We start from the raw sequence: 72,089 nt of genomic DNA on the forward strand, positions 1-72,089 counted from the left end.
CTTCAACCATTTTGTTGAACTCTAGTTTTAGGTTTTCAACATTCCCGATAGTGACAAACACTTGATTCGGAAATACAACATCATCTGTGCACTTGAAATTCGGATAAACCACTGTGTTGGTTTCAAAATGGTGAGCACCTTTGTCAGACAACACTTTGTCGAAATTTTCAGTGTCTCCAATCACTTGATCAACAACAATTCGTGGAATTTTTGTTTCGTTAGAAACACTCTTTTCTTTTTCAAAATTGTTCGACACATCATTTTCATTCTCATCTTCACTATCATCAGTTTGACTGTCTCGTACCTCCACATCATCAAAATCACAAACTTTTGAAGTAGAAGGTCTATCAGTGTCATCCTCAACCATTGAATCATTATAAATTTATTTACCTTTTGACTTAGATGTGACATTAATGATTGATAACTGAGAACAATCGAGACTTTCCTCCTCCTCAATTTCACTGATTTTGCTAAAACAGTTAGAATTGTCTTCGATATCAGCAAAATTAGATTGAGAGTCAAGTTTTGAATTCTCAGTTCTTTTCAAAATTTTGAGTTGTTCACTTTTTTTTCAAACTTTCATTCACAATCTCAACAAGTTCATCAGCATTCAGAAATTCATCTATTTTAACAACACCATAAGCAAATCTATCATCAGGCACTTTGTTAAAGTCTGCTATGGTTTGTTCACAATCATAGGACAAAATATCAACCTTCTCTCTCTCAAAAGTAAGAAAAGGTAATAATTTCCTATGTTTTTCTTTACTAATATCACACGAATGATGCAAAGCAGTCAATTTAGCATAGAGACGTTTAGCTGAATTACAATATATGTTTCTTTGTCCAAGCAACATCCTTACATCTCTATCCAAATTCTCTCTGTCATTATTGACATTTTTTATTTGCAATTCTAAATACTCTACCCTGCTAAGTTTCAAATCTAGAAGTTTTTGAGTCTCTAGCAGTTGAGTACTTAATTTCTTGGTTTCGTTACTAGCTGACACAACAATAGTATCAAAATAAGCAACAGTATCAACAAATGCAACTATTTCAGAATCATAAGCTTGTAGAGGAATATTAAAATATTGAAGAATAGCCGTACCTTTGTAGTCATTCGTGATACGTCTCCAGATTTAGTCATGAAACAATGACCAGTCACCTTTTCATTCTCGTCCTCCTCAAACTGTGCGAACATAGCTCCATGAGTTGGATTTCGCATTTCTTCATCATCAGATCCTGAAGACCAGATCTGATAAGTTCCGTCTTCCTCACCTTCTCCTTTAGCGACCAAAGATAATCCCTTCGTCTTTGCACGAACTTCTTCCAATCTTTCAACATAATAGGCTTCGTCCTTGACCCTATTCTTTTTCTCCTTTTTCTTACGAAGCATTTAATCATTAGCTTAATGATTAGCTCCATTGCAATAATGACAATCAACACGAGAATCTCCCTTAAGCTTCTTTTCAAGCTTCGACTCTTTTTCCATCTCATCATATTTCTCAGATTTTTTCTTTTCCTCAGCACCAGACTTCCTCACCTAGTTTCCCTTAATTTCACTCTGCTTCGCCTTCAGATTAAACGATTTGTTGAAAACCTTTTTCACTCAATTGTTTGAGTAAAAAGCAACTACCTCATCATCAGAATTTATGATAATACCTTCTGCATCTGCATCCTTTTTCTCAACAGTCTCAATCTCAGATAATTTCGAAACAAGATCCAATGGACCTCCCAAGCTTTGTTTAGACTCTTCCACCATTTCATTAACTTCACTTTCGTGAGTTTTCAGTTGATTATACACATCATTCAACAATGAAGTATCGAAGCTTTGTTGATTCTTCTCCATCATGCTTACACTTCTCCACTCCTTATGAAGTCCCATCATAAATGTATGATTGAACTCCAAGGACGACCTTGTAATTCCAAAGCGATTACACCTGTAAATCAACTCATTTAAACGATCATAATAAACTTTAATAATTTCATTATCTTTCTATCTGAATTCCTTCAGCTCAACCAAGCATTGTTTAACAGAGTTGATCTTCGTTTTCTCACTCCCCATATATTTCTTTTTGAGAGTATTCTAGATCTCTTTTGCAGTTTTACAACCACAGATGTAGTTGTAAACAACAGGTAGCAAAGCACCTCTCAGCTCTCTCATATAACGCTTCTCATTGTTTTTCATCCTTGTTGCTTGTTCTTCTATTACAGAAGTTGATCCAGATGTTCCAATATTTTGAGCATTTGGTGGTCATTGAACACTTCCTTTGATGCAATTCCATAACTCTTCATCCAATCCATCGAGATAGTCTTCCATACGATCTGCCCATTGATCATAGTAATCTGGAATCAGCATTGGAATTTTTGTTGATGATCCAAGCAGATGAGAATATGATGTCATAGTGTTCATGTTGAAGTTTGCCATTGTTGTACGAATGAGGATTTTTAGAAAACATTGAGAAAGTTGAAGATTGAAAGAATGAATTGATCAGACACTTGAAATCGATCACTCGATTATACAATTCGAACACAAAATCTAAAAAAAAAATTGTAGATCTAAGACGATTTTAAGAATCGAAATGTGTGGAACCTTTTGAGACAAACTTTTGACTTAAAAACGAACGATTCAAATGAAAATTCGATCATTGTAGTTTGAATCCTGCTCTGATACCTATTGTAGTTGAATTGTAACGAGTAATTGAAAGAAAATCAGAGTAATTCATGTAATGATCTAGAACGAACACATGATGTAAATATGATCTTGTTTCAGCTTCAATTACTTGCAAATAACTTGAGTACAAAAACAAATAACAGAATTGAGGAAAATTCTCTTACCTACACTTAAGTTCAGATCCTATTTATACGATACTGAAAGTACAAAAAATACTAAGGACTAAACATTAAGTTTCGACAGAACAAGTGCCTTAGTAAATACATACGAAATTACAAAACTAACACTTCGACTCTTTACAACTTTTTGACCCTAACAAAAATGTCTGCAATTTCCGAAATACATTTCAATTCCAAGATGTGTTCCCATTCCGAAGTGAGTCTAAGTTTCAATTTGCACCCGGGTTCTAATTGTGAAAAGGATCATGGATGCGAGAAGGATGATGATAGAAAACAGGTTGATGAGTGTGAAAGTGGTTTCACATGCGAAATGAAGTCTTGCTGTGACTGCATGTGAACCAATTTAAACGATTGTAATGAATCTCAATCTGATGGTTACAGATGTGAATGGATGTAATGCTCGCAATGGTTAATGGATGCGAACCTTAGAACAAGTCTATTTGCGATTCTTAGAAGTTGTTTGGTTGTGAATGATGCAATTAGATGCGAACGGCTTTTGGGTGTGAGTGGTGGATACGAAAGCTGGTTGGGAGCTGTTCCGAAATTAGATGGGTTTGCATGGCTGATTGCATGGACTTTGGTATGGTTACCTTAAGGATGAACATTCTATATTTCTATTTATTTTTAGAAACAATTTTATTTTATTTTAGGCTTTAATTTTAATTTCCTTTTGTAAGCATTTGTAAGGCTATAAATCGCCCCTTAAAGCATTTTATATGATGATGGTTGAATGAATTGAATTTTGAGAACTTTGTTCTTTGAGTTGCTTACTCGCCCCTTGGTCAATTCTAGGATGCGTATTCTAGTTTGATTCAAATTCAAATCAATGTCTTGATTTTTTCATCGATACTCAATCTATAGGCCTAGATTGTTTATTAAAATCTATATTTTTATTGTTTCTTATCGAACAAGTTATCTTTGTTCTTGGGTTCTTGTTCTTGATTCTCTCTTTTCCTTTGCATTCATATAATTAGAAAAAAAAAGAAGTTAAGCCCTCGTACACGCATCACATCCTCGATAGGAGCACTCACTTCCTTACGGCTAAGGGCATCTGCCACAACATTGGCCTTTCCAGGGTGGTATACGATTTCACAATCATAATCCTTTACTAAATTAAACCACCTCAGTTGCCTCATATTCAAGTTTGGCTAATCCATCAGATACCACAAGCTCTTGTGATCAATGTATATAGTACACCTGAGCCCATACAGATAATGCCTTTATTTCTTGAGGGTAAAAACCATGACCCCCAACTCCAAATCATTTATGGGATAATTCGCCTCATGAGGCTTTAGTTGCCTCGAAGCGTAAGCAATCACATTTCCTCTCTGCATAAGGAAACCTCCCAAACCCAAGATAGACACATCACAATATACCACAAAATCATCCATATCCTCGAGAAGCGTGAGAATCGAGGGTTTGCATAATCCCTGCCTTAGAGTCTCAAGAGCCAAGTGCTGATCAGGCCCCCACCGAAAAGTAACATTCATCTTTGTTAACCTGGTCACTGACACAACTATCTTGGAGAAATCTTGGAGAAATCTCCAATAATACCCTATGGGACCTAGGAAGCTCCAAAACTCATATAGGGTTCTCGGAACCTCCCATCGCATCACCACCTCGATCTTGTCTGGATCGACCAATATACCCTTCTGGTTGATGATGAGCCCCCAAGAATTGCACCTCGTGCAACCAAAAGTAACATTTGGAGAATTTGGCATACATCCTCTCTCTCCTCACGATCTCCAATACCTCTTGAAAATGTTCCTCGTGCTGCTCCTTGGTATTGGAGTAGACTGGAATACCATCTATAAACACTATCACTGATCAATCCAGAATCTGTCTGCAAACCCGGTTCATGAGAACGCTGATGGTCCATTAGCTAGCCCGAATAGCATCATCATGAAATCATAATGACCATAACGAATGGGTAACAGTTCTTCATTGTTATCTTATTCAACTCTCAATAGTCAATGCACATCTTATGTGAGCCATCCTCTTCCTTAACAAATAGTATAGGTGCTCTCCAAGGTGAACTACTCGGTCGAATAAATACCTAGTCTAGCAGCTCCTGAAGCTGTGTAGACAACTCCTGCAACTTTGTTGGTGCCAAGCGATACGGTCCCTTAGCTATTAGGGCCGCATCAGGATCTAAATCTATACGAAACACAACATGCCTATCGGAAGGCACACCCAGCAAATACTCAGAATACAAATTGCGAAAATCCTGAAAAACGGGCACCACACTCAACACCGTCGTGCCCCCAACCTGAGTATCTGCCATATAGGACAGAAACCCAGAACAACCCTACAAAATATAGCTCTTGGTCCTCTCAGATGAACAGAGAGTTGGCCCATGCAAAGTACCCTTGCCAGGAAAAACGAGTTCTCCCATAATTAGGGTTCGTACTCTCACCAGTTGGCGCTCATAGTCAACCATGGACCCACTAGGACCCAACCAATCCATCCTGATGATAACTTTCAACCCTCACAGAGGAATCAATACCAATCAATATAATACTCTCACCTTAAACATATTCAGGACACACCCACGATGAACCCTCGAAGTACTCACATAATGATAATCAGCAATCTCAACCTCTAATGGATAATCTGGAGTCCTGGTAGCATCACTAAATCTCTTGCTAAGCACAAGAGATACAAAGGATCGGGTAGCACCCAAATCAAACAAAACATGAGCAGTCATACCATTGACTAAAAAAGTCCCTATACATAATCAGATTTAACATGAGCATAAATAAAGAAAGCAATAAAAGATATCATAAAGTCTGACATCCCTATTTTCACAGCTAGAAAAGACCGATTTGTTTATGCTTTATTTGAAAATCAGAGTATCCTTTTAAAGAAATATGTTGCGGAATTTGTTCCTAAAAATACAATAAAGAATTTATCAAAGCATTTCCGAAGAAATATATTTCATTATCTTAAAAACCTCAAGATATCATTGTCAATACAGATCAAAATCATAAACAGAAACAACATAGGCCTTACACCATCTATATATTCTAGTGGCCTATATTAAATTGATCTCTCATCAGATCATCACTCATGTGCTCTTTTGCCACTACCTGTATATAAGAAACTAAGTGGGTATGGCTTGGGAGCTTGGTGAGCACATAGGGTTTTCAACCCACAACAATTAAGTTTATTTATTTCATTAAATCAATCAAACCGATTACCCCATTCCCTTTATCCTCACTTTCTGTCCCTGAAGCACCTAAAGTAAGGGACCTAGAATAAGGATTTTCATCAGGATAAAAACATTGCTTAGGGGATTCCTTAGCAATACATGTCAAATAAGGCAACCATGAGGAGCATGGAGTACACCTGGTGAACACTTAGTTCAAAAACACCTACAGGTTGCGAGCCTGCTAGCGTTCCACTAGATTGTTGAGAATTGACAGTGGTCATCATCTATAGTCCGCTAGATGATTGGATCATCTTAAACATCGAGGCCTCTCATCAATTTTATTTCCTTTTTCATCATCTATTTCATCTACCCATTTTTACCCATCATAATCATAGGAATAAAATACATATACGGTTTAAATCAAGTAAAACAAGTATATTTTGTTCATCCAACATAAATATCAAGTACACATATAATATTCACACATAGCATGTAATTTATATTAAATACTTGATATTTATGTGTTAGATGAAAGTAACTATGCACTCACTAGTTAAAGTGATGATTCCCAACTCGGTCAGTGCTTCGATTCTAACTATTCTATTTTCCTTCGACAAATCCAAGTTTCATTACCGCTAGATTTTAGTCTAATATTTATTGTTAATATTTACGAGCGATAATGTTTAATAAGTGTTAAATAATACTTCTCAACCACTATGTATAGACATGGTCCAGACATGAAACACCAGAGCACAAGACCATTTTGGCATTATAGCACTTTTGAAATCCAACAACCCTATGCTGCCCTTCAAACCAGATTCCCCATACCACGAGTATTTAAAAAATATTATAGTAACACTTTCAATATTATATTTTATCATATATATATATATATATATATATATATATATATATATATATTGTTTATAAGTTCATAATAACAATAATAAACTTAAACATAAGTTATACATAAAGTAGGGTAAACATAACTCACTTACCGCGAGGTTTGGCTACGAATCGGGGTCTACAGGGGCAGAGCTTCCGAGCTGAAAATCTCTTCTTCTTGGAGCCTTCTGGCGTTCCGGTACTCACCTCTTAGCACTTGGGAAGTACTAATGGTTGGGAGAGGTTTAGAGAGTAGTTAGAGAGAGTGAGAGAGAATGGTTAAGGTGTGAGGAATTGGAGTGAGCCTCGCATGGTATATGTAGGGTCTGATCTTTAATTATGTTGGGCATTACTTGGAGGTACGTTGTGCATACCTAGTACGCGCGTACGAGGGTTACACTATGTGTATAAGGAGGCATGTGACGCCTCCGGATGCGAGGTCGTGGTGTGCAAGCAAGGTTCTAGATTTTGCCACGCCACCCTCTCTGCAACAACACCCTCATGACCTCTAAATTTTTTTAACTTTCGCATACAAGCTCCGTTTTCGACGTTCTTTATATTCACGCGTAGGTGGCGATATACTCTACAACTTTCGTTTAGAACCTGTCAGCTAATTTTGAATTTTTTTTAAAGTTATATTTTAACAAGCCTAAACTGGTAAAGTCTGTTAAAAATTCATAACTTTGTCATCCGATTTCTGTTTTCGTCTGTTTTTTATCATCGAGCTCTTATTAACGAGATTTTCGATTCCCGTTTAGATTGTGTCGGTCGAAAGTCGGTCGATCTAAAATTAGAATTATGGGTTGTGCACTGCTATGCTAAGTCTTGGAAAAATCATAACTTTTTCATACGAAGTCAGATTTGGACTTTTTTTATGCACGCTCTTGGTTTAACGTATACTGCGACTTTCATTTAGATCGCTAAGGCTAAAAAGTATTTTATCGCAAACTCACTTTTTACGATTCCCGGTGTTGTGCTGGTTTTACCACAAAACATCGACATACCATAACTCTTTCGTTATAAGTCAGGTTTCAGCATTCCTTATATCCCCAAAATCCTTGTTACGACTACTTAAACTTTCTTAATAGATATTGGGTTTATATATTATTTTATTTTTGATGCTTATTTGTTGTTATTATTTTATTAAATCGTTAATAGCAAGTATAATGCACGTGAAATCACATAATTCACATATTACTCAAATAATTCATATTAATTACTTCAAAATTGGTTACAAATATTGACCCTAACTATTATATCATTATAATAATGCTTAGCCTAGAAACATGGGCATTACATAAAGTCATGTACTGATAACCACATCCAGTGTTGCACGATCCTCATCGGCAGTCAGCTGGAATGCCCTGCTCTTCACCACAAGTGTCTCCGCCTTGCCCTGGCAGCCATCAATAATCCTCAAGGTAGCTAGGGCAGGAACCACCACTCCCTTCCTCTCAATCTCATAAAATCAGCCATTTTATGGCCAGTCTGATTCCAATGAAAGCAAATTAGTGCACTCTCGAGGCAATCCCTACTCATATGACCCGTCTGTCCACATCTAAAACAACCTGATCTTACTGCTCGACATGCCCCACCATGCGGCTTGTCGCACTTACCACAACAGCTTCATCCCCGTTGGCCTCCAGTGAGTGACTCAAAAGTCTTGGGCTTATTAGCCTGATCAACTGTTGTGTGCACCTGCTCCGACTTGGGCTTTTTCTGAAGCTCCAACTCGATTTCCTGTTCCTGGGCCCTCAAAATCATATCATTCAGGGTCTTACACCCTGAATAGCTAACAAAATCTCTGATCTCATCCTTTAGCATGTCATGATATCTTGTCTTCTTCATCTCCTTATCCGCAATGTACTGCAGAACTAATAAGCCCCTTTCATAGAATTTGGCGGTGATCTCCGCCACAATATCAGTAGTCTGATGAAGGTCCTAAAACTCCCTTACTAGTTGTTTCAACTCAATTTTTGGTGCAAACTCTTCATTAAATCTCGACACAAACTCCCCCCAAGACATGGCTGCCACCACCTCAGTCCCTACATCATGACCTACCTCCTCTCACCAGTCATGGGCTCAATATCTCAAAAGACAGGAGACAAATCTCACCTTCACCAACTGAGGACAGAATCTCGTTTCTTGTGTATTCTCCATGCTATTAATCCATTGATGGCTGGCAATGAGGTCCTTGGCCCCAAAGAACTCTAGTGCTCGACATGCCTTAAACTACCGAAATGAGGGATTTTTGGGCCCCAAGCTGCCCTAATGTGATATCTACCCGAAGGGCCCCGTCATCTAGAAGCTCCATAATCCCCTCCTTTATGGTACCAAAAAACATAGGGATGGCCTCCATGATACCGCGAGTGATCTAGAAGTGACAAACTTGCACAGCTGCTCATCAATGGGTTCGACACCAGCGCCCGAACCCGATCCAGGAGCTTCTCCTCAAGTGGACACCATGATAAACACTGACTGAAATACAACATAAAAATGATCAACAAAATATCAAGGAAACTTCCTCTCTACAAGACCCTTAGAAGTTCCAAGACCGTTCTTATCTCCAACACAGATCCTGTGCTTTCAGTAGTACGGGCCCAATACTACCTTCCACACCTATCTACAACTTTCTTAAGAACCATCCCAAACCCTTTAAGTCGCCACACTAAATCCATACACACCAACCCTATGATAAACGACATATGTATCCCACTATGACATGTCCTAGATTCTCCTAGGAATTCTCAACTCAACCGCCTTGTAATACCGAGAACCTCAATCAACACTGTTGGTTGCCGTATGCATGCAAGTTGTACGCAAAATAGGATCGCATAGACCGTCGAATAGTGATTCTACCCTAATTCCATAACCAAACAAAGAACAAAAAAGTAGGCTAAACCGACAATTCTAGGGCTATATGAACCTAATCGTATTCAACTTTTTAAGCATACACTTAGAAAGTAACTGAGTAGATATCAATCCCAAGTAACACATAGCACCTAATACGATTCCCGAAGGTATCCTAAGCCCTAACCTAACATGCAATTCACATATCATGCATACTAATCATAACACATAGGTATAGGTATTTTGGGAATCACTTACTTGAGCTCGAATGATTGCACACATCACACCCTCTTTTTACTTAGTAAAAATCATTTTTAGAAATTTAAACTTTCTTTTGAAAAGATTATCATTTCCTTAGTTTGAGTTCTGACACACCCAAAAATGTGCCTGAGTCCCTCAAACCAAGGCTCTGATACCAACTTGTAACAGCCCAAAAACAGTGATACAATTTTTCATTTTTATAACCAATCGTTTCATTAACCAAATATCTCTAAGTCAATCACCAAATACAATATGAAAATATCAGAGTATAAATATCCAAAAAAAAGTGCGGGAATCATGAGGGGAGGATGTTGTGCCATCATGTAGGGCCCTTTTCTTTTGTACCAGAAGTACCTGAAACTATAAACAAAAAACTGTAAGCACAACCCTTAGTAAGTTCCACAAAGTACCAAATACCAAACATACAACTGGGCCTAGCCCTGGAGTATATTCCAACCCAACACATAAATAGGAGCCTAGCCTTGGGTTTATTTCAACCCATCAAATACACATGGTCCCAGCCTTGGGGCCTAGCCCTGGGGTCTATCTCAACCCAATCATACAATAATGCATCCATCCCTAAGGTCTATTTCAACCCAATAATACAAACATGTAAAGTCATATAATAGCTACAATCCTATATAAATTATCTGGTGATCTGACATTGGTGCCTTGGATCCACTATTGTGGTGAGAAGACTCACCTCAACTAGAGATATCTGAAACACACACTCGAGTTGTTGCTATTATGGCTCCACACACTAATCAGAACCCAAAATCAATTCTAATTAATAATCAAGATTCTAACCCCGTAAACGAAGGTTCAATTCATGCTTTAAGTTACTAAGGGAAAAAGATCATTTTACCCTTCCCATACATGAGCCAACTAGACAAGGCCCAAATCCCAAAACAGCCCAAGCCCAAAAAATGGCCCAAAAGGTTTTCTGAGAGTACACCTGACGTACCCCTTACTATGCCTAGCGTATAACTCGATCTCGAAAAGGTTACAGGGCCACAATCCGCTAAGCTCACTGTACACAGGAGTACGCCCCTCGTAATCCCCTAAAGTCCAAACTCTCTTTTAGTGTCTTAATGAGTTACGAATTAACGTCTAAGCTACAGATCTAAGCCTAACAAACATCTAAAATCATAAAGTTGCAACCTTTATACCTTTGCATGGCTACAAGGAGCCGAAAACCAAAAACCTAACTCATAGAACCATTTAAAACTCCATAATCCTTGCATGGAAGAATACCAAGGACCAAGCTTGCATTTCTATGACACTAAACACTCTAAAATGCTTGAAAGGATAACTTAAATGGGTTCTATTAGACAATACTCAAGAGACCAAGATTTTTGGAATAAAAAGGTCATAACTTGCAACCTAACAAGATCTAGCAGGGCAAACATCAAGACTTGATCTCTATACCTCCACAAGATGCACAAGGATGAGAAAAATCTTGATCCAAAAGCTTAAGGGCAACACCACAACTTCAAAGGTCCTCTTTTACCACCAATAACACCAAAATATCACTAAAAAGCTTTAAAATTTGCATAGAATAATTAGGGTTTCGAGATGAGGGCTAAGAGGGATGCACCATGGAGGTACAGAGAGGTATGGGGCCTATAAGTTCTTTTAATTGGGTCCAAACCCTAAAAATTAGGGTTTAGAATCTTTGTGAGTACGCCCTTCACACTTACCTACGCCCAACATACACAAAAGAAATCTCACAACTTATTAACCAATTATGCCCGGCATAGTAGGAGGTACGTCCCGCGTAAGGACTGATTTTGTAAAGAATTTAAATTTAGAGGCAAGAAGGAAAGGTACTTAGATCACAGATGCCACGCACACAAACACACACACACATTTATATATATATATATATATATATATATATATATATATATATATATATATATATATATATATATATCAATGTTGTAAAAATCAGCCTAGACGGTGTCTAGGTGGTAGGCGGCCTCTTACTGTCCACGATTAATGCTAGTCGGTCGAGTTAGGCGGAGTCGGTGATGGGAAACATATAATATTTAGTGCAAAGATTATGGAATGTGTCCGGAATGTGTGTCTAGAATGTCCAAATATGAAATGCATGAAGATAGTTTGTAATGTATTTATGGAATGTCAGAGATGTATAATGTCGTTATAGTATTGACAATGTGAGTCGTACATTATCAAATTTCGAGACAACTTTATGTAAGGTATCATCAAATTCCCACCAACTCGGCAACGGGTCTAACTAGGTACTCCGGAATGGGAATGGGAATGGGATATTCCAAAGAAAATGGTTACTTTTTTTTAAAATATATAATTTTTATTAATAAAACCATTTATAAAGGTTTATTTAATTGACATCCCTAAATGGTTATATGGTAATGCTTTTACAAGAACCTGATTCTTTTCCACATACTCCCCTTTACTTCTTTTTCACTTCTTCACCCTTTTATTCACGTTACGTCTCTGGTTGCCCTAATCACAAACAAAATCAGCTCATTCCAACATTCCAAGCTTGAATGGGTTAGTCTATTTTTCTCAATTTCCTTTTGCATTTTTACGTATTTGACAATTTGTAGTTCATGCTACTGCTTTTGATATTTTGTATTATGATTCAAAAAGCTGGTTTGTCAAATTCTCTATTTACGTAAGTTGAAATTGAGTTCGAATTAGAATTTCTGAAAATCATTGAATTTAGCTATTATTGGTTCAGAGTTGTGCCGTAATATGCTTCATAACAGATGAACTCCTTTAATTGCGAATAGAAAGTTATCAGTTATAAAATCTTATGCAATAGTCTTTGTTAATTGGGAAAAAAAATATGTGGAAGAAAAATAAAACCGCCTCTCCTTTGTTTATTTGTTTTCCTTTTCATCCACTAACCTTTTTATGAAAAATAATTCTTAAATAATAGTTTTTCTTTATAAACAAAAAATTATGTTTTATGAAGTTGTAAACTACAACATTTTAAAACACAGTTGTTATGTATAGAAAAGAAACTGTACCTCTCATTTTATACACACAAAAGAAAAATAAGCCAAGAACACCATATAACGCCAAGAACACTATATAACAGCTCCGTATATTTTATTTATGGTTAATAACAACATTTTACCTAAAACATGTAAATTTTATTTTATTTATGGGGAAATGCACCAAATAGCAAACTTTTTACCAAAAAAAGTAATACATTTGTTTTCTACTATAAAGCGACTTATTTGGAATAATGTAGGAGGGATGTGTGGTCCCATACATAAAATAATTAAAATAAGTAAATTTTAAAATTTATTATAAATGAAAAATTATTAAATTTTAATAATTCCACTTCAATAATACATTTGGAAGATTCACATTACATATTGCTATAATCTTGTAAACAAGGTAAAAATACACTGCTATTATGTATAAAAACATGTAAATCTATTGTTATCGATGGTAAAAAGTAAAGCACATTGCCACTTTTGTATTCATGAAACGTTTTAAATTTTTTGAAGGTACGTCTCGTCCGTGCCCTTCTCTCAAGTCATTATCAAACAAATTTGGAGGAATATTACGATTTTGCCATTCAAGAAACAGGTATGAAAGGTTAGATAGTAAGCTTGAAAAGAAAATGATAGAGGTCAAACAAAGAAGTACATCTGGAAATAGCAAATTCAGATCTATCAATAGCATAATTCTCAGGTTTCCTCAATTTAGAGAGGGATTACACGAGATTAGAGACGTTTTTCGACAATATGGTAAGTTTCACAAGATTTTAATTCTTGTCCACTATTTTTCGGTTTTTTTGTTTGTAAATAGTTTTCATTTGTGGGTCCTATATATAATTTTATATTTCTTTCAGTAATCATTATTGCTGTTGGAAAATCCAAGTGTGAATAAGATAATTAGTTGATTATATATTACAGATAATTAATTCATTCTAACAAAGCATTGTTAAGGGATGTTTGGCTTCATGCTTAATCAGTTAATCCAGTTATTCCGAGTTAAACTTTCAGTAATTTATTGGGCTAAATGCAAGAAGTGGGAATGTACTTTCGCGTATTTCTGTATTAAAGCATCCTACATTCATTTATTTCTATTAGAGCATTGCACTTTTTATTTTATTTTGCTTATTAAAGCATTGTACATTAAAAAAATCTATCAAGTTATGGCATTGTATATTGATGACATTACTATAACTATATAGATTTTTCAAAATACAATGGAGTAATAGGAAGAAATGAAAATAGGATGCTATTATAAGATAATTAGTTGATTAAAGTAACATATCTTCATTCATTGTGTAATATATCATCTTACTTTTACTTCTCTTTATTAGAGAACTCTATTTTTAAATTTCTTCTTATTAAGGCATTGTAGTTTAAAAAATCCATCCAGTTATAGCATTGCACTCTCAATCTTTTTCTCATGAAGACTTTTTAGTTTTAAAAACCTACCCAGTGATAATTTCATTGTTATAATTAGGTTAAAGTTTCAATGTGAAATGTTGTAATAGGATGAAACGAAAATAAGATGCTATAATAGACAAATCGTTGAGAATATGTTGCTGTTTATTGGATTTAACCCTAATTACTTTCTTATACAGATGTTGATTCGAATGGATTTATCAATCGCGAGGAGCTAAAAAATTGCTTACAAGAATTACAATTTAACTACACAGAGAAAGAAATTGATGAGCTTTTTGAGTGTTGTGATTTGAGTGGGAGAAAAGGCATGAAATTTAACGAGTTTATTGTTGTATTGTGCCTAGTTTATCTCTTAGTGAGTACTCCCTCCTCAAATGAAACGGTAACAACAATGTTCTATTTTTGATAAATTTTAGTTTTTTTTTTTTTTGAGCAAAATTTGATGAATATATTCTTGATTTAGGGAACAAAATTTGGTTCTCCGGTGCTAAAAGCTACATTTGATACCATAATTGAAGCGTTCTTATTTCTTGATAAAAATGGTGATGGGAAACTTAACAAGAAGGACATTAGCAAAGCTATGAACGATCACTTCCCTTTGGAGAAAGCTCCAATCCATGTCACCACCACTCGTTTCAGTATGCCCTTTATTTTATTGCTCTAAACAAAACATAACAGAACAGGTTGTCCTGCGTTTGACATGCACTAAACTAGGACTAAGAATAAGATCAGTTTCCATGAGAAAATATTTGCAAATTTTTTGTCCTACCTAAACGTAGGACAGGAACTCACTTTGGTTCTCTCATATGTGCAAAAAGACGTAATTGCCCTTCGCATCATCATCATTGAATATAGCCCTAGAAAGCTTGTTCATTTATGTCATGTGTAACAAACATAGCCTAACCGCTTAATATTTGTTGAACAAACACAAATCATAAATTATTTATCCAGATCTTGCATTTTTTTACCCTATCATCTGTTCATAAATGCAGAAGAAATGGACTGGAACAAGGATGGGAAAGTTGGATTCAGGGAGTTCCTTTTCTCTCTCACAAACTGGGTAGGAATTGACTCGAATGAAGAAGTTCATGTAACCGAAATCTAAGAACAACAGTAACAATGTTAGTCTGATATCGATATGTTCCTATATATACACATAATAACAACGTACTTAGATTTATCTGAGAATAGTAATATGTAACAATGTAACATGATACGTGTAAAACGGTTTGGTAACAATACATTATTCAAGTTTTAGGTTTATATATTGATATTATCGGCCAAAATGGTAAATAACATTGTTACTATTTGTAAAAAATAAAATAAAGTATATTCTCTATATTGGTAGTGACTAGTGAGAGTAAAATACATTGCGATCATTGTATTCCTAAAGCTTTATGAAGCTAACAAAATTACCCAACACACAACAGGATATTTGGAAACCAAAAATAACAGTTTTATATTTTTATGCTTTGAAAACGTCGGGTACTTGGGTATTTTGGGCATTAAACACCAAAGGGAATATGAAATCTGAATAAATTCACGTTCCTTTATCTGCCACTTGAATCATTCATGTGAACCTATTCTATATATTATTCCAAAAAAACGATATGTAATTTCAGATTTTGTTATAATAGTTTATCTATAAGTGGTTAGTGGTTACAGCAATCGTAATGTTCATTTATTTTCAAATTAAATAAATGTGTTTCCAAAATCATTAACACTAGATTATCCATGATTTCATTAGTTATTATAACATTCGTTGTTGGTTAATTGGTTTATTGTTGGTTAATTGGTTTTGATCTATACTATTTAACAGGAAAGTTTCATCTTTTTAGGAAAGTTCTTTTTATTAGTTTTAAGTTTATTAGGTGAATGTTTTTGAGTTTGATTAGGTATCTAATTGTTTTAGTATAAATATAGGAGATGCGTTTTTTTATCGTATGCGGACACTTCCTTTTGCTTATTAATAAAAGTCTTTTGGGACGTAACCTTTCCTCTACATATATTTGTTCTCTCATGTTCAGTTTTTTCTCCTTTTGTTCATCCTTTTTTCATAATCACCAAGGTTTCTTTGTTTTACACTTGGTATCAGAGCGGTTTCGTTGAAGGGGGTGTGATTCGAGGTTGATTAGAAGCAACCCCGGTTTCTTTTAATCGGGATTGTGAGAGACTAACCGGAGGCGCGGAATAAATGGACGGGAAGACGTCAAAGCGGGTGGCTTTGATTCGGTTCGTTTTGCGGGTGACGGAAGACGGTAAAGGTGGTCGTGACTTTGTCTTCTTGTCCGGTGGAAGAGTGCTCTCAGAACAAGCTTGATTAAAGAGGTCGGTTGTCAAAAATAATAGGATGTCGTTGGTTAAGGAAGGAGGTTCGATGACGTATCAAGTTCTGGTTTTGACTCCAACGAATTATCTAATGTGGGCGGCTAAAGTCAAGTCGATTATGGATGCACACGGCATATGGGAGACGGTTGAACCAAAGGCATTAGGTGAAACATCAGATCAAAAGAAGTCAAAACAAGTTCTTGCTTTTTTGTTTCAAGCGATACCCGAAGACATGGTGCTGCAAATGGCGAGTTACACCGAACCAAAGAAAGTATGGGATGGGCTAAAAACACGGTATTTGGGAGTGGATCGGGTGAGAACGGCTTAGCTTGCAACGTTAAAGAGAGAACTTGAAAGTTTGCACATAAAGGAGGGTGAAATGGTCGATGATTTTGTGACAAAATTATCCGGTTTAGCTTCAAAAGCAAGGAGTCTTGGATATGAGCTTGAAGAAGGTGATTTGGTGAAAAGGTTACTAGATTCAATGTCTAAGTCGTTACTTCAAATCGTGGCTTCAATAGAGTAATGTTTCGAGTTGGATTCAATGTTATTTGATGAAGCAGTTGGTAAATTGAAGGCATACCAGGAGCATATAAGAGGAACCAAGAAAGTGGAGGACACTCAAGGTGGGTTGTTGTTGGCTAATGAGGAAAAATCACATGTTTGTAAAGCATTGTGGCAACGGACGTTCAAATCGGGATGACTTTGGACGTGATCGGGGAAGAGGTCGAGGTCTGAGAGAAGTCGAGATGGTAAGGAACGTGTCCGAGATAAAAGTCACATTAGATGGTGAGTTTGATCACTATAAAAACGAGTGTCCTAAATGGGAAAAAATAAGAGGGTCTAATCGAAGAGGAACCGAGAGTGTTTTGAATGAGTGGTATGATCAAACCAATTAAGGTGGTGATTGTTGGTTTATTGGTTTTGATCTATACTATTTAATAGGAAAGTTTCATCTTTTTAGGAAAGTTCTTTTTATTAGTTTTAAGTTTATTCGGTGAATGTTTTTGAGTTTGATTAGGTATCTAATTGTTTAAGTATAAATACACCAGATGCTTTTTTCATTGTATGTAGACACTTCCTTTTGCGTATTAATAAAAGTCTTTTGGGACGTAACCTTTCCTCTACATATATTTGTTCTCTCATGTTCAGTTTTTTCTCCTTTTGTTCGTCCTTTTTTCATAATCACCAGGGTTTCTTTGTTTTGCATTCGTTTAATAATTAAACTTCACCAACATAATAGTTAAACCTTCATTAGAATAATATATGCTACACCAACATAATAGTTAAACCTTCATTAGAATAATATATGCTATGTAAATAATTATTACAGTTATAAAAGATATGTGTAAATATTTTTAGAAAAAACATTCTTATCAATGAAAAATTTTAATAGTTATATAAAAAACAATCAAACCAATTATATAAAAAGATGTCATTCTACGTCATTTTATTTATATATATATATATATATATATATATATATATATATATATAGAGGTTAATATGAAAAGACCTAATTTTTTGAGACCGTAAGACCATTTTTTTCTAATGAAATATTCTAATATTTTAGTGTTTATAAAAATTAAATTTGTGTAATATTCTAATATTTTAAGCCAATAATTTTAAAATATATTACTTTGAAATATTCTAAAACATATAATGTTAGAATATGTTACACATTGTATTTTTTACAAACAATAAAATATTATAATATTTCACTAAAAAAATTTGGTCTCACGCTCTCACATAATTATGTTCGTCTCAAATAAACTATTATATATATATATATATATATATATATATATATATATATATATATATATATATATATATATATATATATATATAAAGTTGTGAAACAATAAAAAAACAACTTATTAAGTTATAGCGATTTCGCACCGTATAACCTAATCCAAACTCTTTTTTTTATCTTGACAAAACTGCAAAAATGGTCCCTGTGGTTTGCATTTTTTCAGGAAACAAGTCCAAACAGTGACTTTTTTTGATTCGTGGTCCTTTTGGAGTGGTTTGTATGTGAAAATGGTCCCTCCGAAAATTAAAATGACTATAATACCCTTGGGGTATTTATTTTTCAATTTTCTTTCATTATTCTTAAAATTTAATATTTATTTATTTATTTTAACAATTAAAAAAATAAAAAAGGTCCCACCTCTCTCTCTCTCTCTCTCTCTCTCTCTCTCTCTCTCTCTCTCTCTCTCTCTCTCTCTCTCTCTCTCTCTCTCTCTCTCTCTCTCTCTCAGCCACTGAAGATATCTTGTTGCCAACAATCTCGTACCCACCACACAAACACATACCCACCAACCACCGTTAGCCACCACTATCCGCCACCACCACCATCAATTATTCTATCTCTATCTCTCTCACTCTCACTATCACTCTCCCACACTCTCTCTCTTATCTCTCATACACACATCAAAGAAAGTAAAATTCAAAATCATCTTCATCTGGTGTTGACTGAAGATTTGGTGGCAGAAGAAAATGAGACCGAGTGATAAATTGATCGATCGATACAGAGGGAAAGAAATCACGGGTAAAGGAAAAGGAAGTGACTGCAAAAATCTGGTAGCGGCTTTAGATCTAGATGCAACTTTCTAGAGACGGTGAAGCAACCCCCCCTCCCCAATTAATCTTCTCCAACCAAATCCCTTGGTTGCAGCCCCAAATAGGTCTAATTTCTTCCAATTTTTTGTGGTAATGCTCCAATGTATCTAAATCCTTGCGTGAATTTGTGGTCTCACTCATTCTTTCCTTGCTTCGGTGGTGTTGTCACTTCTTTTTACCCTCCAAATCCAAAAATCTATAAATCAAAATCGAGTACTATTCATCGTCTTCTACAACAACGATTACAACGGATTCAGATGATTTCACAACACAAACCCATGGTTTCTCTGTTTCAATTTGGGTTGCAGATGATGGAGACAGTGATGTGGTGTAGAAGTGTTTAGCGATGCAGGGGTGGAGATTTATCAAACACAGATTAAGCTGACATGCTTGTAACATCAATCGACAACTAAGGTTCTTGTTGCCCACCTCACTGTCTCCTTCTTTATTTCCCCTTCATTCGTTCCTTTTTCCTTTCAGTCCATCGTGTTGAAGTAGTGAAGTCAAACCTACATTAATATGGCGAAGTTTGGGGCTTAGGGTTGTAGACACAAAGATAAATCGATATACATATTTGGGGATGTGAGGCAGAGTAGATGTGATGCAGTGGTGGATGACGATGGTCAGTGGAGGTTATGGCTAAAGTGTGTAGTTCCGACGAGATTCACTGGTGGGTTTTTATTTCAGGGGGGTAGCTAACTGTGTAGTTCCATGTCAGAGTTGCTTTGGTGGTCGTGCTCTACGGTGGTAATGGAGTTTCAATGTTTTTGGAGGTGAGGGAGAAAGACAAAGGTAGGTGGGTAGGTTTACTGACGAGAGAGAGAGAGAGAGAGAGAGAGAGAGGACCTTTTTTATTTTTTTAATTGTTAAAATAAATAAATAAATATTAAATTTTAAGAATAATGAAAGAAAAATGAAAAATAAATACCCCAAGGGTATTATAGTCATTTTAATTTTCGGAGGGACCATTTTCACATACAAACCACTCCAAAAGGACCACGAATCAAAAAAAGTCACTGTTTGGACTTGTTTCCTGAAAAAATGCAAACCACAGGGACCATTTTTGCAGTTTAGTCTTTTATCTTTATAAACTATGTTTTGTTATTATAGAAGCTAATAAGCACTTATTAAAATATATATATATATATATATATATATATATATAAATTATCACTTTCGGAAAAAGAAAAAAAAAAACATAAATTATTCTAAATAAGCAATTCCAAACAACCCATAAATGTTAGAAATCTAGGGTATTTCGATTTCTTGGATTCAACTGAAAGTTGTGAAACACATTCAGATTAAAGTATTTCGATGTGGTACAATTGAAATCTTCAACCGGATAAAACTCAGTGATTGAATGAAGAACAGAGAATGTGAATGTTATGATACAATGTACCAGAAAATGACCCAAAAACATAATTATATATGGGGGTTTTATACAGAAAAATCTTATTATTTTGGGACTTTTTTTTGATAAAGTCCTAAATATACTTTTTTAACAAAAAATCCTATTATTTTAGAAAAATCACATAATCTGTCATTTCCTGTTAAAATAAAAAAATTACTTTTTCATTAATTAGGACAAAATGTTAACTGGTAGCTTCAATTGACAGTTGATGAGTCGTAGTTGTCGAACCAGTTAGTGTGAGGATCGATGTGGAAGAAATCAGACTACAGATCTGCTTGCTTCACCTCTGCGATTTCATAGATGTGTTTTAGGGTTATCGTTGATGCTATAACATGACTAGCACGCCCACTCCCAGAGTCAATTCCACCAACTTTTTTAAGAAATCGGGTCACTAAAGGGAAAGGAACACTCATCTCAAAAGTTTGTCGGGCTTCCGATTTGTATTTCTGGGTGTAAGCGTTGACTTTGTACTAACGTACTACCGGTGGTCCATGTATTCCTCCGCCAGTTGGGATGGTGAGATGGACTATTGTCGTCGCGGGCCGACGGCCCGACGCATTAGACGTTCCTTCAAGGACACCATTTGACTAAAATCCAAACATGAACAAAAAATTGGAATAGCAATATGAAAAAACCCTAAATCCTTAATTACAAGAGAAGGAAATTAAAGGAGAATGATAAGACAGTGATGTATGTGCTTGTTCTAGAGTGTGAACGAATCAAAAAATCAATAGCAAAACTGGTGGAAACAAGGGAGAGGAGAATGAGCGGGGTTTTTGATTTTTCGGATTTCATTTCCCTCCTTAGGTATACAGAGATGCTATATGGATGGAGATGCGTGTTTCATTAAAATATTATAAAACGACAGGCCTAGACGACACACTTTTTATAAAAGGTGCCCTCCGTGTTTTTTTACGTTAATTTTAAGGCACGCACAAATGTGTGTCCTCTGTTCTTGAAATTTTAGGAAAGCTAACATTATTTTTAAGGCACGCAAAAATGCGTATCGTAAATCACTGCTTGTCATTGTTCGCGCGTCATTAAAGGGTTGTTTTCTAGTAGTGGAAGTTATGTGAATATAATAGTTTACTTAGGAAATGTCTAGAAACATTTTAATTTTATGCATTGTAAGGACAAGTTCGAATTTTTCCGTTTATTATCAATATAAGCAAAATTTTTGTTTATATATAGTTGGTTTACTTTATATTTCCTTGCAATGTTATCTATGAAAGTGTTGGTTACATTTCTATTACTAGCAATATTAAATGTGGATTTGACTCTTATTGTTTCAATTGTGGTAAATGTCATAATTAACTAAGTGATAAAGAATTCTCATCACCCAAGTTCCAATTGGAACGCAACTTGGAGTCATACAATTCGAAATGTGTGATGCATGAGAATCTTGATCTTTGAAAGATTATAAATAATTCATTGATCACTAGTTTTATGTGAATCTAAGTGAAGGACTAATAAATTTTGTCCATTGATATGGACGATTTAAATCTGCCATAAAGGATGAAAATTATATTCGTCATAATTTACTGATGATTCAATAAATATGATTGTGTTTATAATATTAAGCATAATTCTAACGGTTTGAAAAGTGTTTTTCAAAGAGTGGCAGAACGAATAAGAAGAATCTATTAGGCGGAAAAATAATGGTTTCTCCAATCTGGAAGGAAGGGAGAGTACTTTAGTGTCATGTTTTGTGATCATCTTAATAATTGTGGAATTATACCTCAATTTATCCTCAAAGAACATCTTAGTGCAATTGTTTGACTAAGAAAATGAATCAAATATTTTTTAAATGGTTCAATCGAGAGAATCAAGGATAAACCTTTTAGACTTGTGGTTGATAACCTATCGTGTTAAGTTGACACATTCTTATTTCTCTGCACTTTCCAGTTGAGTTGGCAATGCTTATTATGAGTTCTATGGTTCTCATTTGACTGTAGAGGTAAAGCACGTTTATCAGTGAGTACATTAATCAATATGAGTGACTTGCTTAACTACACAGAAGCATTGGTAGGCCCTTGTGCTACCAGATGGCAAAAATTTAAGAATGAGAAAAGTTCAGTCCATGAAAAGAAAACTAAATTTGAATTTGGTTTTGTCATAAAACTTGTCTTATGATTGTAGGTTGCAAATGATAGATTCACATGGATTTGAACATGTACACCATATAAAAAAATCTCGGTGGAAAAAGGTTTCGCTCTAATTCATGAATGATTATAAGGAAACACTTTCGCTAGTGGATTTTAATGATCTGATAAATATCATTATGATTAGTAGCTGTGATAATTGCATTCTCAAATCCACAATATGATTACAACATCCCTTTCATAGTTCGAATTGTGAGAAATGGCAAGGAAATGTTTGAACTTTCAAGACATTTGGCTATAAGTTCTAAAAGGGTATAAACACACACATATGTTATCTAATGAAGGTGTATAAGCTTGAGAAGTCTGGTTGAAGACTTATCGAAGCATCGCGTATCAGAAATTTTTACCTTAGTAAGAAAGTCAAGAGTATTGATTTATAGAAGTCCATTTGTTTTCTGGATACATGTCAAAGCTAGTGGGAGCATAATTATTAAGCTAAGTGTTGCATGTTGGCAATACTATTTGTAGGAAACAAATTCTACAAATTTGCAAGTTGCAAAGTTTGGAAGCTATTTCGCTGTAGTAAAGGCTCAATGGAGAGGGCACTTATACTTCGTTTCAAATCTAAAAGGCTTAAATTGCATAGCTTAAAAGAACTTAGTCTTCGATATATATGAATATCGTGTTGAAATTGTTCAACATAGGAAATTCAGTATATGGAAATATTATAGCAAGCGACTAAATAGATATTACGTCTCTATGTAAGACATAATGAACCGTGTCCCATATCCTTCGGATATATGACTGATTACATATGCTATAATATTCACTTGTTCTGATTTTACCAAATGTCTTGGGCATTGAGAGGTAAAATGTACTAGAACTTTGTGTGACTAAAGTTGAACAAGTGTCAAGAAAATTCTTAGGTTATACCAAAGGATTGGTTGCTTGCAGACAGTTAGAAGTATGGTATTGGTTGGAAGGACCATAGTGACATGTTTTAGATTAAGATGAATTTTGATCAGAATTAATGGTCGTGAATATGGAAATGGTTCCATAGTAAGAGTTGATTATTAAAATCTACATGTGAGTTCAAAAATTTAATGTAAGGAACGTGTTCAAGGAGTGTATCTTGAGTCTGAGACTTCTTCTCATGGAACTGTTTGTAGTAACAAAGTTCCAACGGAACATTCTATAACATCATTGGCTAAGTCTCTGTGACTTTGAAGCTCATAAATCACAGAAGGACAATGCATGTAAGGTTGTAATTCTAACACATTTTATAGTCACAAGATTTTGGAATTGTGAAATGAGAATCATTAGAATAGTTGCCAATTGACCTGTTCACAAAGAAAGGACGATAGAGAGACATAGTATGCATGTTCATAACTTGGCATGGATAATGTTTAATTCAAGTGTTTATGTAACAACCGATTATTTCGAGTCAATAAAAGTCAAATAAAAGTCAATTGTTCCAATAACAGTCAATTAGTTAAAATTTTCATCCAATAAATAATGAATTATACCCCACTTTAAGGGTTTTCGGTTTTGGGAATCAAATCCCATATTTATACCGAAATCACTCTTGGCCGAAAACATTGTGGACCAAAATCTCTATTGACCGAGAACCCTCCCATAGCCGAGAACCCATAGACCCAGAACCCCTTTAAGACCGAAGACTTGGTTCTTGGTTGATGTTTAGACCGAAATCATGGGATTTCGATGGGGATAGGCCGAAAACCACCCATCTTATCCGATGAAACACTATTCAAGATGGTAAATTACACATTTCAATGCAAAGACCACATCATCCTCCCCTCCCCCCCCTTTATAAGCATTAGGACTGAAATCACATCGTATTCTCACATTTACGCTTCTAGATTTCCTTCACTTTTCTCTCAAAACTCATGCATACAATCTTCATGTCTTCATAATTTCTCAAGAACAAGATCAACATTCCTTAGGAAACCAAATTTCCTTCAAAGATAAATTCTTAGGATTATTGTAAGTTTTCCTTATATATAAACTAGTAATTTATTACACTTACATATTAATTTATCTAAATTACACACAATATCGTATGTTAATACCATTAGGATACGAACTCTGTCACACATTCTAACTCGAAGAACATCACCACTCATTTCGTTATCTAGCCAAGAACACACCCATTATAAGTTCATACCCCTACAGTTTTTCACTATGTTAATATGCAAACCGTTATAGTTATATCTTTACAAAATATAAATATACATATGGGTACAAATTTGATTACAATAAAACTTTAACCCTTTTGTAATATGTTGAGTAAGAAGGGTATAATTATTTATATATATATATATATATATATATATATATATATATATATATATATATATATATATATATCATTATTTCATTTCATTTTATTATCTCGGCAAATTGATAATAACATACAACGGCACTATTTCAAAGAAACATTTATATAAACTATAATAGGTATAGTTTATGGAACATTCACACTATTTTACCCTATTGTGGGTACATAAATAATTATTTCAAAGAATAATTATTTTCACACTATGTAAATGCTATGAAAGGGTAATACATGCAATTACAAGAAAAAGAGATTTTCACTACACTATACGTAAAACCGGTTAATACAAGGTTGTGAGACACTATCTTCACGTACTTTCCAGAGTACACGCTAAAGTCTTGTATTATAACCAGAGTCTCTTGTAGGGAGAGCGTGACACTTGTGTATAGATCTATACTGGACTGATAATATTGCATGTAAACTCTTAACTATAGTTATACCGGCAGGTCTGGAGTGACAAATGTCATACCATTCCGACGCCTGAAGAACGTCATACAGGCCATTGGTCGCTAGCATGGTTATAATAACTCACATAGGGTATTAACTAATACATTTGGTTTACGGGTTTAACTTACATTCAACCAGTTTTATTAAATAATAAAACTATACTACACTATTTTATAGTACAACTGGTAATTCTAGATACATACATTCGAAGGGTTTTACATAGATACAACTACAGTAAACTATATATACAGTACAATACAACTTACATTGTGGGAAAACAAACATTCAAATAGTTTTATAAAGATATAAAACTACATTATACTATTTCCAAGTACAACAATATTCATATATTTTCGGTCTTATGGTATCAACACTACAATTCATTTTAATAGAAAATATTGGATTTTCTGGAAGAACACACTATCATTTTCAAGGAACGATAACACATCTTTCTCATACAAAACGCTTATGAACTCACAAACTTAATTGTTGACACTTTTTCAAAACTACTTGTATTCTTAGGAAATCACTAAGACATGTAACAACAAGCTTTTAAAGATGAGACGCTAAGACGTCAGTCAAGTCATATATCATTATATTGTAATTGATTTTTGGAACATGTAACACTTACAAAACCATGTAACTTTATCAATTATATTTATGATGGTTTTGTTTGCTTTGATCTCTATTATTCAATTCTTATGATATTGTACATGACGTCATCCGCCCCCAGACGTTTCCGCCATTTTACCAGTTCGGTGGGGTGACAATTTAGTTGATTACTCAAAACATTATATAATGAATAAAGTCTAATTAATATGGTGATTAAACAATAAGGGTTTTATTTATATTCAATAGTTTTGAGACCATAGTTAATTATGTTATTATTGTGTTTCACTTTGCATGTTTTACTTCCCAAATAATTGGATTATTCAAACATCCACAGTCGCTCATACTTCTGGAAGTAAGTAGTGAATTAAGATTATCATGAATTGGATTGTAGATCACCTATAGAGATTAGACATAGCAATAGTATTTCTGCAATGTTCATGAGTAATTCAAAAAAATGGGGATTTTAAGTATTGGATAAACTCACGCTCAGAGAATTACTTCATGGATTTTATCACGAGTAATTTTGAGACCATAATATCAATATCTTATATTCTTGAAACGTAGATATATGATTTGTAGTTTACAAGTCAATTGTCCATTGATAATAAGTAAATGCATCAACAACTTGATGTTATAAAACATATTGTTGTGCGTGATTTGATGAGTAAATAGTGCAAGCATATAAGTTAAATTTTATTCGTTCCTTTTGCCCTAATGGGAAAAGCAATATCTTTTGGCCCCTCGATGATTTGATGTCGACATCTAAAGTGCTTGGTCAAGCCTAGAGTGAATTGATGTGTTCAATTCGTAGTTTGATTTCAGTTGTCATAAAATGAGATTGATTATAATCTATGTCTAATGTCTTTAGGATATCTTGTAGAACGGAGGAATATTTGATCACTTATCTTAGGACATGTAACTGATTGGACCAGAGTTCAACAGTGGCTTTTGAGAGCTACAATTTGCTAATCAGTTTTTTAAAGTTATATTGGCAACTATAGTTATTAGACTTATCCAAGTGGGAGACTGTTGGATTATGTGTCTATGCCCTTAACTATACTTGGTATATATTTAAATTGATAGTAGAACAGTCCTTTTGGGTTGCCCTCAAGACTAGCAACTAGACATGACGATATTTGGAGAGAGAGTTTTGATTTATTATTTAATTAATAAACTGAATAAATGATTTATTAATATATTATGAAAATAATCTATTAATTAGAAATATTAATGTTTAATTAATATTTAATCATAATTTAATTGGAATTAATTTTGGGATTAAACGAATTAATAAAAAGTGTAGGGAATAAAATGTAATTATTCAATAGTTTAGCAAGAGGGAATCTAGAACCCTCCATAGGCTATGGACAATTTTCATATGATTCAGGGTTTCTAGAATAGTCTTAAGTGGATAAACAAAAAATGGATAATTACCCGGTTTAAGTTGATCTAGGGTTTTCTGACTTCACTATATAAATAACCTAAACCCTAGAAATTTTAACCACCTGTTCTTTTGGAGTGCCAACTAAAATTCCTAGCCTCTCTCCTCCTTCACAATCTTCTTATTTTCCTAGTGTTTGGTGTGAACCATTACAGGTGTGACATTTGTAACGCTTGCTCTCAAGGATTCAACAACACAAGGCTTTGCATTATTGTTACTACATAAAAATCAAGGTTTGATTCTTATAACCCTATTTGTAATTTTCGAAAATATGCTACTGTTCTAAGGTTTCTATTTTTGTTGTTCAAGTTGTATGTTCGATTAGAGAAAACATAGATGAGTTTTTTAGGATTGCATGAGCACATAGGATTTATATGTTTTGCATAATACCCATCATATGTATGTTGGATTATTAGTTGGAAGGTTCAGGGTCAAAAGGGTGTTTTCAGTTCTGAGGGTAGGAGGTGACCCTTGTGGCTGTGTTTCGGTATGTTTCTACCTGTGTGGAGGTCAGACAAGTTATGGGGCTTCGGAATTTTAGAAGTAATGTTTTGGATCGAGAATTATGGGTTCAGTGATTTGTTCAACACTAGAAGGTTTTGTTCGGAACGTTGATTCTTAGGAGGGTGGTAAGGAGTGATTTCGAGGAAAAAATCTAATTTAAGTGGGGGAGAGTTGTAATGCCCTGTTCCGAATCGTTTCCTAATGCGGGGTGGTGACCCGAAGACTGAGTATCATCAGGCTTAGGGCCTTTAAGGAAAATAGATTTAGACCTATTTAGGTGTGGGTAATGTAATTTGGATGATCTGCGAGTTCAGTTTGTGTTTTGGCGCGAAGAGGTATTTCGGTAAAGTGTCGGTTTTGGCTTTTATGGAAATTGGATTTTTGATCGGGAAATTGTAAGGTAAGTATGAATTAAGAAGTGTTGATCTTCTCATTACCTCTTCATGGATATTAGGATCGTTAGAAACAGACTTATAATGAAGAAGTTATGGCCTTCGGAATATTCATGGTTTTAGGGTTTAAGCGAATACGTAGGGCGTACATATGTGTAAGCATGGCATACTAGAGCTAAGGTCAATACGCGGGGCGTACGATGGTGTACGTTGGGCATATTAAGCCATTTGATCGCACATGCCTTATAGAGTACGTTGGGCGTACCAGAAGTACGTTGGGCATACTTCAGTCAGACCCAAACCCTGATTTAGGGTCTTGGATCCTGTTTAAGCTCCTTAAATCACCACCAAACCCTATTATTTTTAGCCTCCATCCCTCTAAACCCTAGAATTGAAAACCTATACCCCATTTGAGTGGTTTTTTTTAGCTTTTGGTGGTATTTTAAGGTTTTTAGTGTTCATAAAAGAAAAAGGAACTTCTTGGAGAAGTGTGGGATTGGTTGGAGCTTTTGGATCCAGGCTTGTTGAATCTTGATCTACCATTTAGAGGTATAAGGTTTCTATCTTGATGACTCTAGGTGTTAGATCTAGTTTGAGGTGTATTTTGGGTTCATTTTGGTCCTTTAGAGTCATCCTTGTGACTATGAGATACTCCAAGAGCTTAGAATGATGGATCTTGGCTTTTGGGAGCTCCTTGTTCATAAAAATGTCATATTGGACAATGCATGAGTTGGATGTTTTTTATGGATGTCATTAAGGTTTTTGGTCCCATTAAGCCATGCAGAGGAGTAAAGTTGCCAACTTTATGTGTTAAGACATTTCACTAGGGTTATATCTGAGTTTGGAAGTCAATGGCTTAACCATTAAGAGCTTAATATGGATTTTTGGTCCTTGATGAGTACGCTAGGTGTACGGAGGCAGTACGCTCAACGTAATGAAGTTTTCATGCATTAGCCACTTGTAATTTGTGCTTCACGGGTGAGTACATTGGGCGTACCATTCTGGTACGCGGGCGGTACTCCCCAATTTTCCATTTTGGGCTTTTTGAGACTTGGCCCTTTTGGGCAATTGGACTTTCGACTTTAGGCCATGGATGGAATTAGGATTTTCTTAGAAGTATGTCCATGATGGTTTTGGGGCCAATCAAGTTATTGGGCTATAATGGGCTTTTGTTGCTTATGATTTGGGCTTTGGATTGCCATTTTGGGACTTAGGTTTTTTTATGCATGTTGGGTTGGGCCTTGGTTATGGAACAAGTAAGAAAGGGGTAAAATGGTATTTTACCCATTAGGAAGTTAGTTTATGGAGTAGACCTCAGATTTTGGGTTATCGGGTTAATTATTGATTAATATTGTATTTATTGTTAGTTAGCGCGAGGTTATCCGGTTCGACGGTCTGAGTAGTTAATTGATTATCAACGAATTGAGGTGAGTTTTCCTCACAGTACTTTCGGGTCGAAGGCACCAAAACCGGTCCATTGGATTAGATATCCTGTTATGCAATAATATGTTATTATGTTGTAGTGATATGTTAGATCGGTATCTTGGTATATAGGATGATGCTATGCTTAATGATATGTAGATATGCTCAATTGTGTGTTGACTGACAATCAGTTGTGTATGGTGGCTGAAGAACCGATGAAAGTGGCTTATAGGGGGCTTGACGGTTGTTTCTTGGTTTAAGGATGAAGATGTTGATGGTTGTTTCTCCAATCAATGTTGATTAAAACACGCATGACCATTCTCTCATGTCATTTACCTGCATAAAATGCCACCATCAAGACTTCATCATCACAAACCACCATAATTAGCCATTGTTAATTCTCTATGAATCATAAGTCATTCTCTAAAAATCATAAATAAATCGGTTTTTTCGGCCGTAAAAATGACGATGTCACATAATGATATTGTATTATTATCTAATATTATACTGCAAGATTTCTAAAATATAAAATCCTCTTTCGACATGAATGAAAGTTGATGTTTAATTAACTACGCCCAAATTAATGGACTTCAAATTTTCGGAAATAATTTGGCCAAATTCAACATTTAGTAATTCATTTATTATAACATTATTTATAACATTATTTATGAAGTTCTTTTTTCTAAAAAAAAACATTACTTATGAATATTAAATTGTTATTTATTATTATTTATTTTTTTTCAAGTAGTACACATCATTCCTACTATTAGCATGACAATTACACAAATAATATTAAAAATTTTGTTTCCTACGTATTACCTTTGCATTCAACTTCATATATATATATATATATATATATATATATATATATATATATATATATATATATATATATATATATATATATATATATATATATATATATATATATATATATATTCGAATTATGCAAACAACAAAGATACGAATGATAGATGTTACGTAGTAAGATAATAATTTGAAATAGTATGCTAGAGGCAAAAGAATAACATCACAAACAAAACCAGAAATTGTAAACAACAAAAATACAAAACCCAATTTGGTACTCAGAAAGGACCGGATCGTAACCGTAAACACATTGCTAAAGTTTAATTTGGTCCAAAACCCAAAACCCAGTGTAGTACCTGGAACCGGAACCGAACCGAACCCGATACATCAAAAAAGGGTCCAGTTTTCGCGTAAGATAATTCATGATTTTCTTTTTTCGGGTTTTAGGTCTTTGGGCCGGGCCGTTCAGGTCTGGGTCCGGCCCGTTGCTGATCCCTACAAAGTTTATATACACAATATTTAACTTCATGAAATTTGTTATTATTTTTATATCTCCTTGTATGTATATCGCTTTTGAATTGGGCAAATTGCAAAATCACAATTTATTTAACACTCGCTATCAATATTCAATATAGACAATCAACTTCTATATGCATTTACATTTGACAATAATAATTTGTTTATAGTTTATCAGCAAAAAAATATAATTACATTGCTTTTATCTGTAGACAAATAGATATCATTACCATATTATTGGCAACGAGAGTAGATATTTTACCATTTCCTTGGTCTTGACATGAAACGCTAGAATTCTTTACATATCCGCACAATAACCAAAGGTGCGTTTTGATTCATTGTATTCCTAAAGCTTGAACTCTCCTAACTAGTGACAATGCCAACTTATTTCTTTCTTTCCATTCTTCCATATTCTCCATTTTATCTGCTACTTCCATGGGGCATTTGTCACGACCATCGAGTATGTTCACAACCTGAATCATGGTTGGTCTTAACCCTGGGTTCGACCACGTGCAAGCAATGGCTAACTTCACAAGCCTGACGAGTTCTTTATGATCATACTCTCCATCTAGCCTAGGATCAACCAATTTTTTGTAATCGCTTTCTTGATTCTCGATTGCATGTACCCTTTTCACCAACAACACATCGGGATTTCTAAAATCCACCGCCATTTGACCGGTAACCACCTCAAGAACCACCACACCAAAGCTATAGACATCCGCCATCGTGGTGGCTTCCCCTGATTCCATATATTCCGGCGACATATACCCGAAAATCCCATGGACTGATCTTTTCGGGTCGATTTCCACATGATGATCGTGTTCATTTCTCGTTAAAAATTCTGCGAGTGCAAACGAACCGAGCCTAGGGTTCATATCCGGTTCGACCCCTATAGCTGATGAGGTGATGTTCCTATGGATCACTTGTTCTTCCCATTCATTATGAAGATATTGAACCGCACCCGCAAGTAATTTCAAAATATTGTAACGGTGAGCCCATTGTAAGACCGGTTGTGACCTTTGATGGTTATGGTGTGAGAGGAGCTGACCCAAGAGACGGTTAGCCGTGTAGTTGTAGACCACAAGCATCTCACCGTGCTCGGTGCACCATCCATGGAGTTGGACAAGGTTTCGATGGTTAAGCCTGCCTAAGTTTGAGAGCTCATTTGCGAAGCGTGCCCGGAGTGCGGGGCATGTTTTCATCCCGAGTCGCTTTACGATTATGTCTCGATTATTGAGGACACCATAGTAAGCGGTCCCGAAATCAACCTCCGCGAGCCGGTTAGAATCCGAGAAATTATCGGTAGCGGAAATGATATCGTTATAGCTTATCTCTCGTGGCGGTTCCACCATCGGGCACAGTTCCACCATCGGGCATATTTTCGATCCACGACGACTTAATCCTGCCTTGGCGGTTGTGGTGGTGGTTGAATCACCGGAAACAGTGGTAGTGGTGGTGATGGTGATGGTGGTGGTTGTTTTTGTAGTGTTACTACTAGTAATTGGTGGAGATACGGAGATGTAGCGCGGGTGGGATTTGAAGGACGGAAGATCGGGGATCTTTACGCAGGCATTGCCGGAAAGTGCGTCCACGACCCATTTCATATTGGGTCGAGATTGTGGATCATGGAGAGTGCATAGTAATGCAAGACGGATCAAAAGTTCCAAATCAAGAACTTTGTATGATCCGTCTTGTAGCCGATGATCGGCTGCTTTTACAAGTAGTTGATCATCTGCTAATTCTCGAATCCAGTCGAGCAGAATGATCTGCTCATCTGGATATGTAAGATCGACTGCTTTTCTTCCCGAAGCAATCTCGAGTAACACGATGCCAAAGCTAAAAACATCGGATTTGGCGGTGGCAAGACCGCCTTTCTTGAAACTTTCCGGCGACAGGTATCCAATTGTGCCGCCAATACGTGTCGTATCGGCGGTCTTGATCTCGTAGTGCTTGACGGAGGGTGAAACATTTTGGTACTTGAATTCATGGTCTAGCCACCTAGCTAAACCAAAATCACCTAACCGGGCATTGAAACGGGAATCAAGCATCACATTGCTTGTTTTCACATCACGGTGTATGATCTGAGCTTCCAGTTGTTCATGGAGGTAAAACAGAGCTCCGGCAAGGCCCTTCACTATTTTCACTCTCTGATCCCAACCAAGCACCGGCGCCGCCCGCCGGAAAAGTACTCTGTCAAGGCTGCGATTTGGCATGTAGTCATAAACTAGAAGAAGCTGATCTTCGTTAACACACCATCCACGTAAGGGAACCAAGTTCCGGTGCCGGAGACGGGCCACCGCCGCCAGCTCTGCTGTGAAAGTCTTCTCAAACCTCTCACCAGTCTCCATCAAACATTTAACGGCCACCACAGTTCCATCGCTCGGTAAAACCGCTCTATAAACTCTCCCGAAACCTCCGGATCCAAGGATCTCAGCTTTGCTAAATCCTTTAGTACCGATGTAAAGCTCGGAGTAGCTGAAGATTTTGGGGCTATGGCCCACAAACACCTTGTCGTTCGGAAACTGGATTCCTTCGGTGTCGTGAAAGACAATAGACGTTTGTTTATGCCATGGATTGAAACCGCACGAATGAATATCTGGTTTTGTGTCATACAGTCTGTGAAGAGCTCGCCGGAGGACATCTGGAATATGAAGGCCACGTGGTGGGTGTTTGTGTGAGGTGGTGTCCAGTTGTTTAGGACGGTGGTTATGGACAACTGGCTGGTGGTCGTCTCCGTCTGACGGCAAAACGAAGCAGAGGCGACTGAAGTGCATGGTGGTGGTGGAATGGAATAGATGGCATGAAGGTGTATAGGAATGGTGAGGGGAAGGACATGAATTGCTTAAATAAGACGACTGTGTGAATACGATTTTTTGTATTATTCAATGTTTGATTACGCGGTTGTATGGTTGAATTGTAGGCATTTGATCAACGTATGTTCATACTGACTTGTACGTTGTGCAATGTAAGTTGTACATTTACGTTGGTCTTCTCTGACGGCTTTCTAGGACTAATGGATTATTCATGTTTCTGCAAGTGCAACCTTTCTTCTTTTCTAGAGCAAACCCAGTGACAGTGGCATAAAGTTAGCTATTAAAAAAAAAAAATAAACCGTTTAATAAACTAGAAATGGTTAATTAGGTTTTCCTACGTAGAACTCTAGAAATAATGTTTTTATATGTGTTTGTCGCACCTCATACATCATATGAGATGTGAGTAATTTAATTTTTTATCGAAATATATTTATTGAGCTTCATAATTTTGTTTTTATGCAAAACAATAAAAAGTATAAAATGTAAATAGTATTAACAAAATTAAATATATTTTGATATTTTTTTTGTCTATCTTTCTATTCATATGAAATAATAACACGAAATCCACTAATTAGTTTTTATAATCCGCTCTTTTGATTTTTAATACCCATTAATTAGGTATATGCCTTGTTGGCCACACTACATTCATAGCTTAATACAGAAGCTTCACATTGGTTCACTCGTCCATCGGCTAGTTCCAATGGAAATAGATTATAAAGGAAACCATAACAAGGAAATATGTACGCAACTCTTGTAACGATTTACATTCAATCAAAATACAACCAAATTCGATATCTAATTTAACCATCAGAGCATTTTCCCAATACTCCCATAGAATACGCCCTACGGTTGTGTTTGCCTTTCAGGTTTAAGACCTTGAGCACCCCTCATTTCATATTACATAGTCTGTATGGAACAGGGTGAGAAAACCTTACACGCATCTTGTGGCACCATCCGTGGGACCATGCAACAAATGCTCAACTGTAGCGAACCAGTCGATAACTCGAGGCCGATCCCAAGAATGCAAGACCTAGAAGCACCCATTATCATTCCCCAAGTTGTAGCAATAATAAGAACTCGAAACACAACCATACACATGGCCCCTAAAGATCACCCCAAGGGAATCAAGAGGTGCTCGATGTGGAAGTGCAGGGAATGGAGGAATATAAGGCTTTTAAGAGAGTCAAAAACATGAGAAAATAATTGACAGAAAAGAGAAAACAAAAGGAACCTGCTAAGAAAGATGAAGATCATATATCTACCCACACTTGTAAACCAAGCGACTCTGAAAGAAAGGTAGTAAAGAGTAGTCGAACTTGTAACAAAGAGGTGGTAGAAAAAAGTAAGCTAAGAGCAAAGGCTAAGCAAAACACTGAAGATACTAAGGAGTATAATAAAGTGTTTGACAGTTGAAAATTTAGAAACCTGTTCATAGATGATATAAATGAAACACTGGTCCTTGTCGGGCTCAAAGGCCCCAGAGTCAAGCCATATGATGGCATGAGAGATCCTGATGACCATGTCTCAAATTTCTGGTGGGCTATTAAAATGATCCCAATGGATCCTAAGTTATGAGGTTTGTATTTCTTCAGAACATTAGATGGATCGACATAATATTGGTTGGCCTACCTTTTGGCAAAAAGCATCAATAGTTTTGAAAAATTGTGCACCAAATTTTGCAATAGCTTCATACATGTAACGCCCGCAGATTCGGACTAGTCACTTTAGAGACAGTGAGCATCAAAAACGACTTTTTGATAGAATACTATTAAGAGTAAATAATCTTAACAAAGTTATAGTATATGTCACATGGGTTCCGTATATATAAAAAATACCGAAATCCGAGTTATAACGAAGAAGTTATGGTCTGTTGAAGTTTTACGACAAAACCGGCACAACACCGCGTAATGTAAAAAATGAATTTTTTAATAAATTAGTTTTTAGCCTTAGACTACCCCACTGGTAGTTTTGGACGAGCCACTCCTCCACTTTTTATTTAAAGAAAAATGAAAATTACATAAATACCGGTGGCCTAGGCCATACACACGATCCAAGTTCACAGAGGGTTGCCAACTTATTTTGATGTCACGTGGTTATTATTAAGGGGATAGATATATTTACTTTTTGATAAAAACTATTATCATTAAAAAAAAACAATTTTATCTCAATAAAAAATAAAAAAAAATAATAAAATTCATGATTTTTTGATCTTTATAAATAGAGTATAGTATCAATATAGTTCCGATTTATTTTTATTATATATATATATTTTTAAAATAAAACTAGGTTTTGGGTTGGATTGTTAATGGGTATAATAAATTGAACTAGGTTGGGTTGTATAGATAGAAGAGAGAGAAATTAGTTTTTTATAAGAATTAGGTTGAGTTTGGTTGCTAATAGGGATAGTCTTAGCTATCTAAATGAAAGTTGTAGTATACATTAAATCGAAAACGTGCATAAAAAGAACGTCAAAATCTGACTTCGTATAAGTAAGTTATGATTTTTTTAAGATTTGGCATAGCAGTATGCAGCCCGGAATTCGAATTTTAGATCGAATGATTTTTAGCCAACACAACATAAACGAGAATCAAAGATCTCATTAATAGGAGCTTAACGATAAAAAGACAGACAAAAACGGACGTCGGATGACAAAGTTATGAATTTTTAACAAGCTTTACCTGTCCATGCCTGTTAAAAATATAACTTTAAAAATAAAGTCAAAATTAGCCGACGGGGTCTAAACAAAAGTTGTAGAGTACGGTCCCGCCTACGCGTTGATATAAAGAACGTCAAAACTGGAGCTCGTATGCAAAAGTTACGGATTTTAGAAGATAATTAGTTTTTAGAGTAACCAGCGAGTGACACGTGGCGCAATCTGAGCCACACCTTCTTCCCCACAACTTTGCATGAGATTGTGACATGTGGCACATTACGCCCAACGTAATTTTGATTACGCTTAGAGTAACCCTTAAAGACCCATCACACTTAGCGTAATTCGTGAGTACGCTCAACGTACTCGGCGCTGGCAGCCTATAAATAGAGGCGTAAATCACCCCATTACTTCACACCACAACCATTCTTTCCCTCTCAACACTCCCAATCTCTCACTCCCAATCCCTATCAATTTCTAAGTCCTAGCCGCGAGTCCTAGAGTGCTAGAAGGCTCCGAGAAGAAGAGCTTTCGGCTCAGAAGTTATGCCCACGCAAAGCCCGGTTCTTCGCTAAACCCCTTTGTAAGTGAGTTATGCTTACCATAATTTAAGTATAACTTATGTTTAAGTTCAATATCGTTATTATGAACCTATAAAAAAGATTTATCAATGATTCCAAGTCGTTATACTGGCTTTGGATGAGATTGTGACATGTGGCACATTACGCCCAACGTAATTTTGATTACGCTTAGAGTAACCCTTAAAAACCCATTACACTTAGCGTAATTCGTGAGTACGCTCAACGTACTCGGTGCTGGCAGCCTATAAATAGAGGCGTAAATCACCCCATTACTTCACACCACAACCCTTCTTTCCCTCTCAACACTCCCAATCTCTCACTCCCAATCCCTAGCAATTTCTATGTCCTAGCCGCGAGTCCTAGAGTGCTAGAAGGCTCCGAGAAGAAGAGCTTTCAGCTCAGAAGTTATGCCCACGCAAAGCCTGGTTCTTCGCTAAACCCCTTTGTAAGTGAGTTATGCTTACCATAATTTAAGTATAACTTATGTTTAAGTTCAATATCGTTATTATGAACCTATAAAAAAGATTTATCAATGATTCCAAGTCGTTATACTGGTTGATCTACTTACGGGGATGATGTGTAGGCTATGATTTAGTGAGGTGTTTAAAGTGGAATTTCCAAACAGTATACTTCGTATACCAAACGGACCCTGCCTCCGATATGATCCTACCTGGTTGTTCCTTACTTGATAGATCATGAAAGTAGACTTTGAGTTAATGATGAATCCAAACTAATAATTAGTCGCAATAAAGATTAGACTAAAACTTAGCGATAACAATGCTAGGTTTCGTCGAAGGAAAATAGAATCGTTAGAAGCGAAGCACTGCCCGAGTTTGGAATCGTCACTTTAACAAGTGAGTGCATAGTTACTTTCATCTTACACATAGATATGAAGTATTTTATATAAATTACGTTCTATGTGTGCATATTATTTGTTTACTTGATATCTATGCTAAATGAGCGATCTTATACATGTTTTAAATGATTTAAACTGTATATGTATTTTATATCTACAAAATATGTTGGAAAAACATGGGTAGATGAATGATAAGGGATGAAAGTTGATATAGAGGAACATTGGTAGTTATGGACATAGTGCCCTATAGGTGAACATTGATAGCAATGGACTTAGTACCCTATAAATGATCATTGGCAGTTGTGCCACAGCCTGTAGATGTTTTGATCTACAATGTACTCTAAACATCCTAGAAGCTGGACTCAAAGGGTAGTATCGGCAGCCGTGCCTAAAAGAGAACATCATAACCCTGGCAGCTGCGCCCAAAGGACAATATCGGCAGCTGCGCCTAATAGAGAACATCATAACTCTAGCAGCTGCACCTAAATGATAATATTGGCAGCTGTTCTTAATAGATAACATTGACAGATGTGTCATTAGGCAAAGATGGACTTCGTGCCTATTCCTTAGGACAATCCTTAGGAATGAATGAGTGAATGATAAATGATTCTTAGGATAGATCCTTATGAAATAAAGAAGATAATGGAGATGGATAATTGGGTTGATTGATTAATGATTAAACATAATTATATTATTGTGGGTTGAAAACCCTATGTACTCACTAGGTTTCCCAACCTGACCAACTCAAGTTTATTTGTATCATACGTGTCGATACGAAGCTACTTTACATTGAGAGATTAAGGAGGTGTTTATCACTAGTGTAAATAAATGTAAGGACTGTTTATGCTTATTTTTCTGTATTGACGATGACATCCCAAAGTTTTAAAAGAAATGAAATAATTTTCTTCGGAAATGTTTTCATAACACATTTATCATGTTTTTGTATGAACAAATTCCGCAACATTTTTATAAAAAGGGTACTCTGATTTTTAAATAAAGCATAAACAAATCGGTCTTTTCTGGCCGGAAAAATGGGGATGTCACAATACAACAACATAGATTCTAGCAGCAAGCATGTGATATATTCACTTATAGGTAACGTAAATAGGAATAAAAAACGGTGTACTTCAAATGGTTCAACGAAATAAGCCGAAAGATGCCCACGCGAGACGACCCTATGATTGTAGCAGCTTTCACCTACGTTCTGCTAGAGGAAGAACTATTCCAAAAATTAGTAGGATGAGAGTGGAAAAACTCCAAGGAAATGATAAGGAAAATAAATAGGCTCCTCAGGTGTAACATCCCGAAATATAGGTCAAAGGCCGTGGATCATCAATTCACAGTAAACCTCTTTGTAAATCAACTATTATAAGATACCAAATGGTATCTTACTTCCAAATGTGCAAACTGGCAAATGAATCAAACAACTTAAACTACAAGCCTACTTAATGCGTTTGAAAAACAGAAATATTGTGTTAAGTAGTTGTGAGAAAAAAAACACTCCAGTCTTGTAGTACATGTTTCCCTGTTTCTAAAAATATAAAGAACATCCAAAACGGACGTCGTGTGCAAAAGATACAACCATTTTAACAATCTAAACCAGTATAATACTGATTTTCTTAAACTGCTAAAATCGTATCTATCTGTTGAGGCCCTTGCACAGCTCGGATGGGAATTCCGAGAGCATGTTTGGACTCAGACTATGGTCTAATATTTAATTCCATACTCGAAATATTTTTATCAAAAATATTTGGAAAAGTAAAAAAAATTGGACGTTTTCGGTCATTTAGATGCGAAACTTAAACGCGATTTCCCAAAGATCTACAACTCAAAAAATTAATCCGTACGGGTTTTTGGAATTCTTCAACTCTACTCAATCACATGACACTTTTCGATAAAAAAAATAGACTATGGGATTTGGGCATGCAAAACTAGAAGGACTTTTGGGACTTTAAGCTATGTGTGACATCACCATGGCCCAACATCCTTGCAAGAGGCGACCAAAATCAGCTAATTGCCACTCTCTTGGCCATAACACATATGGACCAGCACACCCTCTCTTCCATCACCTTATTTCCTTCGATACACTCTTCTTCTAAAAGGTACAAGCATGGTGTATGTTGAGTATCTGACTAACTTTGGTAGTATGGCATGCAAGGTCTTGTGAGTGACTTGCATGACTATAAATAGAAGCCTTTCCTCTTCATTTTCCTCACAAATTCATCAGCTCCATCGCTCAAAGTCTCTCTCCCTCCCTCTCTCTCTCTCTCTCTCTCTCTCTCTCACTTTCCCTTTCTTGGTTTAGAAAACACCACCAAAAACCACCACTCCACCACCGCAGAACCACCGCTAGCCACCTCTCGACCACCACCTTTTTGTGCCACTTTGTGTTCCCATTCCTTTTGTGGTTATTTCTTAGTTCAAATTCAAGTCCTTTTACTGTTGTTTTGTGGGTTTAAATCAAGTCCAAATTGGGTTAGAAGTCATTGCTATTTTGCTATTATTTTGCGGTGCTTCCCGAACACAATCACATTCTCACGTCTAAACCGAATTCACACATTTAAGGTGACTGCTTACGGCCCCTTTTTAATATTTCTAATAACTTGGGGGGGGGGGGGGAGGGGAGATACTTGTGCCTATATACTTTCTTTATACAAACAAGTTATCCTTTTATGTGAAAATACAATAATCCTAGTCTATAAAAATGTTATTTAACAAGGTAACATATCGTTACAAATTAACTAGTATAAAGTTTTCGTATACGTATATGGTTATTTTATCGTGAAATAACTAGTCCACACAACAAATGCTACATGATACAAAAATATATGATTTTTATGTTACATTGTAGATTATAACAAGAACATTATAAAACTTTGTAGTATTTCAAGGATTCAAGCTATTGATACTCATGTATATTTATATGTTTATAGACATAATGTTTATACATGTACATATGTTCATTACTTTGAAACATGCATCTTTATAAAAGCAAGTACATTACACTTTTACATACATACCGAGCATACTCAACTTTTATAAACTTTATACAATGAAATGCATTATGGCTAGTAACTTAACCACAAATAAGTTAGCGCAAAGAGCTGTTCACATACTTTGGTTAAGGGATTTTTAGTGAGACTATATTCATTAGCTAAGTCAAAACACTTGGTATACCCACACTACTATAACCGTTAATATTCAGAGTGGGATACATACATATTTGTAACATCCAGGTTCCCAGGTATTATGTTTTGTTCTTTTATTTTTAGATATTGTGGGGGGACTCGGCGAGTTGGCGTCTAAACTCGTCGAGTATGGTCGCGGATTTGTATGCGAGTTCACAGCTGGACTCGGCGAGTTCTCGAGTGGACTCGGCGAGTCCATGCTGTTTAATGAAACCATAATTTCCAGGGTTTGAGACCTATTTAAAGGGCCTTATGGCCATTAATTGCGACTACCAACCCCCAGAGAGAAGCCCTAAAGAGATCTAGAGCGTTTGTGAGGAAGGAGAGGCAAATCTTGAACTTTTGTGGGTGTTTTTGCAAGAAGGAAGTGTTCAAGGCAAGAGGAGGCTGAAGGAGGTGCGATTTTGGTGGTTCTTGAGCTCTTAGAGACTGTATTGAGGTATTATTCTCGGACCTTCTTTAGTTTTGATATTGATCCTTTGATTTAGTGTTTTCTAACCCTTTTAGAGGTGGTTTATGTAGAGCATTTGGTCCCTTCTCAAGTTTGTGTTCTGGATCTGGACCCAAAGAGGTCCAGAGGCCTTAACACTTGGAGCTTTATGAGTCCTTTTGGGATCCATGGGCTAGGAATGTCATTTTTAGGGATATATCACCATTTTGGACCATTTAGATGAGACATGAGTGCCAAGGTCCGAACTTTACGTGATTATCATGCTTGGGGAGGCCAGATCTATGATTGTATGGAACAGATCTGACCTCAGAAGTTGTTTTGAGTTTGTGCATGGCATGAACTCGCCAAGTCGGATGAACAGACTCGGCGAGTAGTATGAAGGTTGCCCGTTAATCACTAAGTGAGTGGACTTGTCAAGTTGGGGGAATGAATCGGTGAGTCAGGGAGAGTCAGGAGGGCTGAGTTCAAGTTGGAACTCACCGAGTTGTTCTTGAGACTCGGCGAGTTGAGTTGGGGTGGCCCTGCGATTCATGCCAAGTGGAACTCGTCGAGTCACGGAAGTACTCAACGTGCCAAGAGAGGGTCTAAGAGAGTCAGTGGACACGTGTAGACTCGCCGAGTCGCCCTAGTGCACTCGCCGAGTCGGGTCAAAGTTTGACCGTTGACCTTGTTGACTTTTAGGGTTGAGTACAGTTGTATTTATGAGAGTATTACTTTATGTGATTAGGTGGAGGCTAGATCACACTTCTTCCGAGTCAGATATTTACCGAGACATCGAGGTGAGTCTTCTCACTATACATTTCCTAGAGGGGAAACCGTGAGTAGACCGGAGGGTCTTATGTGTTATGTGTGTTGGATTAGTGTCTAAGTCCATAACTATTTTGGTATGTACTTGACCCGATGGTGCATGGTCCTTTTGGGTTGCCTTCACCAAAGCAACTTGATAGGATAAATTATGGAGAGAAAGGATTAAATATGATTTATTAATATATTATGGGAATAATATATTAAAGGAGAAATCATATTGTTTAATTAATATTAGTCAATAATTAATTGGTAATTAGTTTTGTGACTAAAAGAGATTAATTAAACTTAAGGGACTGGAATTATAATTATAAGATAATTGCAATTTGGGCCATGGATTGTCTTAAATCAAGAGGTGGACGAATTCTTATGGGAAGCCCATAAGGAAATCGTCCAAGGGCTTGATTAAAGGAGTCTATGGGTTGCTTAGGGCTTAAGCAACCAAATTAGGGTTTCCTTGTTAGATAACCCTAATAGCCTCACTATATATAGAACCCTTAAGGCTCAAAAACGGGGGGGGGGGGGGGGGGGGGAACTTCTTTTCTAGGGTTTCACACGAGTTTTGGCAGCCTCTAACCTCTCTCCTCTTCATCCTCTTGCTTATGGTGTTTGTGAGCCATTAGAGGAGTGACACTTGTGACTCTAAGCCTTCCAAAGTCAATTCAAGGAGGAATTGGGATTGTTATTGCTATATAACAATCAAGGTAATATCATAAACCTAATTATATGTTAATATTGATTTCCATATGCTACAATTAGGGTTTGTAGTCTTGGATTCAAAGCATGTACAATAGAGAAACCTAGATCCAAGCATTAGGGTTTGTATGAGCACATAGGATGTCTTATGACCAAAACCCATTAGTGGTATCAGAGCCTAGACTGGTTTCAATTGTATTGATGCATTGTATATCTGAAAAATTCGATTTTTGATGTTCTGGAGGCTGGACTCGCCGAGTCCATAGCTGAACTCGCCGAGTCCAGGCTTGACTCGACGAGTCAACTCGTCAGATGGAGGTTATCTTGGGATTTCTTGCTATTTTTGCATTGAGATAGTTACCTTATCATGTTAGATCAATATTAATCCGATTATATGATATATTTGACTAAAATTTTGATCTAATTGAAGATATTTATCAATTAATAAGATAATTGATTAATTATTTTGACTAAATTGATAAATTGTTTTGCAAGAAATCATTAAACAAATCAAATATGGATAATTATGTGATTAAATGTTAATTTAGATTATTTGTTATTTGATCCTTGTTCTTATGAAAAGTTTCATATTTTGCCCTTTAGGTTTTATAGTTTAAATTTGAACCCAAAAGTTTTGTTGTTTTGAAATTTAAATAGTTAAAACCCTAATGTTTTGAAAAAGGTTTCAAAACTTGCCCTCAAGTTTTGGAATTTAAATTTTGATTAAATGGTTTAATTTTGATGTATATTTAAATTCTAAACCCTAATGTGTTGAAATGTTTCAAAACTTGCCCTCAAGTTTTGGAATTTAAAAGTTGATTAAGAGTTTAATTAGGAATGTTAAATTCTAAAACTCTAGTATAGTTTTGAAAAAGTTCAAATCACACCCTTATGGTTTTATTAATTAATTAAGGTGTATAATTAAAAGAGGTTTAATAAATCCATAAAGTTTAGGTTTACAATTTAATTGAATTTAAAGTATAATTGTTAAATTTGACCACCTAGTATTTTAAAAGTGTAAAATACACCCTATACTATATAGAACATTAAAAGTCTAACATTATATATATATATATATATATATATATATATATATATATATATATATATGTATGTATGAGTAAAAGTCAGTCTTACCGTTAGTAGGCCTCATTCACGAAGCTAGTCTATAGGGGCTGTTTAAGGAAATTGCCTATAAAATGGCGATTGAATGGGTATCCACTCTTACCCACCGCACTCTTGACTAGTGGAGGGTCGTTAGCCGAACGGGTAGGATAGGACGAAACCTTCCATTACAAGTATAATGAATTATTAAAGTAACTAAATGTTTTCATAAAATTCCCAATCTTAGTTACTTAGGCAAAAGTGAATTGATGCAATTCCATGAAATTACACTTTGTGCCCTTGCGAAGACGTTAGCGGAGCGTGTGTGGTTTACCGGCACACTAAATGGTTCTAAGCAAAGGTAGCAAAGGGTGACTCAATGTTAGTCATAGTTCGGTGGAGCGTGTGTGGTTTACCGGCACATCGAATATGTGACTGTAACATGTGAGGGCACCATGTAAGTTTGCATGGTTATTCACACCCGCTTTGTGATCCTCGACATCCCAGTCACAAACAAGAGGGGCATATCGAGATTTAAACATGCCATTGAAAGTTAAATGAATCTCAAAGGATCTAGGAGTTTTCATAGATTTAAAACTTAAATTCTTTTTCATTTTTCGTGGTGGAAATTAGTGAATCGTCATTCACTTACCTTCAAATATTATGCAATTAGGGTTACGACATCCCTCTCCCAAGTTGTAGAATATTGTGTTGGGTCCTAGCCTTAGTATCTCATTTGGGTAATTTACTAAGGACTCTATCAATCAACTAACTTGAATTCGTTTTCTCCCATTTTGTAGATGTCAAAGTTCGACAACTATGGTCTTCCCAAATCCCGTGGAACAAGCATTCCACATGAACATGATATTCCACGATTCGATCGAGGAACAAGAAATCATGCTTAACTTCCTTCACCTCCTCCAATTATTCTCCCTAACCCACAAGTTCGAAGGCTTGAAAAGTTCAAGATCACTCAAGCCCTTTTGGCAAGTAAACATAAAGAAGGAAAGTCGGTGTGTGCACACGTCCTAGGGATGAAGTCACACATTGATAGATTAAGAATGTTGGGATCCGTCGTCTGCGAGGAAATAGCTGTTGATTGGGTTCTTCAGTCACTTCTAAACTCATATAGTGAGTTCGTAAGAGAGTACTATATGATAAACCGCGACGTGACCCTTATAGATCTCACCTATATGCTTATTGCTGCTGAATCAGCAATGGTTTGGCGCAATAGAAAAGCAAAGTTGATTGGTGAATCTGCCTTCAAGACCTCTATGGATGTAGACGATGGCAACAAAAGACATGCTATGATCGAAAGGTTTGATCATAAGAGAAAGGAAATGTCTAAAGTAGTTCCATGTCAAGTTCCAAAGGAGTCAATTTGCTTTTATTGCCAAGAGAGAGGGCATTGGAGACGAAGCTGCCCTATTTACCTAAGAGATCTAAGAGATGGGAGAGTCGAAACGTATGGCTCTAATATAGGTAAAATCCATTAACTAACTCTTTTAAGCTTCTATTCTAGATTCTTAATACATAATGCGATAAGATTGCAATTGATGTTTTGTAGGATCGAAGAAAAAGAAAGGAAGCTTAAGGGAAGAAGTGAGCAGAATCTAACCATGAAGGAATCGTTTTCAATCGCATTTCTCGAAGATTAGATTCTTGAGCTACTACTTAGAGTTAGAATTAGATTGCTAAGAAAGATGTATTAGCATAGTTTTACAATGAATTGCATTGTAAGGACAAATTTTTCCGCAATAAAATAAATTTTGATTTTATAATATTTATTTATCCTTGCAATGGCGTATATGAAAAATTGATGTTTGAATATTAGCAATAATGGATTTGGTTCTTATTATGTTATTTATGGAAATTCGAAAATTTACCAAATAGGGAGAGTTTCTCATCGCCCAAAGTTTCAATTGGACAAAAACTTGGAATCATGCAACTTGGTTGCACGATGAATGAGAAATTTCATATTTGGAAATTAGACTAATTCATTGACAAAGTGTCAAGTGAAGGACTAGGAGATCGAATACACAAAGTTGCGTGTTGATCAAGTCCACCATAAGAGTAACAAATATATTTGTCATGATTTACTAAAGGTTTAGTAAATATGATTATACTTACAAGATTAAGTGTAATTCTGAATTGATTGAAAAAGTTTAAATCAATAGCAGAACGAATAAGAAGAATCAAGTAGGCAGAAAGATAAAAGTTTCTCCATTCTAAGAAGAAGGGAGAGTAGCTTTTATGCTTTATGATAGGTCTTAATGATTAAGAACCATATCTCAATTGATCCTCTAAGTGAGTCTTAGTACAATTCTATGTCTAAGAAGAGGAATCAAGAATTGAAGAAATGGTTAAATCAAGAAGTCAATCATACTTCGTTCCAAAACAAGTCTTAAAGTTAAGATTGTGACATTGAGTGAAAAGTATTAAGAAGGTTTGTAACATTCATCAAATGTGGAAAGTTGTGATGTCTTGGATAAGACAAAGACCAACTAGAACCAATTTATGAAGAGTTTTGATAAAAGCTACACTAACTCTTGAATATTTGTTTTGACAAGAGAATCTTATATGTCAAGGAGTCAGTGGGAGTCTTAATGGTCTTGAAAGGTTTCAAGAACAAATGAAATAAACCTTATCGATCATCACTAGCACACGAGTTGAGGTTTACAACCTATCGTGTTGACATTATTTTATTTCTGTGCCGTTCCAGTCGAGTTAATTATGCATGTGAGTCCTATGAGTTCTCATTTGAATGCATAAAAGGCAAGGAACTTAATCAACAAAAGGTACATTGATAGGAAAAGGTGAGCTGCTTAACTACTTGGAAGACGTGGTGGGCAGCTGTGCTACCATAAGGCAAGAAATCGAGATTAAGAAAGTTCGATCCATATGAGTTTGAATTTGTCGTAAACTTTGGTTTTGACAAATTCACATGGATAGGAACAAATACACCGTTTAAATCTAAGTGTCATAAGATTTCCTCCTTCATGAAAATGATTGTGAGGAAATGCTTTCACTAAGAAAGATTTAAGAAGACAGTGATTGTAAAATTGCATTCTCGAATTCGATTATGGTTACGGTATCCCTTTCCATAATTTGAATTGTGAGGTTTGGCAATTAGTCTTAATTGTTTAGACACGCATATGAACTATCTAAGGCAAAGGTGTATAAGTTCAAGAAGCCTTGATAAAAGGTTATCAAAGCATTAAGTATTAGAAACATGGACTTAAGAAATTCAATAGGTATTGTTTTTCTGAAAGTTAAGATGTTTATGAATACATGTCGAAGCTAGTGGGAGCATAAGTGTTATGTTTTATAGTAATCATCATGATAGTGGGAGCATAAAAGTTATGATTGTATGATTATTATGGAAAGTATTGCAAGTTCGCAATATTAATTATAGAAAACAAGAGTTATACCTTGCAAAGTCGTAAGGGTTGTAAAGTTGTTTTGCTATAATTAAAGGAGAGAATATTATGCTTCATTTCAAATCTAAAGGATTAGGTTGAGAAATTTTAATAAATTTAGTCAAAGGTACATAGTGCGTTCTTAAAATTTCGATTATGATTATGGCATTCCTCTTCATAATTCGAATTTTGAGAACATAGCTAATAAAACATTATGCATCGTGTCCTATACGCTTCGGTTAAAGGATCGATTGCAAATGCTTGACCATTCTAAAATTTTCCAAATGTCTAGCGCATTAGAAGGAAAAAGGACAAGAATTGGTTTTAACTAAAATAATTAAACAACTATCAAAGGACAATCCAAAGTTTGATGAGGATTGGTCGCTTGTGAGTAGTTGGAAGCATGGTATTGGATGGACCATATCGACATTATTATGAATAGAAAGGATTCTATTAAGAATGAGTTGTCATATGGAAATTATGGAAATGTTTTCATATTGGATGGACCATATCGACATCATTATGAATAGATAAGATTCTATTTAGAATGAGTTGTCATATGGAAAATATGGAAGCGTGTCCATATTGGGAATTGAATATTAAAAAAAATCTATGACTAGATTAGAAACTTTTATGCAAAAGGATGTTCAAAGGAATGTTCTTTGAGTGAGAGACATCATATATAAGGAATTGTATTGTAACAATCTCCGATAGAGGACTTTGTAATTTCATTGGCAATAGTCTTTGTGACTTTGGTGCAGTGATATTACAAATGGATCGTTGCGTAAAATGTTAGAATCTAGCATATTCTATAAGTGGCAAGACTTTGATATTCTTACACTTATGAAAAAGGATTTGGAGTTGTGAAATGAGAATGATTGGAAATGTGTTCAATTTGATCTATTTCACAAAAGTAAGAACCATAGGTAAACATTGTGTGCATGCTAGGAGCATGGGACAAGTGTAATAATTCAAGTAAGAAGTTGATTACCCGAAACGACAAATAATGAGTAATCGATATGGTGATAAATAAAAGGAGTTTTATTTATACTCAAAGGTTTGAGGCCATATGGGATTAGTATTATTCTTGTGTTTCACTTTGCATGTTTTGTCTTCCAGAATAACTGAATTTATTAAGAATAATCGAATTATTCGAATGTGCCACAGTCGTTCATATGTTGGAAGTAGATATGAATGAAGACTGTCGTGAATTGGTGTGTGGATTGTCTAAAAGAGTATTAGACATAAGCAAATGGTTGCTGCAACGTTCATGAGTGCTTATGAATGTGATTTGAGCATTGGATTAAACCCACGCTCACTTGGATCACTCCATGAATTGTATCACGAGTGATTGGTGAGACGATAACATCTTATATTCTTGAAACTGAGATGTGTGAGTTGTATCTTGCAAATCGGTTGCACATTGATAATATGTAAACGCACTAGTAACTTGGTTTTATAAAACATATTGTTGTGTGTGATTCAGTGCGTGAGTGCAAGCAAGCATTGTATCAAAGTTTATCCGTTCCTTTTATTCAAAGTAGGATAAAAGCGATATCTTTGGGCCCCTCGATGATTTAGTGATGACAAACGTAAATGCTCGGCCGGGCTAGGGCTAATTTGATTTGTTCAATTAGTCTATCGTCATAAATCGGAAATCAAGATATAGTACAACGAGAATGATTTGAAATCATATCTCATACGATATCAAGAATGGAGGAATATATGATCCCTTATCTAAGGACACGCGTATCTGATAGGATCAGAGTTGACAGCGGCTTTGGAAAGCTACGATTGCAGATCATGATCTGAAGTCATACGCATAATAGTTATTAGACTTATCCAAGTGCGAGACTGTTGGATTAATGTCTAAGTCCATAACTATTTTGATATGTACTTGACCCGATGGTGCATGGTCCTTTTGGGTTGCCTTCACCAAAGCAACTTGATAGGATGAATTATGGAGAGAAAGGATTAAATATGATTTATTAATATATTATGGGAATAATATATTAAAGGAGAAATCATATTGTTTAATTAATATTAGTCAATAATTAATTGGTAATTAGTTTTGTGACTAAAAGAGATTAATTAAACTTAAGGGACTGGAATTGTAATTATAAGATAATTACAATTTGGGCCATGGATTGTCTTAAATCAAGAGGTGGACGAATTCTTATGGGAAGCCCATAAGGAAATCGTCCAAGGGCTTGATTAAAGGAGTTTATGGGTTGCTTAGGGCTTAAGCAACCAAATTAGGGTTTCCTTGTTACATAACCCTAATAGCCTCACTATATATAGAACCCTTAAGGCTCAAAAACGGGGGGGGGGGGGGGGAACTTCTTTTCTAGGGTTTCACACGAGTTTTGGCAGCCTCTAACCTCTCTCCTCTTCATCCTCTTGCTTATGGTGTTTGTGAGCCATTAGAGGAGTGACACTTGTGACTCTAAGCCTTCCAAAGTCAATTCAAGGAGGAATTGGGATTGTTATTGCTATATAACAATCAAGGTAATATCATAAACCTAATTATATGTTAATATTGATTTCCATATGCTAGAATTAGGGTTTGTAGTCTTGGATTCAAAGCATGTACAATAGAGAAACCTAGATCCAAGAATTAGGTTTGGTATGAGCACATAGGATGCCTTATGACCAAAACCCATCAATGTGTTATGTGCTTTGTGTATATGTGTTTGTGATATATGTATGCTATGTTGTATAGACCGGACCGGAGCGTCCAACGAGACAGACCGGGTCGGAGGACCCAACGATACGGAACTAGAGGGTTCCGCTGATACACACCGACCGAAGGGTCGTATTATAGCCTCGAGTGGCAATGTGTTGTATGTGGTGTTTTGGGGAACTCACTAAGCATTTATGCTTACAGTTGATGTGTTATGTGTTTCAGGTACTAGTGATAAGCGTGGGAAGGCACCGACATGATTCGTACACACACGCATTGGAGTTTTTGTAGAGATTCTGGGAAGATGTTTTGTGACAATAACATTTGATACAATGTGTTTGACATTATTTTATGAATGAATGAATGTTTTAAAAATGAAAAATTATTTTGAAAATTTACGTCGTTACTAGTTGGTATTAGAGCCTTGGTATGAGGGATTCGGATGCATCTTCGGGCATATTTGAACTCAAACTGAGGATTTGAGGAAAAATCTTGATAATGAAGTAAAACTTTTGAAAAGAGTAAAAAGAGTTTTGAGGCAAACAGAGCAGAGCCATGTGTACGATCAGCCAGCGCCCGAACGGTGAATCCCCCAAGTACCGTTACATTTTGTGTAATGAGATATGTTATGTTATGCATGCTAGAGTAGGCTAGGTATACATATTAGGACTAGAGTGGCCTGATTTGTGATGCCTTAGCCTAGGAGATTTCTGCTGCTGAGATGCTTTGAGAGCGAGTAGATAGCAGTTAGGAGCTCATGAGAGTAGAGTACTTGTAATCCAAGATCCAAGGAGGAGAACTTGGAGTGAATACTGATGCGGTGTGGTCAGTAGTATTGGGCCCGTACTACTGAAGACACCGGATCAGTGGGCATTCCAAGTAAGAATCTTTTGGACAACGGAGGACAAGTAGGGTTGTGTCATCGAGTATGTGTATGCTTGATCGAGTCTCTTATAATTTTTGTTGTATTTGAGAAGCATCATGGTTAGGACTCGACACACATCTAAGAGCAGTGGTGTCAGCGACGAGGAGATCCGTCGATTGATTCATGAGGAGGTTGCTGCTGCCATCCGGGCTGAGTTTCCTGAGATGTTTGGGGACATCAAGACCACACTGATTGAGACTTTTGATAAGCGGTACGCAGCATTGACTGAGGCTGCTGCAGCTGCAGCTACTGCTGTTGTTGCTGCTACCAGACCTCAGGGAGGTGACTCGTTGTTATTCCAGGAGTTCAGCAACACCAAGCCACCAGAGTTCGATGGGACGCAGGACCCGATTGCTGCTATGAGGTGGATCTCTGACATTGAGGGATGCTTCTATACGTGTTCTTGTCCAAAGCACTTGAGGGTTCGATTCGCCTTGAACCAGCTCCGCCTGGGAGCGAAGGATTGGTGGAAGTTCATGAAGGCGAACTTCACTTTGGCTGAGATTTCCGAGGTGACCTGGGAAAGGTTCACCGCTATGTTCAGAGAGGAGTATGTTCCCCCGGTGGAGACGGAACGGTTGATTCAGGAGTTCTTGACCCTCAAGCAGGGTACTGATTCTGTGGTAGTGATCACCAGGAAGTTTCATGAGAGGGCGATGTTTTTCCCTGAGCAGGTGTCATCTGAGCAGGCTCGTATGAGCCGTTATCTGAGCGTGTTGAGGAGAGATATTCGGGAGTTCGTGGCGAACTCGACTTACCGGACATTTTCCGAGCTCCTGGCAAATGCCCGGAAGAGGGAGATTGAGTTGGAGACTCAGGCCAGAGAGGAGGCCGAGTCACAGAGGGCGGATCGGCGGCCGGCTCAGTCTCAGCCGGCAGCCAAGCGGGCTAGACCCACTGATTCGAGATCTGGAGGCACGAAGGGCCGCACTTGTGGGAAGTGGGGTAAGAGTCACGAGTGGTCGTGCATGGCAGGGGTATGCTACAAGTGTGGGAAGGAGGGGCATATCGCGAGGGATTGCCCCAAGGGATTCTCGGTTTGCTTTCATTGCATCCAGACCGGCCATCGGAAGGCCGATTGCCCGCAGCTTCTTCAGCGATCAACACAGGGATCTGCGCCTGCTGCTAGGACTACCAATGTTCGGCCGGTGAAGGTCGAGGCTCCGAAGGCTCGTGGGAGAGCATTTCAGTTGACCACAGAGGAGGTCCGCGTGACGCCCGATGTTGTGGCTGGTATGTACTCTCTTTTCATCTTTATTTGAGTTGAATTTTTATGCTTATATGATGATATGCGTAGGTACTTTTCTTGTGAGTTTTGTGCCTACATTGGTATTATTTGACTCAGGTGCGAGTCGGTCGTTTGTTTCCGTAGCATTTAGTCAGCATATTAGTATCCGTCGAGAGGCGTTGGATCAGCCTCTGCGAGTTTCCATAGCTGATGAGCGAGCAGTGTATGCTTCGGATGTGATTTGAGGATGTGTCCTTGAGATCTTTGGCATGGAATTTCCGATAGATCTGGTTCCGATCGCGATGGAGGACATGTGTGTTATAGTGGGTATGGATTGGTTGAGCTGATTTGGAGTTGGGATAGACTGCGAGCATCAGTTGGTAACGATTTGAGACCCTAGTGGGGGAGTTCTGACAGTGCACGGTGCGGGTACACGTGTGGGGTCAGCATTTTGTTCGGCCGCCAGAGTGAGGCAGAGTCTATAGCAGGGTTGTAGATGATTTGTGGCATATGTGATGGATGCGAGGGTTGTTTCAGAGAGACCGAATTCGGTTGATGAGGTTCCGATAGTACGCGAGTTCCCGAATGTGTTTCCAGAGGAATTGTCGGGTGTGCCTCCAGAGAGGCAAGTAGAATTCGGTATTGAGTTGGTTTCGGGAGCTGCGCCTATCGCTAAGGCGCCTTATCGCCTTGCGCCTCCGGAGATGCAGTAGTTACCCTCGCAACTCTAGGAGATGCTGGGGAAGGGGTTTATCAGCCCGAGCAGTTTGCCATGGGGGGCGCCTATTCTTTTTGTCAAGAAGAAAGATGGTTCGCTCCGGATGTGCATTGATTATCATGAGCTGAATAAGCTAACAGTCAAGAACCGTTACACATTACCGTGGATCAATGATTTGTTTGATCAGTTGCAGGGGGCATCTTGGTTCTCCAAGAACGATTTGACGTCTGGGTATCATCAGGTGAGGGTGCGGGAGGAGGACGTCCAGAAGACAGCATTCCGGACTCGTTATGGGCATTACGAGTTCATGGTGATGCTTTTTGGACTCACCAACGCACCGGCGGTGTTCATGGATCTCAAGAACAGGGTGTGCAGACCGATGTTGGATCGCTCAGTGATTGTGTTCATCAACGACATTTTGGTGTAGTCGAGATCCAGAGAGCAGCATGAGGAGCATTTGAGGGAGATCCTCGGAATTCTGAGATCGGAGAGGCTTTATGCCAAGTTCTCCAAATGTTAGTTCTGACTACAAGAGGTTCAGTTTCTGGGGCACCTCGTTAACCAAAATGGGATATTAGTCGATCCGGCCAAGCTTGAGGCGGTCATGAGATGGGAGGTGCCGAGATCAGCCACCGAGATCAGGAGTTTTCTGTGTTTGGCCGGTTATTATCGAAGATTTATTAAGAATTTCTCCAAGATCGCCGTGCCACTCACCAAGTTGACCCGGAAGGGTGTTGCGTTCTCTTGGGGTCCGGAGCAGCAGACCTCGTTCGAGACACCTCGCCAGAAATTATGCGAAGCACCAGTGTTAGCTCTTCCGGAAGGGATGGAAGATTTCGTGGTATATTGTGATGCATCGATATCCGGATTGGGAGCAGTGCTTATGCAGTGGGGGCATGTGATTGCATATGCATCGAGGCAGCTTAAGCCTCATGAGTCGAGATATCCCACTCATGATTTGGAGCTGGGAGCGGTGGTGTTCGCTCTCAAGATCTGGCGACATTATCTGTATGGGGTTCGGTGTATGATATACACGGACCACAAAAGCTTGAAGTATTTGATGGATCAGCCCAACCTGAATATGCGCCAGAGGAGGTGGTTCGACGTGGTCAAGGATTATGATTGTGAGATCCTGTACCACCCGGGCAAGGCTAATGTGGTAGCAGATGCATTGAGTTGTAGGGCAGAGGGCGCCCCATATCGAGATGTTGGTTTGAGATTGACAGTGATGACCCCGGTGTTGGATGCTATTCATGGGGCCCAGGCTGAGGCTATAAAGCCGGAAATCCAGAAGTGAGAGCGAGTTGTCGGGATGGTATCGGAATTAGTTACCGATAGTCGGGGGCTTATGACATTTCAGGGTCGGATTTGGGTACCGTCCGTGGGCGGCACGCGTACCATTTTGATGGAGGAGGCCCATCGATCGAAATTCTCGATCCATCCCGGGGCCACTAAGATGTATTTAGACTTGAAAAAGGATTATTGGTGGCCCTGTCTGAAGAGGGATGCCGCATGGTTTGTAGAGAGGTGCTTAACCTGTCGTAGGGTGAAGGCCGAGCACCAGCGTCCACATGGTAAGCTGCAGCCATTAGAGATTCTCGAGGGAAATGGGAACAGATTACCATGGATTTCATCACCAAATTGCCAAGGACCGCGAGGAGTGTCGATGCAATTTGGGTGATTGTAGACAGGTTGACGAAGAGTGCTCACTTCCTGGTAGGGATGTTATTCGGGTCAGAACCGAACCGACCCGACCCGACCCGAACCCGAATAAACCGAAAACCGAATAAGGGTAATTGTATGAACCGAAAACCGAACCAAATAAGCAATACGGGGTCGGTTCGGTTCGGGTATTATTCGGTTCGGTTCGGTTCTGACCCGAATAACCCAAATAACATGTACAAGATGATTAAGGAGCTGAATAACCCAAATAACATTTACAATGTGATTATAAATATTGTATTTTGTATGACTTTTGTAGCTTATGATAAACACGAATAACACAGATTAACTATTCTTGATATATAAAATGTAAAATCCGACCACCACAATCTTAAGATATAGTTATTAAACAACATATTAAACACTAAACATTAAACATCCAAAACACCTAAAAAAACTATCTATAAGTATATAAGTTAAATATTAAACATTACGTGAGTATTTTGGGTAACGATTGATATAACATAAGACCGAATAAGCAATCGTGCAGATGGAAAAAAAATGTGACTTTTCATATTCGGTTCGGTCCATTTGGACCGAATAAGCCCTTATCCGGGTAACCCAGACCAAATAACCCGAAAACCGAATAAGCCTTATTTAATTACCCGAAAACCAAATCGAATTGCTTATTCGGGTCTAATTCGGTTCGGTTCGGTTCGGTTTTCGGTTCGGTTTGGGTTTTCGGGCCAAATTCTCATCCCTACTTCCTGGCCATCAGTGAGAGCTCTTCCATGGAGAAGTTGGCAGAGATATACGTGAGAGAGGTGGTATCGCGGCATGGAGTGCCGATCTCGTTTGTCTCAGATCGGGATGTAAGTTTCACTTCCAGATTCTGGAAGAAGTTTCATGAGGAATTGGGTACGAAACTGCATTTTAGTACCGCATACCACCCACAGACTGACGGGCAGAGTGAGCGGACGATTCAGACGCTCGAGGAAATGCTCCGGGCATGTGTGTTGGATTTCGGCAGGAGTTGGGACACGTATTTTCCCTTGGTAGAGTTTTCTTATAACAACAACCATCATTCGAGCATTGGCATGCTGCTCTTTGAGCTGTTGTATGGGAGGAGGTGTCGAACCTCTATTTTCTGGGGAGAAATAGGGCAGCGTGTGATGGGCAGCATCGAGATTGTGCTTCAGACGACATAGCAGATCCAGCAGGTCAGACAGAGGTTGTTGGCCGCTCTGAGTTGTCAAAAGAGTTATGCGGACAGACGTCGGTCCGAGCTTGAGTTTCAGGTCGGCGACTTCGTGCTCTTGAAGGTCTCTCCTTGGAAAGGAGTGATCCGATTCTGGAAGAGGGGCAAGTTAGGGCCCCGATATATTGGTCCTTTCAGGGTGATCGCGAGGGTACGCAGGGTAGCCTATCATTTGGAGTTACCAGCCGAGTTGGGTTAGATTCATGACACTTTCCACGTGTCGCAATTACGTAAGTGTATAGCCGACGTGTCGGCAGTGGTGCCATTAGAAGATATTCAGGTGGATGCGAGCCTGAATTATGCTGAGAGACCGATGGAGATCAGGGATCGGAAGGTCAAGGTTTTGAGGAACAAGGAAGTGCCTTTGGTGTAGGTCCAGTGGCAACATCGGAAAGTGTTAGAGTTGACTTGGGAACCGAAGCGGGAGATGCGAGAGCAGCATCCAGAGTTGTTTTCAGAGTGAGACTTCGAGGGCGAAGTCTGATTCTAGTGGGGGAGAATTGTAACATCCAGGTTCCCAAGCATTAGGTTTTGTTCTTTTATTTTTAGATATTGTGGGGGGGACTCAGCGAGTTGGTGTCTAAACTCGCCAAGTATGGTCGCGGATTTGTATGCGAGTTCACAGCTGGACTCGACGTGTTCTTGAGTGGACTCGGCGAGTCCACACTGTTTAATGAAACCCTAATTTCCAGTGTTTGAGACCTATTTAAAGGGCCTTATGGCCGTCAATTACGGCTACCAACCCCCAGACAGAATCCCTAAAGAGATCTAGAGCGTTTGTGAGGAAGGAGAGGCAAATCTTGAACTTTTGTGGGTGTTTTTGCAAGAAGGAAGCGTTCAAGGCAAGAGGAGGCTGAAGGAGGTGCGATTTTGGTGGTTCTTGAGCTCTTAGAGACTGTATTGAGGTATTATTCTCGGACCTTCTTCAGTTTTGATGTTGATCCTTTGAGTTAGTGTTTTCTAACCCTTTTAGAGGTGGTTTATGTAGAGCATTTGGTCCCTTCTCGAGTTTGTGTTCTGGATCTGGACCCAAAGAGGTCTAGAGGCCTTAACACTTGGAGCTTTATGATTCCTTTTAGGATCCATGGGCTAGGAATGTCATTTTTAGGGATAGATCACCATTTTGGACCATTTAGATGAGATATGAGTGCCAAGGTCCGAACTTTACATGATTATCATGCTTGGGGAGGCCAGATCTATGATTGTATGGAACATATCTAACCTCAAAAGTTGTTTTGAGTTTGTGCATGGCACGAACTCGCCGACTCCGAAGAACAGAATCGGCGAGTAGTATGAAGGTTGCCTGTTAATTACTCAGTGAGTGGACGTGTCGAGTTGGGGGAATGACTCGGTGAGTCAGGGAGACAGACCGGGTCGAAGGACCCAATCATATGGAAGTGGAGGGTTCCGCTGATACACACCGATCGGAGGGTCGTATTATAGCCTCGAGTGGCATATGTGTTGTATGTGGTATTTTGGGGAACTCACTAAGCATTTATGCTTACAGTTGATGTGTTATGTGTTTCAGGTACTAGTGATGAGCACGAGAAGGCGCCGACATGATTCGTACACACACGCATTGGAGTTTTTGTAGAGATTCTGGGAAGATGTTTTGTGACAATAACATTTGATACAATGTGTTTGACATTATTTTATGAATGAATGAATGTTTTAAAAATGAAAAATTATTTTGAAAATTTGCATCGTTACAATATTGTTCGATAAGGTGTATGTATGTATATATAGAATGGGCCAATTTCAGTTCGGATGGGCTAAGCTTGCATGGAAATCCATGGATAGTCCATGGAGCTTTTAACCCATGGATCCTATGGAAATGAAAGTTCATGGGTATTAGGGTTTACATGGATGTAACCCTAATCTACCATATTATATAAAGAGGTCTTTGGCACTTGAAATGGACTAGTGTGTGAGATAACAAGGGTGGGCCGATTTCAAGAGTGCATCATATTCTCTCAAAGTCTTCCAAGTTGTTTTGGTGATTTGTGATTCCACTTGAGGCATTCATATTATTGGTGCTAGGCTCTTGAAGCTCCAAACAATCAACCACAAGAAAAGGTATGTCATCCTACAAGTTTTTTTATATTACATGTACCCCATGATATGCTAGTTAGGATGAAAACCTTGGAAAATGAAAGTTTGCATGTATAATAGAGAAAACCTAGATCCAAGGTTTCTAGGGTTGCATGTACACTATAGGAGTGTTATAATGCTCAAAAGCCTTCAGTGGTATCAGAGCCTAGGCTTCTTTTCAATTATACTTTATGCAAATTGCTAAAAAAAGTCGAATTTTTGATCTCTGTTTAGTGAACTCGCCGAGTCCCTGGGGGGGACTTGACAAGTCCATGTGAAAACTCGTCCAAATCGTTGAGTTGGTTCATGCACTCGAGGAGTCAAAGGCCCTGAGTGCAGAATTTCGAGATTTATTGCTGGAATTTGACTAGGATCATTATCCTAAACTGTTTTTAGATTGTGAAACTGTTTTTAGATTGTGAAACCTGTTTTTGATTTGGTAATGATTGTGCTTATCCAATTTCAATGATAATTGTCAAAGTTTCAAGTTTTATATTAAGTTCATATGATACTTGAAAATTGTTGATATGAATGTTTCTTGCTTATGAGTTTTGTTAGATCATAGGAATTATTTGCAAATTGTTTGTTAGTTAATTGTTGATCTAAATGCTTCATAATGGACTGCATAACTTGTCCTCAAGTTAAGGAATTCCAAAAGTCTCTTCCATTAAAAGTCTTTAAAACTCATAAGTTATAGAAATGAAAAGTTTTGAATAGTTTCAAAACTTGCTTTCATGTTTTGGAATTTGTAAAGTTTCACACACATTAATACTTTAATTCCAATCCCTAGATTTTTAATAGTTTAAAATTCAACCCTTATACTTCATAGTATTATAAGCTAATACATATATATATATATATATATATATATATATATATATATATATATATATATATATATATATATATATATATATATATATATATATATATATATAAGATCAAGTTAGTATTACCGTTAGTAGGCCTCATTCACGAAGCCAGTCTATACGGGGGTAGAAGGTTGTTGCCTATAAAATGGCAGCTTAATGGGTGTCCACTCTCACCCACCGTTTCCTTGACTGGTGGAGGTTCGGTTGCCGAACGGGTAGGATAGGACACTAATTCTCATTAAGTATAATGATTATTATAAAGTAACTCAATGTTTTTTAAATTCTTAACCTTATTTACTTTAGGAAAATGTGAATTTGGTGCTAACCCATGAAATCACATTTTGTACCATACCAAGTCGTTAGTGGAGCGTGTGTGGTTAACCGACACACTAACATGGACTAGTAAGAGTGGCAAAGGGTAACTTAAATTTTATCATAGATTGGTGGAGCACGTGTAGTTAACCACCACATCGATTGGGTGATAAAATTAAGTGTACCAAGTTAATTTACATGGTTGTTCACAGCTTGTTTTGTGATCCTCGGCATCCCAGTCACAAACTTGAAGGGCACAATCGAGATTTAAACATGCCATTGAAAAGTTCAATGAATCTCAAAAGAATCTAGGTATTTCAATTCATTAAAAATTAATAATTTATTTCATTTTTCATGGTAGAAATTGGTGAATCGTCACTCGCCTACCATCAAATATTTTGTAGCTTGGATTACGACATCCCTTTTCCAAGTTATAAAATATTGTGTCGGGTCCTAGCCTTAGTATTACATTTGGGTGTCTTATTAAGGACTCTTTATCTAATCTAAACTTGTCTTTTCTTCTTTTCAGATGTCTTCCAGCAATGCTTCTGGCTCAAACCCTACCGACTCCTTCTCTCTCATAAATCTTTGTGGCAGAGTCATCTTTGATGGTTCCGACTTTAATGATTGGATCAGGAACATCAGGATGGTCACACGTTACCAGGAGAAGGAATATGTCCTCGATAAGGAGTTAAAATAAATTGATGAGTCTTCTGCTACTCCATAGTAGATCGCTGACTTTAGGAATAATGAGAGAGATGCCGCAAAGGTGGCATGTATCATGTTGGACACAATGACAGTTGAACTCCAAAAGTCATATGAGGACTTTTATCCTTTTGAGATGAAAAAGGACCTGATGGATAGATACCATCAGAGTGCTCGTCAAGAGAGGTATGAAATCATCTCTTCCATGATAACAACCCGAATGAAGGATGGTGAACCCATCACTGGCCACATGCAAAAAATGCAAAGGTTTGTGGACCGTTTACTGAAGTTGAATGTGAACTTCCCCGAGGAGCTGCCTATTGATATCATACTGCACTCCTTACCTCCATGTTATGATCAGTTCTAAATGACCTATCATATGAAAAAGGAGGAGGTCACACTCAGCAAGTTTCAGGGACTTTTGAAGACCACCGAAAGTGCTCTCAAAGGTAAATCGGTTGTTACCACTCCTACTCCTACCACCGCCCCTGTTCTGGCAATCAGGCAAGGTAAAGGGAGGAAGAGGAAGATACCTTCAAAGGGTCACAAGGGAAAGTCCCTTGATTGTTCCTCTTCAAGTGGAACCAAAGGTGGTCCTGCTACTCCCTTTGCCAACCCTAAAGAAGCTGAATGCTTTTATTGTCATGATAAGGGGCACTGGAAGCGAAGCTACCCTAAGTACTTGCAGGATGTTAAGGATGGGAAAGTAAAACCCACCCACGCAGGCATTTACACTATATTGTCAAAAAACACACCAGATACTAATTCTTGGGTCCTTGATACAGGTTGTGGAATTCACATATGTTCTGATTTGCAGGGCCTAAAAAGAAGTGAGGATGTGGAGCACGGGAAGATAAACTTAATCATGGGGAATATGAAAGCTTGACCTTTCACCAAGATTGAGTTTATTCATTATTGCTGAGTAGTAGGTTAATATTATATTTGAATAAATGTTGTTACTTGTCTGAAATGGCGATAAATATTATTTCTTTTCATGGTTTGTACAAGCAAGGATTTAGTTTTTCATTTGATAATGAATGTGGTGGTATTAATGTTTTTTATAATGGTGTTTTTTTTTAAATCATTACCTTGTGATGGTGTATATGAAACTATGTCAGCTGTAGACAACTTAGGAAATAATGTATTGCATATTGATTGTTCCACTAGTTTGGACAAAGCATCCTTGTTGCATTGTCGTGTTGGACATGTTAACAAGAAGCGCATAGGCCAACTCCAAAAGGCAGGAGTCTTGGAATCATTTGACCTAATGTCAGATGATAGTTGTGAGTCTTGTTTACTTGGAAAAATGACTAAGTCACCCTTCACTGGTACTTGTGCGAGGGGTTAGGGTTTGTTGGACCTCATACACACATATGTATGTGGACCCTTGAAAACCGCCACAAGGGATGCTAGCCGCTTCTATGTGACATTTACTGATGATTATAGTCGATATGGCTATATTTACTTAATCAAGCATAAGTCAGAAACTTTTGAAAAGTTCAAAGAGTTTAAACATGAACTAGAGAATCAGTTGGGCAGGAACATTAAAGATGCTTTGATCCGATTGAGGTGGAGAGTATCTTAGTATAGAGTTCCTTGACTATCTTAAGGAATGCAGAATTGTTTCATAATTGACACCTCCCAGGACACCACAACCTAGTGGTGTAGCTGAGAGGTGCAATCGAACCTTGTTGGACATGGTTCATTCCATGAGGAGTCGAGCTTCGTTGCCAATCTCATTTTGGAGGTATGCCTTAGAAACTGCCGCCCATATCCTTAATCTAGTCCCAACTAAAAAGGATGCCAAAACACCTCACGAGATGTGGACTAGGAAAGTACCCAGTTTAGACCACATCAAGATTTGTGGTTGCGAAGCTTTCGTGAGGCGTGAGACTCACGACAAGCTTGAACCTCATATTAAGCGATGTATTTTCCTCGGCTACCCACATAAATCTTTTGGTTACCTCTTCTACAAACCCAGTGAAAATGTGGTCTTTATGGCAAGGAGAGGGTCTTTCACGAGATAGAATTCATAAGCCAAGGAAACAGTGGGAGGCAAATTGACCTAGAAGAGCTTCAAGAGTCAAGTGGTAAAAGAACCTCAAACCCTAGCAATCAACATGAGGAGGAAACTCCTGTTGAACCAACTGACGAGACTGTACGTCTGAGGCGTTCCACCAGAGTTAGGAATCCACCTGAGCATTACTATGGTTTCCATATTACTGCGGAAGGTGATACATTTATCAGTGATAGTACACTAGTAAATTTAGATGAACCTAAAAACTATAGGGAAGCCATGGCAGGCCTTGAGTTTGATAAACGGAAAGAGGCTATGGACAACGAGATTCAGTCCATGTATGACAATCAAGTTTGGAAGTTGGTTGGCAATGTACCGAGTCTTAAGACAGTCGGGTGCAAATGGATCTTCAAGAAGAAGACTGACATGGATGGGAAAGTGCACACTTATAAGGCGCAACTGGTTGCGAAGGGCTTCATCCAAACTCAGGGAGTTGACTATGATGAAACCTTCTCACCAGTAGCAAAGATTAAGTCTATTAGGGTTATACTAGCCATTGCTGCATTTCATGATTATGAAATATGGAAATTGATGTCAAAACTGCTTTCCTTAATGGAAAGTTGGTTGAGGATGTTTACATGAGTCAGCCAGAGGGTTTTGTCAATGCAAGGTACCTAGATAAAGTGTTTAAGCTTGAGAAATCCATTTATGGATTGAAACAAGCATCTCGCAGTTGGAATCTTTGTTTTGATGAGAAAGTCAAAGAGTTTGGTTTTTTGAGAAGCGAGGATAAGTCCTGTGTACATGTCAGAGCTAGTGGGAGTATAGTTAGCTTTTTGGTATTGTATATGGATGACATACTACTCATAGGAAATGACATCCCAACTTTGCAGGAGATTAAGTCCTAGCTTGGGATGTGTTTCTCTATGAAGGACCTTTGAGAAGTTGCCGATATCCTCGGGATAAGGATATTGAGAGATAGGAGTAAAATACTAATTGGACATAGTCATAACACTTACTTGGACATGGTTTTGAAGAGGTTCAACTTGTAGAATTTAAAGAAACATGATTCACCGATCCAAAGCAATGCCAAACTGAGTAAGGCTTAGAGTCCGAGTACAGAGGCTGAGATAGATGAGATGAGTCGATTACCATATGCTTCCGCTGTTTGCTCGATCATGTATGCCATGACTTGTACCCGCCTAGATGTGGCCTTTTCTTTGAGCATGGTCAATAGATATCAGGGGAACGCTGGCAAGGCTCACTCGACTGCAGTAAAGAACATTCTTAAGTACATGTGAAGGACTAAGGATTGGATCCTTACTCTTGGTGGGAGTGATGACTTGAAAGTGGTAGGGTATAGTGACGCTAGTTTTCAAACCGACAGAGATAATTTCCGCTCTCAGTCGGGCTAGTTCTTTACCCTAAATGGAGGGGCAATTACTTGGAAAGTTCCAAGCAGGAGACGGTAGCTGATTCGACATGTGAATTAGAGTACATAGTAGCAAGTGAAGCGACGAAGAAGGCGATATGGCTGAAGAACTTCATCGGAGACCTTGGATTTGTACCAGCTATAAAGGAGCCTATGGAGATTTTCTATCACAGCAATAGTGCAGTTGCCTTAGCCAAGGAGCCGAGAGATCACGGCAGATCCAGACACATTGACAGAAAATATCACTTCATAAGCCACAAGATAGAAGAAGGACTCCTCGTGGCAAAGAGGGTATCGTTAGAAGAGAACCCAGCAGACCCCCTCATGAAGGGACTGACTAGGGTTAAGCATTTGTAGCATGAGAGGCGCATCGGGCTGAAGGACGATATTACTTTTACTGATTAGATAGCTATTTCTGAAACTTGTAAAATGCAATTGACATTTGATGATTAAATAAAAGTTGTTATTTGTTTATGAGTAAAGTGTTACTATCTTGTGTCAATCGTTTACTATTGTTTCAACTTTGCATGTTTTGACTTCCAGAATAATTACTTTATTCAAACTCTCCACAGTCAATCATACTTTGGAAGTAGGTATGAGTCAAGACTATCATGAATTGGGCTTGTAGATGTCTAAGGTGCTTAGACATAGCAAAATTTGCTGCAACATTCATGATTGCTCATAAGTTCTAAGTATTAGATTAAACCCACGCTCACTTGTATCACTTCATGGAATTTATCTCGAGTGATCGTGAGATGGTAATATCATATAAGTCTTTAAACCTAGATATATGAGTTGTTAACTATGATTTGGTTGCACATTTATTATACGAAAACGCATCAGTAACTTGATGTTGTAAAACGTGCCTTTGCGTATGATTCAACAAGTAGTTAGTACAAGCATATCAGTCAAAGTTTATCTGTTCCGTTTAGTCCTTGGGGATTAGAAGCGATATATGGGCCCCTCGATGATTTTGTTTTGACCTATGTGTCAGGCTCGGGCAGAACCAAATTGATGTGTTCAGTTTAGTTCCATGTCAAACAAATTGGAAATTGGGAAACAAACTGATGGAAAATAAGTACAACGTTGTTCCATGTATTTGTCCAACTAATATCTTGAGAATAGAGGATTATATGATCACTTATCTAAAATGGCACTTCAAAGTTTAATAGATTTTTAAGAGCTACGATTGTTGGTCGATTCCTTAAGTCATACTTGCAACTATAGTTATCAGACTTATCCAAGTAGGAGACTATTGGAAAAGGTGTGTAAGTCCCTAACTATATTTGGTATGTACTTGACTCGACGCGGCATGGTCCATTTGGGTTGCACTTCACTAGACAATTTGTATGGATAGTCTTTTGAGAATAGTATATTTATGATTTATTAATATATTATAAGTTAGAATATATTAATATGAAATCATATTGTTTAATTAGTATTGATCAATAATTAATTTGAAATTAATTTAGTGATAAAAAAGAAACTAACTAAATATGGACTCTTATATATATATATATATATATATATATATATATATATATATATATATATATATATATATATATATATATATATATATATATATAATGGCCCTATGCTCATTTAGGATGGGATAAACATGCATGGAAGTCCACGGATAGTCTGTGGAGCTTTTAACCCATGGATCCTATGGAAATCAAAGGTCATGGGTATTAGGGTTCACATGGATGTAGCCATAATCCACCATACTATATAAAGAGGTCTTTGGCACTTGAAATGGACTAGTGTGTGAGATAACAAGGGTGTGCCAATTTCAAGAGTGCATCATATTCTCTCAAAGTCTTCCAAGTTGTTTTAGTGATTTGTGATTCCACTTGAGGAATTCACATTATTGGTGCTAGGCTCTTGATTCTCCAAGCAATCAACCAGAACAAGAGGTATGTTATCCTACCAGTTTTTTTATATTAAATGCACCCCATGATATCCTAGTTAGGATGAAAACATTGAAAAATGAAAGTTTTCATGTATAATAGAGAAAACATAGATCGAAGGTTTCTATGGTTGCATACACACCTAGGAGTGTTAGAATGCTCAAAACCCTTCATATATATATATATATATATATATATATATATATATATATATATATATATATATATATATATATATATATATATATATATATATATATATATGAAGGTTGTAAAAATCGTTCGACGTTAGCTAGTCAGTGGACTAGGGTCAAGGGATTAATCGGCTAGGCGGAGATTAATCGGGGGATTAATCAGAGACCATTAATTGCTAATTTGTTAGATTTCAAAAAATTAAATATGACTAATATCATATAAATGTTCATATATACCACTAATATCATAACAAAATAGGTTAATATGATAAATACAACACTAATCATACCTCAAATAGTTTCTATTGAGACATAACTTCTTTAAAGTGTTAAAATTTCATTAGGTTCTACTATTCAGTCATTTTGTATGCATGGATTAATCGCTAGGCGCTCTCTAATCGGTCAAGTAGTGCCTAGGGATTAATCGAAGATTACTTGGGACCTAATCGGGATTTTAACAACATTGATATATATATATATATATATATATATATATATATATATATATATATATATATATATATATATATATATACGAGGTTGACATGTCCACCTGCGGTTGCTAGCTAAAATCTCAAACGATCAATCAAAGCGGGCGATAAGTGTCTACAATTGTCACTACAACATCCAATAAAGCGTTGTAGGGGGTACATTTAGTCACAAAGCTCGGTTATAGGACTCTCAATAAACATTAAATGGAATCTTTATCTCTCTCACCTCTCTCTCTCTCTCTCTCTCTCTCTCTCTCTCTTTCACTACAAATCATGAGCTTGGTTGCTTTCAAACTATTTTAAGTTGGGAATTACTTATGTAACAGTACAATTTTGTTCTCAAGGGTTCTTACAAACACAGTTTTATGTATGGATTTACTTATACAAAGATACATTTTGGCTTTCAAAGATTCTCTACAAACACAGTTTTAAGTATGGATTTACTTATACAAAGATACATTTTGGCTTTCAAGGACTCTTTGCAAACACAATTTTAACTATGGTTATACATACAAAGATAATACTTTTTAGACTTATTAAAAGTTTTATTGTTGATAGTAGAAAACCTATAACTCTCACCAACCTTGTGTTGACCCTCAAAACTACATGTATTCTCAAAAAATCACTAAACATACATTCAAGACAGATTAGATTACAGGTGACCTTGTTTACATATTGTTGTATTATATGCATATCTGTTAAGGCAATTCATGTACTATTATTTTTTGCAAAAACATTGTATTCAAATATCAAGATGGAACACAAATGCCATTTTTTTTATTGTTGTACTTGTGCTATATAATAAGTTTACATGTGATCCATGAACTTAGTGACACAACCTGACATCTTCTACCAACACGGTCGGGGTTGTGGTAGATTGGTATCAGAGCTAAATTGGCTATAGAGAACTCGTATCCACGAAAGAGGAATATAAATATAGGAACTAGCTTCTAATAAAAGTATTATTATTAATTACACTACTTCTTGGCTACTTACGGTGTGAGGAATCTGGTTTGAAGGGCCGCATAGAATTGTTGGATTTTCGAACAACTTAATTGCTAAAATGGTCCTGCCCTCTAGTGTTTCATGTCTGGCCCTTGTCTGTATTTGGTAGCCTTGGAGTACAAAACGAAATTTAATAATACTAAAAACCTCACCAATTCTAATATATAAGAGTTATATATATACTCTGACCTACGATGAAAACACTTACTAAAATTCTAACATACCTCCAACTAAAACTACCAACTCAACCCTTTAAGTCAAACACTTACATAAGCCATACCATAAATAGACATGGAATGTACGCCTATGTTATTTATGGTCGGGCGGGTGCACAACGAACCTTGACCAAGGAGCTTGATAGACTACAATGGTTGAATGTTTTAGATATTGAAGATGTTCTCAAGATTCGCTGCAGAAACCTAGTACCTTAGAAACCTTATATTAACCCCAAAACAATGTATACATTTTAAATACATAAAAATATGGGATAATGTTACATTTTCATAGTTATTCTACACCCAAAGTAGAACAAAGAACCAATAGGTCCATTACCCTCGTAGTAGAGAAACCCATAGTTCCCAATCAATCATTCAGTAGTCTCCAAATTTTTTTCTCTATCATTTGAAATTGGTAGGATTTCAATTGTATTTCTATAATTTGGAAATCTATAGGATTTCTCAAATTGATCAAAGTCTATAATTTGGAACCTTACCACGAAAGGATTAGAGGTGACTGCTTACACCTCCCGATTTCACGACCTCACAAACTTTTCTCGGGAATGGTGAACCTAGAATACAAAGATACCAAAAGGTACATCTGGGGATTAGCCTCACTAGTTCAAGTTCTGGGTACTGCATCCAGACCCACTACCTCTGATAGTGCCAAGCAATCTGCCTTTCAATTTAGTAAACAATGTATCTGTCAAGGTACCATGACCCCACAAACTAAAAAGAACCAGGTTGTGAGTAAAAAAAGGAAGTTCTATGGCAAGTCAAAGGGGGATTTCAAACACCGCAAACCCAATCCAGAACATGTGGCTGCATACGCCACAATCACAAACTCTCCTGCCCCATCAAATCCCTACTCTGGGAATTTACCCCACTGTACCAAGTCTAATTTCCACCATATTGGAAATTGCATGGTCTGCAACGTTTGTAACTTGAGAGGTCACACTTCTAGGTTTTGCAGAAAGACCCCAAACAATATAAACACAACCACTACTACAGGAGGAAGCCGTATGGGATTAGAATGCAATCAACCATGGAATTTTAAGAAGGACTGCCCGAAACTAAAGAACCAGGGTGGCTGAGGAAGAGAATTTGTGATAGGTGTTGGAGATGCTCTCCATGAACCAACTGTGGTTACTGGTACATTTCCTATCAACACTATTATTTTTCCGTATTATTTGATTCTAGGGTCAATAAAAGCTTTATTTTCCCATGAGTTTAGAATCATGATTGGCCATAAATCATGCAAACTTAGTGAAGCTTACGCAATATAAGTAAGAAATAGCCGGTTAGATAGCACCTTAGAAATACTCACTATTTGCTTTCTCACCCTAAATAACCATGTCTTTCATGTCACCTGAAAACATATGGCCATTGGAAGTCTTGATATGATCATCAGAATGGATTGGTTCTCAATTTGTCGGGAAAATATTTTATGTTACGAAAAAGCCGTCCGACTACCTCTACCCAACAACGAAACCCTCATGATTTATGGAGATAAGTCAGGAATGAATGTAGGAATCATCACTTACATGAAGACGAGAAGGTGTTTGCATAATAGATGCTTCGCTTTATTGGCCCGTGTGGTGGATATGAAAGGCAAGGGTAAGGAAATCAAAGACATACCACAAATGTGAGAATACCCAAACATATTTCTAGAGGATCTACCCATAGTACCTCCAGTCAGACATACCGAATTCCGAATCGACCTAATCCTGGATGCAACACCAGTAGAAAGATTTGTTTATTGTCTAGATCCATCGGAAATGCAAGAACTATCCAACCAAATTCAGGAACTTATTAACAAAGGCTTTATCCGACCAAACTTTTCTCCATGGTGAGCTCCGATATTCTTTGTCAAAAATAAGGATGGATCATTCAGGATGTGCATCAGCTATCGAGAGTTGAACAAACTCACCATCAAAAAGACCGATAACCACTCCCGAGGATCGATGGCTTTTTTAATCAGCTACAAGGATCCTACTACTACTCGAAAATCGATCTAAAATCCAACCATCATCAACTCAGAGTCCAAGAACAAGACATTCCAAAGACAACATTTAGGAGTCGGTCCGATTACTACGAGTTTTTGGTTATGTCATTCAGCCTGACCAATGCACCATCCGTATTCATGGACCTTATGAATTGGGTGTGTAAACCTTACATGGATAAATTTGTGATTGTTTTCATCGACGACATATTGATATTTTTATGAACCAAGGAGTTATATGGCCAAGACTTGCGTTTAATTCTCGAATTGTTAAGAAAAGAGAAACCTTTTTGCAAAGTTTTTCTAAATGTGAATTCTAGATTAACGAAGTGCATTCCCTCGGCTCTGTGGTCAACAGTAAAGGGATTCATGTCTATTGTGAAAAGATCTAAGCGGTTAACAATTAGAAAGCACCAACGACAACAACCGAAGTATGTCAATTCTTAGGGCTTGCAAGCTATTACCGGAGATTGATCGAGAACTTCTCCAAAATACCTAAGCCTTTCAATAATCTAATGAAGAAGGACAAGAAATTCAATTGGGGAGACAGAAAAGAGTCCGCCTTCTAGAAACTGAAAAAATTGTTGTGTAATGCACCAATTTTGTCTCTTCTAGAGGGAACAGAAGACCTAGTAATATTCCGTGACGCCTCTCACCAAGGGTTGGGATGCGTATTGAATTAAAAGAATAAAAACATTTCACACACATCTATAAAACTTAATCCAAACAAGACCAACCACACTACTAATGACTTAAAGTTAAGAGTTGTAGTGTTTGTATTAAAGATTTTGGAGACACTACCTGTACAGAACGAAGTGTGTCATGTTCACCGACCACAAAAGCATTCAACACATCTTCAAAAAGAAGGAGCTCAACAGGAGACAACGAAAGTATGCCGAATTGCTAAATGATGATGAATGTGAAATTCATTATCATCCTGGTAAAGAAAATGTCGTAGCAGACACTTTAAGTAAGAAAGAGAGAGCAACACCACTTCATGTAAAGGCTTTAACCCTAAAAATCCACTCTAATTTCACCACCTAAATTCGAGATACTCAGCTAGAAGCGCTCATTGAGTTTTAGTGCATCTTTTGTAAATTAAATGAGTTCACCTCAACTATTATAAGATAGCAGATGGTATCTTACTTCCAAATGTGTAAACTGGAAAACGAATCAAACAACTCAAACTAGAACCTTAGTTAATGTGTATGAAAAACTGAAATTTTATATTAAGCAGTTGTGAGCAAAAGAAACACTCTAGTCTCATAGTACATGTTTCCCTATTTCTAAAAGTATAAAGAATGCACAAATCGGAGTTCGTATGCAAAAGATACGACTATTTTAAGAATCCAAACCAGTATAATACTAATTTTCTTAGACTACTAAAACGAAGTCTTATACTTAATTCCATACTCGAAATATTTTTCGCAAAAATATTTGCCAAAGTCAAAAAAAAAAATCGGAAAATTAATCTGTTTGGGTTTTTGGAATTCTTGAACCCTACTCAATAATATTACACTTTCGAAAAAATATTAGACTTTAGGATTTTGGCACACAAAACTAGAAGGAGTTTTGGGACTTTTTGCTATGTGTGACATCACCATGGCCCACCATCCTTGCGAGAGGTGACCAAAATCAACCAATTACCCCTATGTTGGCCATAACCCACATGAAACAACACCCCCTCTCTTCCTTCACCTTATCTCCTTTGATACACTCTTCTTCCAAAAGGTACAAGCGTGGTGTATGTTGAGTATCTGACTAACTTTGGTTGTATGGCATGCATGGTTTTGTGAGTAACTTGCATGACTATAAATAGAAGCCTTTCCTCCTCATTTTCGTCACACATTCATCAGCTCCATTTATCTCTCTCTCTCTCTCTCTTGTTCCCTCTATCTTTCTCTCTCTCTCTCTCTCTCTCTCTCTCTCTCTCTTTGTGTCACACACACTTGCCCTTTCTTGGTCTAGAAAACACCACCAAAAACCACCATTCCACCAGTGAAGAACCACCGCTAGCCACGTCACGACCATCATATTTTTTTGCCACTTTATGTTCCCATTCCTTTTATGGTTATTTGTTAGTTCCAAAATCAAGTCTTTTTGGTGTTCTTTTGTGGGTTTAAATCAAGTCCAAATTGGGTTGAAGTCGTTGCTATTTTGTGTTATTTCGTGGTGCTTCCCGAACACAATCATAGTTTTGGATATAAATCCAATTCACAAATTTAAGGTGAGTACTTACGGCCCCTTTCTAATATTTCTAATAATTTCCGCACGGGAAGGGGGGGGGGGCATACATGTCCCTACAAACTTCGTTTATATAAACAACTTATCTTTTTATGCGAAAATACAATAATCCTAGTTTATAAAATTGTTATTTAACAAGGTAACATATCGTTACAAATAAACTAGTATAAACTTTTCGTATA

The 72,089-nt window shown here is 37.1% G+C and overlaps 2 protein-coding genes across 4 annotated transcripts; one reads left to right on the top strand and one right to left on the bottom strand.

The window, feature by feature from the left end:
• The first annotated feature begins 12,409 nt into the window (after nucleotides 1–12,409).
• On the top strand, nucleotides 12,410–15,678 carry LOC111915894 (probable calcium-binding protein CML22). Of its 3 annotated transcripts, XM_023911530.2 has the most exons (6): nucleotides 12,410–12,532; nucleotides 13,504–13,585; nucleotides 13,691–13,746; nucleotides 14,595–14,797; nucleotides 14,879–15,053; nucleotides 15,408–15,678. In XM_023911530.2, the coding sequence occupies exons 1-6, from the start codon at nucleotides 12,529–12,531 to the stop codon at nucleotides 15,518–15,520; spliced, it is 633 nt and encodes a 210-aa protein (XP_023767298.1). In that variant the 5' UTR covers nucleotides 12,410–12,528; the 3' UTR covers nucleotides 15,521–15,678. The 3 variants fall into 3 exon arrangements, with proteins under 3 accessions (XP_023767298.1, XP_023767297.1, XP_042757866.1); XM_023911529.2 differs by having other exon boundaries at nucleotides 13,504–13,746; XM_042901932.2 differs by lacking the exon at nucleotides 12,410–12,532 and adding an exon at nucleotides 12,585–12,656 and having other exon boundaries at nucleotides 13,504–13,746.
• Nucleotides 15,679–31,523: 15,845 nt separating this feature from the next.
• LOC111915895 (receptor like protein kinase S.2) lies at nucleotides 31,524–34,208 on the bottom strand. The gene has a single exon (XM_023911531.3). The coding sequence runs from the start codon at nucleotides 34,150–34,152 to the stop codon at nucleotides 31,714–31,716; it is 2,439 nt and encodes an 812-aa protein (XP_023767299.2). The 5' UTR covers nucleotides 34,153–34,208; the 3' UTR covers nucleotides 31,524–31,713.
• Between the last annotated feature and the right edge of the window lie 37,881 nt (nucleotides 34,209–72,089).

The sequence above is a fragment of the Lactuca sativa genome, chromosome 1, assembly GCF_002870075.4.
Source record: "Lactuca sativa cultivar Salinas chromosome 1, Lsat_Salinas_v11, whole genome shotgun sequence".
Classification (NCBI taxonomy): Eukaryota; Viridiplantae; Streptophyta; class Magnoliopsida; order Asterales; family Asteraceae; genus Lactuca; species Lactuca sativa.

What these genes read in the sequence shown, in the direction of transcription:
- LOC111915894 (XM_023911529.2), top strand. An exon ending in AGACGTTTTTCGACAATATG is followed by an intron (nt 13,747 to 14,594) that starts GTAAGTTTCACA and finishes TTTCTTATACAG; the next exon opens with ATGTTGATTCGAATGGATTT. An exon ending in CTCCCTCCTCAAATGAAACG is followed by an intron (nt 14,798 to 14,878) that starts GTAACAACAATG and finishes TTCTTGATTTAG; the next exon opens with GGAACAAAATTTGGTTCTCC.
- LOC111915895 (XM_023911531.3), bottom strand. Translation starts at nt 34,152, where the DNA reads ATGCACTTCAGTCGCCTCTGCTTCGTTTTGCCGTCAGACGGAGACGAC.